General features: G+C 36.4%; 2 protein-coding genes across 37 annotated transcripts; both read right to left on the bottom strand.

The window, feature by feature from the left end:
- Positions 1–19,701: 19,701 nt before the first annotated feature.
- On the bottom strand, positions 19,702–23,034 carry LOC109794367 (pentatricopeptide repeat-containing protein At1g05600). 35 transcript variants are annotated; one of them, XM_029270537.2, is made up of 4 exons: positions 21,214–23,034; positions 20,678–21,119; positions 20,529–20,602; positions 19,702–20,302 (listed from the first exon to the last, which is right to left on the bottom strand). In XM_029270537.2, exon 1 carries the CDS (start codon positions 22,994–22,996, stop codon positions 21,407–21,409), a length of 1,590 nt encoding a protein of 529 aa, XP_029126370.1. In that variant the 5' UTR covers positions 22,997–23,034; the 3' UTR covers positions 19,702–20,302; positions 20,529–20,602; positions 20,678–21,119; positions 21,214–21,406. The 35 variants fall into 35 exon arrangements, with proteins under 35 accessions (XP_029126370.1, XP_082922443.1, XP_082922445.1 ...); XM_083066317.1 differs by having other exon boundaries at positions 19,702–20,298; XM_083066319.1 differs by having other exon boundaries at positions 19,702–20,602; positions 20,678–20,741; positions 21,047–21,119.
- A 6,336-nt stretch (positions 23,035–29,370) lies between these two features.
- LOC109790381 (Zinc finger, C3HC4 type (RING finger) family protein) lies at positions 29,371–70,024 on the bottom strand. Of its 2 annotated transcripts, none has more exons than XM_083066637.1 (13): positions 69,429–70,024; positions 67,947–68,670; positions 60,596–66,579; positions 57,788–59,286; positions 56,068–56,331; positions 54,683–54,903; positions 48,386–48,657; positions 44,794–47,791; positions 44,566–44,695; positions 43,697–44,220; positions 42,686–43,594; positions 30,356–30,535; positions 29,371–29,778 (listed from the first exon to the last, which is right to left on the bottom strand). In XM_083066637.1, exons 1-13 carry the CDS (start codon positions 69,770–69,772, stop codon positions 29,581–29,583), a joined length of 14,247 nt encoding a protein of 4,748 aa, XP_082922763.1. In that variant the 5' UTR covers positions 69,773–70,024; the 3' UTR covers positions 29,371–29,580. The 2 variants fall into 2 exon arrangements, with proteins under 2 accessions (XP_082922763.1, XP_082922764.1); XM_083066638.1 differs by having other exon boundaries at positions 30,356–30,529.
- Between the last annotated feature and the right edge of the window lie 2,065 nt (positions 70,025–72,089).

The following is a 72,089-nucleotide window of genomic DNA, read 5'->3' as shown; positions in this document are numbered from 1 at the left end:
TATACTCACTTTCGTTTCTTCTCGGAAGAAATGTTCATGGAAACTAGCTTCTAACTGAACCCAAGTGTGTATCGAATTAGGGGGCAGGGTTGTGAACCATGTAAAGGCATGCTTAGTCAATGAACTTGGAAAATATTTCATTTTTAAATACTCATTGTTTGCCAAATCCCCACATTCGACCCCATACCTAGCTATGTGTTCGACTGTTGACTCAGTTAACTCTCCCGCGAATTTTGAAAACTTCAGTACTTTTATTCCTCGGGGTAATTCTACTTGAGTTATATAATCTGGGAAAGCTGACACAAAGTAGGGGCGTTCATTTCGACCCACATCGAATCCATGTCTATTAAGTATCCTCTCTACCATTTGGTCTAAGTTATCCTGTGGGTTTCTATTAGGTCGAACTACATTCTGATGAAAATTCTCATGCCCCCCAGGATTTTCCATCTCATTCAGATTTCCACTCATGGCTCTCGAAGGTGACCCCTCTCCTAATTTATCTCCAATTTTATTTATCAATTCATACAGAGGAGTCATAATATTATGCATTTGTGTCGACAACAAATTGACCATGTCATGATTACTGTGGTCCATTTGTTGTCAAAGAGCCATCATGGCTTGGTTACTAATACCCGTAGGTACATAACTCCCTAGTCGAATCAAAGAACCCTCCTGACTTGTTCCTATATGCTGATACGGGTCTTGCATAACAAAACCCATGCCATTTTGGAGTAGGTTTTGACTTATAGGATTTGATGATTCCTTTAATATTTTTTGCCCTAGATATTCAAATATAAAAAAGTTAAGGGTCAGTGCTATTACTATATTTTATTTTATAAGGGAAGTATAACTCTCGTAGGTCGGTTTTCATTTTACTTCAGTATCCTTATTGCAACTCATAATTAAAAAAAATGTTTTTTTTATAAATTACTTAACGGTTTTTATAAAATATTAAATTTATTATCATTTTAATTCTTTTAAAGATTGTGAGATTATATTTCTATTACATCATTATCGTTTATCAATTTTGTTGACATTGATATGTAAACTCTGATACTGCTGTTTACGGTGGTATATGTTTTATGGGTTCTTTTTATTTAGACTAGCACACAATGTGTTTCAATTTAGGTACTTCACTGTGTTATTGCGTTATTAAGAACAAAGAGTAGAATAGAAAGTTTCAGTAATTACTTGTTTCTAAATGTTCTTCTATTAATACTAACAAGCAACGTTCATGCACGCAAATAATAATGTGAACAGAATGAACAAAACATATATTTCCAATACAGATCATGGTTCATAATTTGCCAACATTACAATATCATCAGAATTTACGTAATTTAAACTATGTGATTACAAGAAGAACGAAGACTAAACTAATCCTAATCTAGAAAGAAAAAAGGAAAGTGGTCAAGAAGCAATCATACCCAAAAATGATCTTGTGCACGAAAGTCATATGCGCAGGCGGAGAGTGCTTCAGAGTTCTATTAAGTATGAGTTTTTCCGACCTCCGTAAAGGTCTGTAATCCTTGTATTTATAGAACAATCAAGAGCGGTTCATTCTGTGCATGTACGCCTCTAACTCATAACCGCTATCCACTATATTTGCTACGTGGTCTTGAATTATAACTTCCTTTAACCGTTCTTCCCACGTTTCTTGTTTCTTCGATTGATTTTTTGGTAACCGTTTTGGCTTAACCTCCATGTTCTGAGAGAGTCTCAATTTTTCAACTATTCTCGAGTAACACTTGCTTGTTCGATTCTATCTCGAGTGCTCCCACGTCTCATGTGAGATTTGTCACAAGTACTCAGCATGTGTTGATTTTACTTCTCGGGCAGCGCTATCAATCTTTTTCGAGTCCCATAATTTCGAGTGGATCCAACAATTGCGTACAAAGGATATTTTAATAAATAAAAGTTAAATTGTTAAAATATGATTTTGTTTTCCAACTTCAATAAAATCAGCTAATTAACATAATTAGGTATATTTCACTACTATTAGAAAAGTGTTATTTTCTTGCAAATTTTTCTGTAAAAAAATATTCGCAGAAATTTTTTGCAAATTTTCTTGCAAAATAATATTCGCAGAAATTTTTTGCGAATTTATTTGTGAAAAATAATTTACAGATATTTCTTACAAATTTTGCTACAATTTTAATAATCATAGAATTTTTTTTCATGATAAAAATTTGCAGAAAATATTGTAAGGTAACTTTTCCTACAGATTTTCCTGCAAAAAAATAAATTCGCAAGTAATGTTTACTAAATGGTAAAAAAAATTTGCAGGTAACTTTTCCTACAGATTTTCCTGCAAATTTTAATCCGCAGGAAAAATAAAAAATATATATATTTAAATTTATAAGTTTAATATTTTAAAAAAACTTTAAGTCCCACATCGATTTAAAATAAAGCAATTAAAGAGTATATAAGTTGAGGCAACACTTACCTTACAAGTTGATTTATATGGTTGAATGTTAGACTTATAATCTACAATCTTAGAATTTAAAAGATTATGTATCACATGTTGGAGACATGAAAACAAATGTTTTGGATAAATTCATTGTGAGTATTTGAAAGTTGAAAAATTATTGATAAAATTTATAGTAATTTCTTTAATTTTTTTTAAAAAATATTCCTACAAAATTTCTTGTGAAAAAATTGGTAGGAAACTATCCTGCGAATTTTCCTGCAAACTTCTTTTTGCAGGAAACTTTCTTGCAAATTTTTTTTTTTGCAGGAAACTTTCCTACGATTTTTTTTTTGCAAGAAATTTTGTAGGAAAATTTCTTGCGAATTTTAAAATTCGCAAAAAATTATTATCCATGAAGGTATTACCTGCAGATAAAATTTTGCAGGAAAATTTGCAAAAATAACGTTTCATGTGAATTTTTATGAAAAATTTACGGGAAAAGTCGCTTGTAATAAGAAAAATTCTAGTAGTGTTTGTCCATATGAGTCAACTATAAGTGTCTTGTAATAAAAATAAGAAGAAAAATTATAAATTAAAATAGTGTTTTTATCACATAACTCCAAATCTTATTTAAAGAAAATGTGAAATTACATGTTCTAATAAATTTTGATACATTTATTACGAGATTAATGATTATAATTAGGAATTATTTAGTGCATTCAAATAAGAATAGAATTAATTAATACAAGTGTAAACTCCATATGTACTTCTACATACTTAATTACATGTATTAATTATAATAATCATAACAAAATTATAATTATAACTACAAATACTTCAACATACTTAATTGCATGAGTTAATTATAATACTCATAACAAAATCCTAATTACAATTACAAAGTATAAACTTAAAAAAATATGTATAATACTCTAATTTTAATTATTTTAATTCAGGACAAGTTACACGGTACCCTTAAAATGAAAGGCATCCCTTATGTAAGCTAGATTTGAAATTCTGGCTATAAATTAATAGTATATTGGTGGATTAGAAAACACGTTATTTTCAGGCAATTATTCTGGCGGAAAATTGACCATCTACTCCTATTTGGTCGAATGGTCGGTGACAAGTCTTAGTTACATATAAAAGTCAAAATAAACAACAAATAATTTGACCAAGTTACCACTTTTTCCCCCTCTATTTATAACACCTTTTTGACATAATTGTATCATTCTTTTTTTTTTTATATATATATACAAATCTTTTCAAAAAATTTCTCTTATTATAATAATTATTTTGATCAAAATATTTTTAATTAGTTTATAATTTTTGTATTTAATAAAGAATAAATGCTATGAATTAGTTATAAAAATTAACTCGTTCTTCATCTTACAAAGATTGAATTAAGAAGATTATTAGAGATATAAGAGCTTAATATATTATTAGGATTTGTTATATAAGCTATACCTATACTCATGTAATCTAATTTTTCATTTTGAGTAAATTGACCTTTTTATTCATTTTTTTAATCTCTTTTCTCTCTTTCTTCTCTATGTAAATCATGTTTCATAAAATGGTACAAGAGTCATTTCATCCGGCTTAGATTTTTTTATTTTTCCCGTTGGTTATTCGTTCTTTCTCTTTTCTTTATTTTCATTTTGTTTTTGGATGAGATATAATACGTATCCAACCTTTTAACATGGCCAAACACACATTAACAAATTGGGTGCCAAATTCAAATTTCAAAACCTAACATAAAAATGAGATTTTTTTAAAGCAATTAATAGACAATCATTAAAATTATAGTTGAAAGTTGAAACCCAAGGAGTTGAAAGACTTCCTTGAGTGGTAAATTGACTAAATTCTCAGGAGGTGAACGAATGATTGGCTTCGGTCTGTCCACTGGTACTGGAGTACATAGGGGACACTTATTCTGACTACCATTTTATACATATATAATTTTTTTTATATATAAAATAATATATTTTAAAAAATAAAAGTTATATTCTAATATATATATATATATATGTAAATTATTATATGTATAAAATATAAATTTAGAGGAGTTGTCCATTTATTTGATATTTATCAAATTTTCGCATGAGATTAGTTTTCATATGTGATAAAGAATACTCTTTAATAATGAATTAATTTTTTTAAAAAAGTTTAATTAATTAATATATATATATACACTAGTACTCACATATATAATGTAATATATTAAAAAAATTAATTTTTGATAAAATAAAATTTACAGCATGCATGCATGTTTATCTTTTGTGTTTTTTATTTATTGTATATGTTGATAAAAAAAATCAAAATAGGAAAGATTAGAAGTTTTATGTTCTATTTAAAAATTTTATTATAAAATTAAAATAAGTTATCATCTAAAAATTTATATCACATATTAAAAACATGTTTATATCATAAATAAATTAAACTTGATTTTTATAAAATTTAATATATTTAGTTTTATATTTTTATTAGTGTTAAATTATTATAAAGTATATTTTTAAGAATGTAATTCTAACTAAACATTTAAAAAAATATCTATGATAGATAAATATGTCATATTTAAGGCATGTATTTTTAAAAAAAAAGTTAGATTCAAACCTATTAAATTAGAATATGACATAGTTTGACCTAATTTATTTTTATCTTTAATCACAATTATAGATATAAAAACTTAAAAAAAATAATTATAATATATTTATACTTTTAAAAATTATATGTAAAATTTTTAATACTACAAATATATAAATAAGTATTATCTCATTATCTAAAATTTCTAGATCCGTCACTGATTTGATGTCCCATGGTGATCCGAGACTGCCACATAAAAAGAATAGCAAATGAAATAATTGTTGTTTCTATAATTAATATAATAAAATAACATAATTTATATAATGATTAATATATAATAAAAACATTTAACATAAAATGAAATAATTATAGCTTTTTTTTTCGATTTAGGAAATAATTATTGTTAATACTAATATCATGAAATAAAAGTAATTAGAGTATATTTATCTATTTTTAGGTATAAAGACTTTTATATAATATATATATATATATATATATATATATATATATATATATATATTTATCTACCTAATGTCTAAAATATTATTATAAATAAAATATTTGAAATAAATAAAAGTAAAGAGAACACCAAACCAGAAATAAGGAGTCATGTTGATTGTTCTAATAACTTTGATGATGAAATATATTGCATCATTTGAAAGAAAAGATGACTCGGTGAAGAGAAAAAAAAAATAAAAAAAAATAAAAAATAAAAAAACAAGAATGATGTAACATTCTAGAACATTAGAGTCAAATATGACCTCCTATACATTTTCAATTCACGCATTATTATTTTATATGTTCCTAATATTGATGTCATATTACTTACGCACCTTAAATAATTATATATATATATATATATATTTAGTATCTTAAATTTATACTAAATTTATTTTTAATTTTTTAAATTAAAAATAATATTCACTAAAAAAAAATTATTTTGTAGTGAGGGACATCACTACAAAGTAATATATCTATTCATTATGTGAATTATATATCAATAATTTTGTAAATTTTACTTATAACAAACAATTATAAATATAATTTAAGTTTTACTTATATTAAATATTTATAGATAGAAGTAATTTTTAGTTTTACTTACATGTATTATCTCTTAAGATTAAATTTAAGAGATTAAAGTTATAGAGATAAAAAGATAATTTTAGATTTAAGAGATAAAAATAATTTTATTTTATTTTTAATGGACTAAAAATCTAATTTAAGTCAATGTAATCATATAGAATATTTTTAAAGAAAAATAACCTAATTGTAAAGGTGAAAATAGTTGTGAATAACAAGTTAAGATTATATATTTGAGAATTTGGAGAGAGAAGGAGGTTGTGTATTGGCGACTGCACTTGTATAAGCTGCCCAGTATTATAAAATTATTCATTTAATTTTTTATTTATTTATATAAATTTGATTTATAGAAAACTTCCTTAAAAGCTACCAATGATTATTAATTTTTGAATGTAATAATAATAATAATAATAATAATAATAATAATAATAATAATAATAATAATAATAATAATAATAATAATAATAATAATAATGACAACATTGTGATTCTCGATTCTTGTTCTAATGTATAATTAATAAGTGCAATTCATGTACTGATTAACGTTGACAGTTGGTTGTGACATGTGAGTATGTTATCGACATGATTGTGAGGTTTTACTAGTATTGGTATCTTTATGTGTATGAATCCTATGAGGGTCATGCGATGAAAAGTTAAGTTGAGACTTAGCCACACAAAAAATGTGTGATGATCAAGAATGGATGCACAACTGTGAATCTATATCATGATAACATGAAGTTGTATATAGTCCTGTGTGACATGCATCATATGCATAAATGTTTTTGGATAGGTATGATATAAAATACATTGTTAGTGAAGACTCTCTTTGTGTAAAAGCTTAGGGGATACCATGACCTTGGGGATAGTTGAGTTTGAGAGCCCTAGTTTCGCTTGTTTATGTCCATGAGGTGTATCTTGCGCAACATTGTTATCTCGATGTGCCCTGATATATTTCCTCCTAATGTAGAGTGTGATGAGGGTGTAACTTGGCATGTTCTCCTAGGCTAATTTGTATGTTGTTGTATGGCAATGCACTATAGTGTGATTTTTATTGGTGCAACATGCATTCCCGTGGAGTCCATGTCCATTGCATTACGTCCGTGAAGTGAAATTGTGTAATGAATCATTTGTACTTCTATGTTGGAATATGTTATATTATTACATGTGTTGTACCTCATTATGATGATAAATTATTAACACGATGCCTTATTATTGCAATGTTCTTGTTGCCTTATTGTTCGTGTTGTGTGTGTTGGCTATCTGATTTCTACAACGTGAGCTAGAGTGAGATGTTTCTTACTCCCTGTTTCTTGTATTTATTTTATGTGAATTGTTGTCGATGAGGCTTAACATGATGTTGGAGACGAGACTTAGACCTTCCCTTGTATTCATGCTTTGATAGGATGTGATATCAAGGCTTAGTTAGCACTTGAATTTTTTTTCTATTTGTTCATGTTTATCACGGATTGTTAGTTCCCATTGTTATTAAATTTCAGTCGACATTAGGTTGGAATATTATTTTCAGATAGTATGTAATAAGATATCCTCTGGTTAGATGTATGTTATTTATATAATTATGGATGCCAAATATTGTGTTAGTATGACATGTGGGGTAGACGATATCATATTTAGTTATATCTGTGAGACCCTTGCTTTTCTTTTCTTTTCTTCCCCAAACCCTATCTTCACTCACTTTTGGTTGATTCACTTTCTTCTTCCCTCTCAAACTCTCTCTTCACTCGCACTCACTTTCTTCTTCTTCTTGCTCTCCCAAGGTGGTGGTGCTGAGTAGTTTGGATTACTAGCTGGTGTGCGGATTTCTTCCTTCTCCTTCCTCATTCGTTCAAGCCCTTCTTCAACCTTCTTCACCGTTTCTCTTCTCGGAGGCTCGGAATCTTTGCCCGAGGTAAGGGAAGCTAGATTCTGTTGTGCTTTGGCTGTAAATGAGTCATAAAACTTATTTGACGATTTTGGATGGTTGATTCTTGGCTGAAATTTGAGGGAAGTTGTTTTTCGGGTGTTTCGGGGTTTTTAAAGAAATTTGGGTTTTTGATTTCTAATGGTTGCATGTGTGAAAAGATAGTATTTTTGGGAGGTTTGATGAAAATGTGAGATTTTGGATGGATTGCATGTTGTTTCCTAGTTAAGTTTGCAGGATTTGATGAAGTTTTTCGAAAGTTGAGAGTTGCTGCTGAGCCTCGCGCTGAGCCCAATTCTTCGCGTCGGGCGCGAGACCACCTGGAGGTTCCTTTTAAGCAAGCCCGTCAGGAGCAAAGATGTGTGCGTCGGGCGAGCTTGAGAAGGTGAGCCTCTGGATGGCCCCCGCCGGGCGTGACAGGGACCGCGCCGAGCGCGTTGGTAGTATGTGACATGTTTCGGGGTTCTGGTTCTGCGCTGAGCGCGACCCTTGTCGCGCTGGGCGTGAGACTCCTTGGGAGTCTCTGCCTTGAGGTCGCTGGGCACAATTTGAATTGCGCTGGGCGCGAAATCTTTGGAGGTCTCTGTCTTCCCGCGCTGGGCGCGGGTTTGGGTACGTCGGGCACGTGAGTCTCCTTAGAGTCTCTGCCTGGCATGCGCTGGGCGCAATTGGTATTGTGCCAGGCGCGTGTGAGTCTTGGGCTCTCTGGCTGGGTCCCGCCAAACGCGGGCATGCTTGTGTTGGGCGCGTTGGTCCCCTAGTGCTCTCTGGTTGTACCGCATTGGGCGCAACCACGAGTGCGCCGGGCGCCGAGATGAGATTTCACTGTATGCTGTTGGATGTTTTTTTATGCTGAGTATAAGCCGAAATTGATAAATATGATGTGTTGACTAGTAGATAATGCTGTCTGATGATGTTTAGCTGTGTTAGATGTTATTGTTGTAAGTTGTGATGTGCTGTGTGCTGATAAGATGAGTTGTGTTGTATGTTGTTAAGCTGTACTGTGTTGAAATGCTGATATAAATAGTTGTAGGCCGTAAGGCTGAGCTGTTGTAGGCCGTAAGGCTGAGCTATTGTAGGAGATCTCCGAGCTGATATACGTGACGACGCATTGTGTGCTTATTGTTGTGTATGTTGTATAACTGATGAGATGTATGCTGATGTTGTGCTGATAACTGTAGTTGTTCATATTATATATATATGCTTTGTATATTGATTCTTTTCACTAGCTTACCCTTTGTTGTTTCCATGTGTTTGGACCGCAATGATCATACGTTGTATGGGAGCAGAGCAGGGTTAGGTTGGTGATAGTGGCAGGTCTGCAGCTGGCAAACAGAGGAGTTTTATTTTGTTGCTATTTTGTTGTTTTGGGCCATTATTCTGGCTACTTTGGGCGGTATTTATACTTTGATGTTTAGCTCAGATTGGACCTTGTGTATATAATTATATATTTGCTCTTATCTGTGTGTTTGCCGTGTTGTCGGATGGTGTGTAGTGACCAGCCGGGTCGTTCACTTTAGTGGTATCAGAGCATGGTTCAAGTCTAGTGGACACTCTATGGGGGTGGTTCCTTTAGGCTTTTGTTATGCTGAGCTCTGTGTTGTGTTGTCTTGCTGTGTTGTTTGCTGTGCTAATTGTTGTGATGTCTTGCTTTGCTGATTGCTGTGTTGTTTTGCTGTGATGTTAATTGTTGTTTGGTTTAGTTATTGTGTACTAAAGATGTTGTTACTTTTGTAGACAATGACTCGAACAAACGAACAGATAGCCCGTGCCATGGAGATGATGGCTATGGCTATGCAACAGCAAAATGCCTATTTTGCTCAGATGGATGCTGATAGAGCTGCAGCTGGTGCAGCAAGGCCTGCTGGGTCACAGGAGAGCCGGGATCTTGCAGAGTTCCGGAAATTCCATCCTCCACAGTTCAAGGGAGATGCAGATCCAGAGGTAGCTGACCACTCGATCTGTGAGCTGGAGAAGATCTTTACTGTTTTAGGATGTTCTCAGGAGAGGAGGCTGACATACGCTGTTTATATGCTTGTTGGAGAGGCTAAGCATTGGTGGAGGGGTACTCACCACATGCTTACTGCTAGAGGAGTTACAGTTGACTGGGAGTGCTTCAGGGCAGTGTTCTTGGAGAAGTACTTCCCGGAGAGTGTGAGGCATGCCAAGGAGGCCGAGTTCATGCGGTTACACCAGGGAGGGCTATCTGTATCGGAGTATGCGATGAGATTCGAGCACCTGGCTCATTTCTATTCGCAAGCTATATCTAAGGCCTGAAAATGCAGGAAGTTTGCAGAGGGTCTGAAATTTGAGCTGAAGAGGGTGGTGGTGCCTATGGCCATCACCGAGTTTCCAGCCTTAGTGGAGAAGGCGAAGGTTGTGGAGAGATTAGAAAGTGGTAACCGTGTGACTAAAGCTGCTGAGGGACCAGCTGAGTCCAAGAAGGGAGGAAATTAGAGGAAGTCATATGATAGGCCCCAACAACAGCAAGGGGGTCCTGTCATTAAGCAACCTGTTGATGCTGCCAGAGGAGGGAGACAGGGTGGAGGTGCTTCCCTTAGGTGCTACAAGTGTGGTGGGCCCCATTTGATCAGGGATTGTCCCCACACAAAGAGCCGATGTTTCAGGTGCCAACAGATGGGCCATGAATCGTTCAACTGCCCCAGAAGAAACAGACCGGAGAGGAGTGCTCAGAGGAGTGATGTGCAGAGAGGTGATGCCGAGAGGGGTGACAGACCCACTATAGCTGGTAGGGTGTTCGCCTTGACGGGTGCTGAGGCTTCGACTTCTTCTGATCTTGTGAAGGGGAAGGGAAAACTGCTGGTAAGGACGTGATGTTTTTGTTTGTCTCTGGGGCTTCTCATTCGTTTATTTCTTATGATTGTGCTGCTATGCTTGGTGTGCCTATGTGTGATTTGGGGTTGAGACTGTTAGTGTTGACGTCCGCTTCTACTTTGGTAGTTGCTTCTGAGCTGTGTGCTAGCTGCCCTATTGTTGTGAATGGGATGAGGTATAAGGTGAACTTGATTTGTTTGCCTTTAGTTGATATTGGAATAATCTTAGGGATGGATTGGTTGTCTGCCAATCACATCCTTATAGATTGTGCCAATAGGCAGTTGATCTTTCCTCAGGTGGAGGATGAGTTGTTGATTTCAGCTGGCCAAGCTGAATCGCTAATGAAGGATGGAGCAGAGTGTTGTCTTCTGCTTGCTACTTTGAGTGCGGAGACCGAAAGGGTCATTGCGGAGATTGATGTGGTGCGGGATTTTGCTGAGGTGTTCCCGGATGAGGTGCCTGGGTTGCCTCCTGTTAAGGAGATGGAGTTTAGCATTGGCTTGGTTCCAGGTGCAGGGCCAGTGTCGGTGGCTCCCTATAGGATGGCTCTTGCTGAGTTGGTTGAGTTGAAAGGTCAGTTGGAGGACCTGTTGGAGAAGCAGTTGGTGCGGCCGAGCGTTTCGCCGTGGGGTGCTCCTGTGTTGTTGGTGAAGAAGAAGGATGGAGGTAGTCGACTTTGTGTGGATTACCGACAGTTGAACAGGTTGACCATTAAGAACAAATATCCACTTCCCCGGATAGATGACTTAATGGATCAAGTGAGGGGAGCATCCGTTTTCTCGAAGATTGACTTGAGGTCAGGCTATCACCAGATTAGGGTGAAGGAGGGTGACATACCGAAGACTGCCTTCAAGACTAGGTATGGTCACTATGAGTATGTCGTGATGCCATTTGGTGTGACCAATGCCCCTGTAGTGTTTATGGACTACATGAACAGGATCTTCCGGCCGTTCTTGAATAAATTTGTGGTGGTTTTTATTGACGACATCCTTATTTATTCAAGGACCCCGGAGGAGCATGGTGAGCACTTGAGGTTGGTGCTGGAGATTTTGAAGGCGAAGCAGTTGTACGCTAAACTTTCAAAATGTGAGTTCTAGTTGGAAGAGGTGAAGTTCTTGGGCCACGTGATTTTAGCTGAGGGGATTGCTGTTGATCCGGCTAAGGTGGAGTCGGTGTTGCAGTGGGAGCGTCCGAGGACTGTCACTGACATTCGGAGCTTTGTGGGTTTGGCAGGTTACTATCGTCGATTCATTGAGGAATTCTCCAAGATAGTGGCGCCTTTAACCCAGTTGATGAGGAAGGAACAGCTGTTCATTTGGATAGAAGCCTGTGAGCGGAGCTTTGAAGAGTTGAAGAGGAGGTTGACTACTTCTCCTGTGTTGGTGTTGCCAGATTCTGGTGAGCCCTTTGATGTGTATTGTGATGCTTCTCACCAGGGTCTTGGGTGTGTGTTGATGCAACACAGGAAAGTGGTGGCATATGCTTCAAGGCAACTGAAGAACCATGAGAGGAATTATCCCACTCATGATTTGGAGTTGGCAGCTGTTGTTTTTGCCTTTAAGATATGGCGACATTATCTGTATGGTGCTCAGTTCAGCATCTTCAGTGATCACAAGAGTCTGAAGTATTTGTTCGATCAGAAGGAGCTGAACATGAGGCAGAGACGGTGGGTGGAGTTTCTGAAGGATTATGATTTCCAGTTGATGTATCATCCTGGTAAGGCCAATGTTGTGGCGGATGCGCTGAGTAGGAAATCCATCCACATGTCTAGTATGATGGTGAAGGAGTTGGAGCTGGTTGAGGAGTTCAGGGATTTGAATCTCTGTGTGGAGTTAGCTTAGGATCACATTAGTTGTGGGGCAATTACCATAACTAGTGAGTTCTTGAGGCAGGTTGGACTCAAGCAGTTGCAGGACGTTGAGCTGGTGAAGCTTTTTGGTTTGCTGGGTACCGAGAAGGCTGTTGGTTTTGAGTTTGGCAGAGATGGGATCTTGAGGTTCAAGGGCAGGATTTTCCTACCTCAGGATGCTGAGCTGAAAAGAGTTGTATTGGAGGAAGGCCACAAGAGCAGACTTAGCATACATCCGGGTATGACTAAGATGTACCAGGACCTCAAGAAGACTTTCTGGTGGTCTGGTATGAAGAGGGAGATAGCTGAATATGTGGCGGCCTGTCTGACCTGTCAGAAGGCAAAGGTGGAGCATCAAAAGCCGAGTGGGTTGATGCAGCAGATAGAGATTCTGGAGTGGAAGTGGGATAGTATCACTATGGACTTCATTATGGGGTTGCCTAGGTCGGCTAGGAATAGTGATGCTATCTGGGTGATTGTTGACCGGTTGACCAAGTGTGCACATTTCTTGCCTGTCAACATCAAGTGGTCCTTGGAGAAGCTGACGCAGTTGTATGTGAGGGAAATAGTACAGTTGCACGGGGTGCCTTCCAGTATTATTTCAGATAGAGATCCGAGGTTCACTTCCAGATTTTGGCAAAGTCTACACCAAGCCTTAGGCATGAAGTTGAAGCTGAGTTCTGCTTATCATCCGCAGACAGATGGTCAGTCAGAAAGGACAATCCAGTCCTTGGAGGATTTGCTGAGGGCTTGTGTGTTGGACCATTTGGGTAGCTGGGAGGAGGTCCTACCGCTGGTGGAGTTCACTTACAATAATAGCTTTCATGCTAGTATTGGGATGGCGCCGTTTGAAGCCTTGTATGGCAGAAGATGTAGGACTCCTCTGTGCTGGTACCAGGATGGTGAGTCAGTGGTTGTGGGACCGGAGTTGATCCTACAGACTACTGAGAAGGTGAAGATGATTCAGGAGAGGATGAAGACTGCTCAGAGTAGGCAGAAATCTTATGCTGATAAGAGGCGAAAGCCTTTGGAGTTTGCTGATGGGGAGCATGTGTTTCTGAAGGTGACTCTGACTTCTGGTGTGGGTAGAGCGTTGAGGGCAAGGAAGTTGAAACCGAGGTTTGTGGGTCCCTATCAGATAATACAGCGTGTAGGTCCAGTTGCTTATCGGTTGGCTTTGCCACTGTCTCTTTCAAACCTACACGATGTGTTTCATGTATCCCAGCTGAGGAAGTATGTTCATGACCCGAGCCATGTAGTGGAGCTGGATGATGTGCAAGTGAAGGAGAATCTGACGTTTGAGAAGTTGCCAGTAGCTGTGGTTGATCATAAGCTGAAGGAGCTGAGGGGCAAGTCCATTGCTCTGGTGAAGATGTTGTGGGATGCAGCTACTGGTAAGGCTACTTGGGAGGTGGAGCAGCAATGTAGGGAGCGGTATCCATTTCTTTTCCCAAGTAAGTATGTTTTCAGGGACGAAAACTCTTGTTATTGGGGAGGTTGTGAGACCCTTGCTTTTCTTTTCTTTTCTTCCCCAAACCCTATCTTCACTCACTTTGGCTGATTCACTTTCTTCTTCCCTATCAAACTCTCTCTTCACTCGCACTCACTTTCTTCTTCTTCTTGTTGTCCCAAGGTGGTGGTGCTGAGTAGTTTGGATTGCTAGCTGGTGTGCGAATTTCATCCTTCTCCTTCCTCATCCGTTCAAGCCCTTCTTCAACCTTCTTCACTGTTTCTCTTCCCGGAGGCTCGGAATCTTTGCCCGAGGTAAGGGAAGCTAGATTCTGTTGTGCTTTGGCTGTAAATGAGTCATAGAACTCATTTGACGGTTTTGGATGGCTGATTCTTGGCTGAAATTTGAGGGAAGTTGTTTTTTGGGTGTTTCGGGGTTTTTGAAGAAATTTGGGTTTTTGATTTCTAATGGTTGCATGTGTGAAAAGATAGTATTTTTGGGAGGTTTGATGAAAATGTGAGATTTTGGATGAATTGCATGTTGTTTCCTAGTTGACTTTGCAGGATTTGATGAAGTTTTTCGAAAGTTGAGAGTTGTTGCTGAGCCTCGCGCTGAGCGCAGTTCTTCGCGTCGGGCGCGAGACAACTTGGAGGCTCCTTTTAAGCAAGCCCGTCGGGCGCAAAGATGTGTTCGCCGGGCGAGCTTGAAAAGGTGAGCCTCTGGATGGCCCCCGCCGGGCGTGACAGGGACCGGGCCGAGCGCGTTGGTAGTATGTGACATGTTTCAGGGTTCTGGTTCTGTGCTGAGCGCGACCCTTGTCGCGCTGGGCGTGAGACTCCTTGGGAGTCTCTGCCTTGACGGCGCTGGGCGCAATTTGAATTGCACTGGGCGCGAAACCTTGGGAGGTCTCTGTCTTCCCGCGCTGGGCGCGAGTTTGGGCACGCTAGACGCGTGAGTCTCCTTAGAGTCTCTTCCTGGCATGCGCTGGGCGCAATTGGTATTGCGCCAGGCGCGTGTGAGTCTTGGGCTCTCTGGCTGGGTCCCGCCGGGCGCGGGCATGCTTGCGCTGGGCGCGTTGGCCCCCTAGTGCTCTCTGGTTGTACCGTGCTGGGCGCAACCACGAGTGCGCCGAACGCTGAGATGAGATTTCACTGTATGTTGTTAGATGTTGTTTTATGTTGAGTATAAGCCGAAATTGATGAATATGATGTGCTGACTAGTAGATAATGTTGTCTGATGATGTTTAGCTGTGTTAGATGTTATTGTTGTAAGTTGTGATGTTTTGTGTGCTGATAAGATGAGTTGTGTTGTATGTTGTTAAGCTGTACTGTGTTGAAATGCTGATATAAATTGTTGTAGGCCGTAAGGCTGAGCTGTTGTACGCCGTAAGGCTGAGCTGTTGTAGGCCGTAAGGCTGAGCTGTTGTAGGAGATTTCTGAGCTGATATGCGTGACGACGCATTGTGTGCTTATTGCTGTGTATGTTGTATAGCTGATGAGATGTATGCTGATGTTGTGTTGATAACTGCAGTTGTTCATATTATATATATATGCTTTGTATGTTGATTCTTTTCACTAGCTTACCCTTTGTTGTTTCCATGTGTTTGGACTACAATGATCATACGTTGTATGGGAGCAGAGCAGGGTTAGGTTGGTGATAGTGGCAGGTCTGCAGCTGGCAGACAGAGGAGTTTTATTTTGTTGTTGTTTTGTTGTTTTGGGCCATTATTCCGGCTACTTTGGGCTGTATTTATACTTTGATGTTTAGCTCAGATTGGACCTCGTGTATATAATTATATACTTGCTCTTATCTGTGTGTTTTCCGTGTTGTCGGATGGTGTGTAGTAACCAGCCGGGTCGTTACAATATCAAAGCTAGATTGATTCAAAACGGACGTGTGTGTTATGTGTCTTAACCAGGTGTTTCATGTGTTCTCTAATGAAGTGCTATGTTGTATCTAGTGATTACATTACAATTAATGTGTTTGTTTTGTTGTGTATCAGTATTATGGATTGTAGGAATAATCGTTCTATTACTGATGCTCTTCAAGCGTTAGTGAGAGCAATAGAGACTAATAGAGCTAGTTTTATGCCTAGTTGGTTGGAGTAGTTTTAGTGTCATCATTTGCCCTCTTTCAAGGGAGTATATGATCTTACAGCAACAATAATTTGGTTGATTGATGTGGAGAAGATATTCAAGGCTATGGAATGTTTGGTTTGTCAAAAGGTGAATTTGGTTACTTTCATGTTGACTAGCGATGCACATTTTTTGGTGGGAGAGTGGCTTGTAAACGATGATGATTGATAGCACACTCATTAATTGGGATAATTTTTAGAGAACATTTTTGAAGAAGTATTTTCTTAATGATATGCCGGTGGAAATCTAATCCCCAAGGATCCCTTTGGAATAGGTGAAGGTTGAAGGTTGATCCATAGGAGAGCTCACACTTGAAGACCATTGGGCCTTTAACTAGGTCCATGGTTACGAGGTTAGAGGAGGCTTCTACAGAGGAGATGCTTATTAGACCTATGCTCTTCATGAGCATTAAGTATGATTCCTTTTTTCAGTCCCTTAGTTTCCATTGTGTATACCTTTTATGATACTTGTACATAGTAGTTACTTGTATAGGTGTATTTTACTTTTGTATTTGTGAGACATTTTTTTTTTCTTAAAGGATATCCCTTTGGGATTTTAGGATATGTTACTTGGAGTCTTTTTCTCCATTTGGGCCTAGGCTAAATTTTACATATTAGGCTTGTTTTCCTCTATTTTTTTCCAAGGAATTGATTTAGCTAGGTCTCACCATCATTTGGTGAACCTAAATAAACCAATTCCAAGAGTTTTGGATCAAACTAAGTGAAGGAAAACCCTTGGCCACCTATCTCATCTCCTTGGCCGAAATTGCTTGGCTTCTTCTACACACTTGGATAGCTTGTGCTACAAACTTCTAACTTAGCTTGCTCCACAAGCTTCTAAGTTAGAAACTTGTTCCATAAGCCTCCTAGATAACTAGACCGGTTAGCTTGAGTGCAAGAAGGGTAACCATGGTTCTCCTTTAACTATAGTTAGTCTAGCTTGCACCACAAGTCACTTTCTCACTATATAAGTCTTTTCCTTCATTTTCTTAACACTTTTGATGCATTATATGAGAGAATTCCGAATTTTCCTCTGAATTTTCTCTCTTCCAAAAGTCTCAACCTCTTTGATTTCAATCCATTTCTCTTATCCTCTTCATACAAGAGTGTGGTGAGATTTGAAGTGACTAATCTTCCTCCAAGGAGTGGCGCCACTTGAGAGTGTTCCTCATCATTGATGGTGAATTCCAAAGCTTCATCCACCATTGGAGGCTTTGGAGAAGCTTAAGGAGAACCAAGGAACCAAAGGTCTAGGGAGAAGCTTGAAGAGGAATCAACTCTAATTCGGTTCTAACTCAAGTTTTCATCATTTGGTATCAAGAGCTAGGTCTTTTTGGTAACTTCTTTCTTAAGATTTTTGTGTTGTCTTTGGTTCGGTCAAAACATGTTGTATTGTGTCTAAATTTGTTTCCATTTGTTTGTTCCTTTATTGTCTTGTGTTTATGTGCCTTGAATTGTTCTCGTGTCACAACAATAAATCTATAGAACAATTCACTATGTCTTGCTTGTTTTGATTTACACCACTTCTTGTGAATCAATCTTTGTGTATGTCTTTAAGTATTCTCTGTATGTTCTTTTTAATGTTTTAGGTTTGCTTTAATCTTTTCTTGGATTCCTAATAATTCGGTCAAAAAAAAAATAAACTCCTAAAAGAAACTAGACTAGAAAGCATTTTTCATTTCTTAATCTCCTAGTTTTGTCTTAGAGTCGTGTGTAGTTGCTTTACTTGTCATTAAATCACTTGTATGCCTTTTTTATTTTTGAATCTAAATATATTTAATCTCTGTTTTGTTGTGATATCATTGCTGTCTGGACATGTATTAATTCTAGACGTGCTCATTGAATGATTCATATGCATGTTATTAGACCTAACATGTTCTAGAGTCAATTTTTGTGAACCTCGCTATTTGTTTCTTAGCAATCTTAGGCCAGAAATTCCTCGTGTCTTTGTGTGCTTATTTTGAAAAACAAAACAGAGTAAGAAGTGTATCAAAAATGAAAATCAAAGGTGTACAAAAAGAAGAACAAACTAGTAACAAAACTAGTAACTATTGTGATTGAATTTTGACTTGTATACTTACACTTCTTACTCCTCTTTAAAAATTACAGGAATTAAAAATAACAGTTTTAAATTTTAGAAATCAAAAACAAATTTATTTTAAATTTGAGAGACTAAAAACATATTTAAGTCCATAATTGAATATGAAAGTGGATTACAAAAACAAAAACACAGGAATGTATTGATATGTTTCAGAAACAAGACACACGAGGGATGTTATATTTGTAATTATAGCTGACGCTTCTCCAATTCTTCTCAAATCCTCCCAGGTAACTCTACAATTGTTGAACCCATTCTCTATTCCACACAATTTTCTTTAATTTCCTTTCACCAATTACAGCTATCTTTTACATACCTTCTTATCCACCTCTCACCTCAAAACCCTCTTACGTCAACCGCACCAAGTTGAGTGCTACATGACGTACGAAAGCCTTAACATGTGGGATTGCACTTGCATATGAAAGCTTGAGTAGTGATTTCATTTCCTTTGTGGAATACAAATTCTGCATGAAAGCATTTTAACGTAGCATATTAAACGAAAATATAAATGTTTTGAAAAATTTTATGTACATTAAACGATGTTACATTGATAATAACGAGGTAAGTGATAACGACTTATATTTTTAATCAAATTATTTAAAGTTTAAATTTTATAAAAGAAATTATGTTACGATGAAAATACTCACCTTAAATATACTCATAATTTCTAATAGAAATTAATCATTCTTTTTTATGATAAATATTTTGTACAAATATTATAATTAAAAAAATATTAAAATGCATCCTTACTTAAAAATTTTCAATTTCTAAAAATCTTTTGTATAAATAATTGTTTGTAACTTGTAGTTGTAGATATTATATATTCAACTTGAAAGACTCGATCAAAGATAAGAAGAGAAGCATACATAGACTGCAATAATTTCAACGATAATTTGATTACATTCTGATGTGAGATAGGGAGGAGAGGGACATAGATATTTTAATTAATTATATGTGATTAAAAGCTTATTAATTATGTGAGAGAGTTAAGAGGAGAGAGATATTTTTTTTTTTTTTAAAAGTAGATATTAAATTATTGGAATACCTTTAAAATAAATTAATTACAACAAAAGAGACGTTTTTTTTTTAATATTTTGGTGTAAATTACTATTGTAGTACTCTAACTAAATTGCTAATTTATATTATATTATATTATATTATATTATATATATATATATATATAGAGAGAGAGAGAGAGAGAGAGAGATACGTAGGTCATGTACGATCTTAATTGTTAATCCCTTACATTTCATTTTTCATTTATTTGTAGCCTCCTTTTATTTGTTGGTTCCTCCATTGTTTATATCACTCAATTGCCGTCAGGGATTGTAGTAGCTCCACAGGTGATTCAAAAGATAATATCAGGAGGGTTTCATTAAGAAATGTTAGTTACCCTTAATTCAAAGTATGCATTTACACGAGCAGGAAGACCAGTACTGATTGGTAAAGGTAAAAGGCAGAATGCACGACCTTCAAAATTTTCTACAGGATGTGTAGGCAAGCTAACACTTTTAAACAGATTAGGAGAAACCATGCAATCATCCTCCACCTCTGAACTTTCAACCAGGCTCCCACAACCTTGACAGAATTCAAATATGCAACAACACATGCCCAAGGAACAAAATCGTAACAGTTACTATTGGCTGTTTTAGATGCCCACTTTTGAGCATTCCCATCACCTAAACATTCTGTAGCTATCCAATAGTGTGAATTACGACTAGATGTGCTTTGCTCTGTTATTAGGATCTTCTAGCATTTGTAAGGCAAATCTCTGCCAATGGATAGGATTATTTGATTCAGAAACTGAACTGTATTCATTCAAACACATCTACTTTCCTTGAAAAAGTTTTAACACATCCTCGGCTTTAGTAGATCCAATTTCAGGCTCACCAATATGGGTTCTGTATACACGGTGCAGTATGTGCATTTCATGCCCTGTTCCTTCCTTTCCAAAAATAGAGATAGATTTCACATTACGCAGGAAAAGTAATGCTTCAAAAACAACCTTGGAAAAAGTAATGGGAATGAGAAAAGTCTTTCGATCCCACAAATGTATCCGGCAATATATATGGCAATATTGCTTCAAAAAGCCTGATTATCTTTAAAATGCTGGTTGGCAGTTCTAATATAAATATGATTTGCACAAATTACACAAGTTCACAAAAGCTTACTTATAGTGCTGCTCTTGCTGTTGCAAACTAAGCATGTCCAAAGCCTCTAATCCTCCATTCTTTATCTGTATGAACTATGAAGAGACCTATATTAACAATTTCTCAATAATCTTTGAAATGAGTAAAATTATACAAAAATAACTAACTACCATGTGCACGAGATGTAATTTATACATATCAGCCCATTCCACATTGTATGAAATCTATATACATCTGGAGGACAACAATAATGTGATATCGTAAAAATTGCAGGTTGTCGCAATATCATCAATACTAAAGCCACAACCACCTCCAAATAACAACTTACTTCAAAAGCCAAATGGCATCAGTAAATTAATGAAAATACTGGGAATGAGAAAAATATTTCAATGAAATCCAGTTGTTAAAATTTTGCCAAATTGTGTATCTGACAAGTTCATGTCACTACCACTTCCAAAGGTATGACTATCTTTGAAATGCTTGTTGGCAGTTCTATGTATTCCAATTTGCACATACTACACAAAGCAACAAAATCTTACATTTCAATATTTCATGTTGCTTCTTCTGTTATATACTCACCATGTCCAAAGCCTGCAAGCCTCCCTCCTTTATCTGTACATTGAAAAATTCATTAACTTCTCACAATCTTTAGATCAATTTTCTCAAATGAATAAAATCATTCGGAAAGTAATAGCCAAGCACCTACATGACATCTAATTTAACCATATCAGCCCATTCCACACTTCACAACAAGTTTCCAACATACATTGCTCTTGATGCAGCATAAATAACACATCCATATCACCATTTTGACATTATACATTGCTGGAAGCACCATTTCTCGAAACAAGAAGCACTACCTTCCTTTCACCTCTTTTCTGTACAATAACAACACCACATCACAACACCAAAGAAGCCATCTCCTCTCGCAGGCAAATAGCCTTACCACTATCCCCCTTCTTCGCGTATCCATCAATCAATGCCTCATACACAGTCACATCTGGGCTCACCGAACGCCCTTTCATAATCCTCAAATACCTCTCTGCATCTTCAACCTTCCCACAGCGGCACAAACACCGAATAATCGCCACGAAAACCAACAATCCAGGACTCACAGATCTGTACTCCATTTCATAATACAGCTTGAGAACTTCCTGAACCTCCTCCTTCTCAGCATAACCCTGCATCAAACGACAGTAAGTAACATCATTAGGCAAAAACCCTCTATCCAACAAAACAGTCAACATTTCATTTGCCTTCTCCACATAACCCCTCTCACACAGCCTCTCCACCACCTCATTAAACACCAAACAACCAGGCACAAACCCAACCTTCACCATTTCCTCAAAAGCACGCAAACACTCCTCCAACCGCTCCGAATCCGCGGCACAACCAACGAGAATGTGTTCAAACGTCTCACCATAAGGCTCCAACCCCTTTCCTTCCATTTCACGCATCAAACCAACCGCCTCCTCAATCCTCCCATCTCTGCAAAACGCTCCAATAAACGAATTATAAACAAAAGCATTCCCCTCGAAGCCTCTTCTCACCATCTCCATAAATAACCCCCGCGCGGAATCCAAATCCCCAAACACAACCTTGGCGTGCACAATCAACGAATACACGACGGTCTCGTGAAGCAGATTCTTCTGCAACAGTCTCTTCAACAAAACCACCACGTCGCGCTCCGATTCCGCCACGTGTCCCCTCTCCATGATCCTCAACATCAAACCGCAGTTAACAATCATAGAAGGAGAACGAAAGGTCCTCTTCCGCATGATCCGATCCAAGGTGTCAACACTCTTCTGCAATTCCCCTTCCTTGCACAGAGCATCCACCATGATCCTCAGACTCGTCACATTAGGGTAAGCCCTTCGCCGAATCATGAACTCGTAAACATCCCAAACGAGACCACACTCGTGAGATCTCTGAACCGCGTGAAGCAAGGCGTTGAAACTAACGACGCTGACGGAGAACCCGCGATCCTCGACGTAACGGCAAGCGTCGAAAGCGAGGTCCGTTAACTTGGCCTTGGCGTAGGCTTGGATGAAAAGGTTGACCGCGAGAGAGCGAGAGGTGGAAAGGTGACACGTGTCGAGAAGGGAATCGACGACCGCACGAACCGTGCGTGTGTCGGTGTTTCTTTGGGCGAGTGATTGGAGGAGTGCACGTGCGTCGGTGACTAACCTGGCTCCCAATAGGAGGTGGATGGCGATGCAGTAAGAGCGAGTCGCGTGTTGGAAGCCGTTGTGGCGCTTCGCGGCCCAATGGAAGAAGCCCAATGCGGCCTTTGCGTCGGTGGGGGAATTCAGGTGCAGCAGGACCTGTTCCACCGACGAGTCGTTTAACTCGAGGGCACCAAACTCGCGGGTTACGGCGTCCCAGTTTCGTCCCTCTCTGAAGGAAGTGCATAGTGCGCAAACGACGCTGTCCTCCAACCTTGCCTTTGACTGTAAATGACTAGCTTTGGAGAACAGCTTGGAAGCCATTTCGATTCTGGGGTTCGGTTCGGTCAATCTAAAACGTGGTCACGTGTGGAATATAAATATAGGAGAAATCACATAAAAATATATTACACCAACTGCTAGAAAATAATATGATATGAAGTTATTTTTTTAAAATTTCTCATATATTTTTTGGATTCGTTTTAATAAAAAATTTCTATATTTATGAATTCTTTTAATTCAAACATCATTTTTAAACTTATTATTTATGTAATTTGTAATTTATTATTTCTATATTATAGTATTAAATTTAAAGGAAAAACTTATTTCATAAACCCTTTAATTAAATTTTCCGATTATCGTAAAAAAAATTAAATCTATTAATTTGAATTAATAATAAAAAAAATATTTTTTTAATTTTGGCAAAGAAGCCGACTAATGTCAATCCACCCTAAGGGGAACACGCCAATATTTTAGTTCACTTTTAGCAAGAAAGTCAAAATAAATCGAATTAGTTCATTTTACTACTCCTAATCAAAAGTTATAACCATGAGACAAAACATAATTCTTCCTTTTAATTGTAATAGTCAGGTGTAACATGTCAACTCTGACTTAAGCCACCTTACATTTGCCTTGGGAAAATTAATGTCACAACCAGACAAAATTTCACAAAATTTATTTTACAAAATAATCCATTAATTTTGTATGTTTTGAAAATCGAAAAAAAATTTGTAAGTTAAAAAAATAAAAAAAAATGTTATGAATAATATAATTAATGGCTCAATTAGTGGATGTCAATATTTATTATCATTCATTACCATTTATATTTTTTTTATGTATTATTCTCTTTTGTATAATTGTTCAACTACCACATGTACTTATAAATAGGTTAATCATTATACATCAGGCAGACAGATTCTTTTCTCCATCTCATATTATCTTGTTTGTTCTCTCTACTTTTTCTTTATTTTATAACACATTATCAGCACGATAGTCTTTCCTCCGTTGATGTTGCAACTGCAAGACAAAGCTATGAAGAATTTTTATGAAGAAAGTCATACTTTTCAAAACAAATATTTCAAGGTTAGCTATTCATCTTCCATAATAAGAATTTTATCAAATATTTGTATTGTTTACATTATTATGTATTAAAATAGTTTTGGAGACACTATAGTTGTCCTGAAGACACTTTTAAATAAAAAAAATTATACATCATTGAAATGTATCTAGAAGATGTTATTAAAAGAGAATATTCAATCTCTTTTAATTTATTATTTTTTCTCACTAGAAGTGAAAATATCAATATTTCATTGACGTAATATATTCTACCATTATTATGTAATTGTGTTTTTCATATTATGTATTTGATAGAATATTTATATTTTTATGATTGTAAAATTTATTTAAATACAATTAATTTTAAAGACAAAATAAAAAAAATTAAATTACAAAAATATTTTTGTAATGGTCTAGAAGACATTACTAAATAAACACATGTTAATATTTTTTCTCTCACCATAAGTGGGAAAATGAAGAAAAAAACGAAAACGAAAGAATAAATTTTCTCACTAGAAGTGAGAAAATAATATGAAAAGTGAAAAATAAAATAAATTTCACCAGAAGTGAAAATTTTGATATAAATATATTATATTGTGTTTGATCTTTTGATATAAATGAGGTCGCCACCGGAAGTGGAATAATTTTGTCAATGTCATAATTATAATGTTAAATGATATTTGAGACAGTTATAAAAATTATGACAAGTGAAGCGTGTCCTTAAGCTTATTTAGGTTTTGTGTGATTTCTTAAAAGGATTATGAGTTTTCCTACATTTGTAATTTAATATTGTTCATGATTAAATTGATTGAAATAATCAACTTGTCATATAATTAAACTCATGTGTTACGTCATTGAATCTTAAAGAGTTTGCCTTCAAATCCTATTGATAAAACTGATATTATTTGTTTTCATAATGTTATGTCTATTATTTTAATTGATGGAGATATTATTCAATTATAATTTGATTATGATTTGTATAAGAATGATAGATTTTATTGAAAACATGATTAACTTTTATTTCCTTAATTTTTTTGATACAACATTTATTGGGAAAATCATTTTCCTAATTTTTAGCATTAATTTTTTTTCTTTAATGTTAGCCTAGCAATGACATAAATATACTTTTATTACATGTTTTTTTTAGAAAATATTTTATAATTTTGTTATTAATTATCATAATAAGATAATGACGTAAAAATTAAAGAGTTATGATTTTTTTGAAAAGAATCCATGATTGTGTTGTATGAGTACTGATAGTTAATTTTAATACTTTTTTTTAAAGAATCTATGATTGTGTTGTATGAGTATTGATAGTCAATTTTACAATGATTTCTCAATTTGAAAAATATATTATATTTTTCATACATCTAATTTGTTTCAGAAGTAACAATATTTATAAATAAAAAAAAGGATTAAGAAATATTCTAAGTTGATTTATTGTCTCTTGAAGACTAAAAAAAAATATTGAGATTTTTTAATATATTAGACCATTTTAACTAGCATTATTTCATTCCCTAAAGCGATTGCTCCAATGTATTAATTTTTGTCTTCTCATATTCAAATAATGCGAGAAGTTAATGTTATATGATACTACAAATATAATTGAAGACTCTAAAAGCATTGAAAAAAATTACTTGTTTTCTCCTATGGATTGTATTGCATATATGTTAATACAGTTGAAATACATACTATTGTAAACTAGAAGTTTACAAATCAGAACAAATTTGAGGTTCTGCATGATCGATTGGGTCACCCTGGGACATCATGAAGTAAAAAATAATTAAAAATTCATATGGACATTTATTGAAAAGCCAGAAGATTCTTCAATTAAATATTTTTTCATGTACTACTTGTTCCCAAGGGAAGTTAATAATTAGACCATCACCAACAAAAATTGGGAATGAATCTATCTTATTTTTAGAACGGATACAAGGTGATATTTGTGGACCAATACACCCCATGTGAACCATTTAGATATTTTATGGTTTTAATTGATGCATCAACAAGATGGTCACATATTTGTTTATTATCAACTCGCAACCAGGCATTTGCAAGATTATTAGTTCAACTAATCAAATTAAGAGCTCATTTTTCTGACTATCCAATTAAAAAAATTTGTTTGGATAATGCTGATGAATTCACATCTCATGCTTTTAATGAGTATTGTATGTCAATTGGAATTGATATTGAACATCCAGTAGCACATGTTCACACACAAAATGGACTTATATGTTGCGGAATTAATTCTCTCCTTTATAGTTAGTTTTTGGTGAACTACCCAATATTTATCATTTAAGAATCTTTAGGTGTGTTGTATATGTTCTAATTGCCTCCCTCAAAGATCTAAAATGGATCCTCAAAGAAGGTTGGGAATATATGTTGGGTATGAATCTCCATCTATAATAAAATATCTTGAACCATTAACAAGAGATTTATTTACGGCTCTCGGTTTGCCGATTGTCATTTTAATGAATTGATTTTCCCAACATTAGGGGGAGAACACAAACAGCTAGAAAAAAGATATTAGTTAGAATAAATTATCACTATCTCATCTTAATCCTCGTACAAAATAATATGAACCGGAAGTTCAAAAGATAATTCAATTGTAAAATTTAGCCAATCAATTACCAAATGTATTCAAAAGTTTAGAAAGGGTGACTAAGTCATATATACCAGTGGCTAATAAGAGTCGAAGCCCCTGTTGGTCAATCTAATATTGCAAACGAGTCACAAATACGCCTGAAGCGTGGTTGACCAATTGGTTCCAAGGATAAAAATCCTCAAATAAAAAAATGGGACTAAATAGCAAAATGATCAAATTGAGGATGTAAAAACTCAAAAAGATTCCTCTGACATAACTAATATTCCACTTCCATAAGAAACTCAGGTACATGAAATTATTGAAAATGAAGAGATCTCAATAAATCATGTCATGAATGGAATACGATGGAATTGAAACAATGTCAATATTGATGACGTGTTTGCATATAATATAGCGCTAAATGTAATAAATGATATTGATGATCAGGAACCAAAGTCCATCAACAATTATCGACAAAGAAATGATTGACCAAAATGGAAAGATGCAATTGAGGTAGAATTAAACTCGCTTGCTAAGCGAAAAGTTTTTGGACTAGTACTACGTACACCAAAAGGTGTAAAACCAATTGGATACAAATGAGTTTTTGTGCAAAAATGAAATTAAAATGGTGAAATTGTGAGATGAAAAGCAAGACTAGTTGCTCAAGGTTTTTCACAAAGACCGGATATTGATTTTGAAGAGACATTCACCTATAGTAGATGCAAGTACTTTTTGATATTTAATTAGTTTGATTGTACATGAAAAACTTAATTTACACCTGATGAATGTAGTTACAACATATTTATATGGCTCTCTTTATGCTGTCATTTATATGAAACTTCCAAAAAGATATAATTTGCCTAACGATGCAATTTATAGAGAAGATTATTTGATCAAGTTGAATAAATCCCTATATGAGCTAAAATAATCAGGTCGTATGTGGTATAATCGACTTAGTGAATATTTGTTATAAGAAGGATATAAAAATGAACCAATTTGTTCTTGTATATTTATAAAAAGATCTAAAAATGAATTTTCCATAATTGTAGTTTATGTAGATGACATAAATATCGTTGAAACTTCTGAAGAGCTTTTAGAAGCAATAGATTACTTAAAGAAAGAATTTGAAATGAAAGATCTAGGAATGACAAAATTTTATCTAGGACTGCAAATTGAATACTTAGAAAATGAAATTCTTGTGCATCAAGAAGTTTATATAACAAAGGTGCTTAAAAGGTTTTATATGGATAAATCACATCCATTGTGCACTCCCATGGTTGTAAGATCTTTAGATGTTAACAAAAATCTATTTAGACCCCAAGAAAAGGATGAAGAAATACTTAGTCTCGAAGTACCATATCTTAGTGCTATAGGAGCACTAATGTACCTTGCTAATTATACGCGACTTGATATAACATTTTCTGTTAATTTGTTAGCATGATATAGTTCTTCACCTACACGAAGACATTGGAATGAAGTTAAACAAATTCTTCGTTATCTTAGAAGTACAATGGATATGGAGTTATTATATTCAAATGTTCACAAACTAGAATTAAATGGTTATGTAGACGTAGATTGTTTGTCAAATCCTCATAATGATAAATCACAAACAAGATATTTGTTTACAAGTGGTGGTACAACCATTTTATGACGATCTGTAAAATAAACCATATCAATCACTTGATCTAATCATGCTGAAATTTTAGCATTACATGAGACAAGTCGTGAATATGTTTGGCTAGGATCTGTAATTCAACACATACAGTAAACTTGTAGTTTATCTTTTGAAAAAATGACATCAAAAGTTATATATGAAGATAATGCTGCATATATTACACAATTGAAAGATAGATACATAAAGGGAGATAGAACAAAGCATATTCTACCAAAATTCTTTTTTACTCATGATCTTCAAAAGAATGGTGATATAAATATTCAACAACTCCACTCAAGTGACAACCTAACATATCTCTTTACAAAGTCACTTCGAAGAAATTTTTTTGAACAATTGATATACAAGATTAAACTCCGTCATCTTAAAGATTGTATGCATGAAAGGGAGAAATAAATATTTATGAATGATATACTATTTTTCCTTCACTAGATTTTTATCCCATAGGATTTTTTCTAGTAAGGTTTTAATGAGACAATTCTAAATATTAGACATCCAAGGAGTGTTATGAATAATATAATTAATAGCTTAATTAGTGAATGTCAATATTCATTATCATTCATTACCATTTATATTCTTGTTATGTATTATTCTCTTTCGTGTAATTGTTCAGCTACCACATGTATTTATAAATAGGTTAATCCTTTCTCAAAGATAATACATTAATTTTTCTCCATCTCATATTATCTTATTTGTTATCTCTATTCTTTCTCCTTTATAACAAAAAAAAAAAGTTTCAAGAACTTAACATACTCTTAAAAAAAAATTATATTAATTATCTTGATTGAATACTAAAAATTTAGTTTATATTAGTAAAAAGTCTTCATTACTAAACTTTTTATTAAAAAAAGTATCTTTTAAAATCCTAATATTATACACCTTCCAGGTTTTCATTCATTTTCTTCTACGAAGTACCTCTTTCCCTTCCCCCAAAGAGATTAATAGAGGGTAGTATTCATTTTTATCACTAAACTTTCTTGATGTTTGAGTTAAAGAAATAATAAATAAAAAACGTCAATTTTTCTTTACTTGATTCTATCTACAAATTTGGGTTTATTAACTATGGTTTTAATTGGGGTTAAAAAAAGGTGCGACACTACTGAAAGGTACATGGTAATTTATCAAACTTTTTATTTTTTTTTTATCGGGGGCTATTTACTTGAAAATTTCATCTGTACCCATTTTTCAGGCTCAATCACAAAATATGATATTCACGAGTCCAATTTAGCCGATTAATCTTCTCCCAATATCAGTAAGCCTATATTGGAGAATGGAACTCAGACAATGTCCAAATTATCATCAAAAGCATTTGAGATATTATGGACGAAAAATTCTTATAGATTTTGTAACCTGAAGCCGACAAAAGGGGCACCTTGACACTGCAGAAGAACATTTACGACACAATACATGACCACAAGGAACTATTGTTATATCAACCTCAGCACTCAGACAAACCCGACAAATCCATGCTGCTTTTGCTGTATCAGCCTCTTTTGTTGCCTTTTCAACCCTTTCCTGTACAATGTATTATCATGTAGCATGTCAGTATCATAATTCATAAAGATGAACTCTACCAGCTATATGCATTACAAGGCATCAAGGAAACTTCTTTAATCGTTTACTTTTTCTGCGCTATAAAACCATTCCCGATTAATATGATGTCCAAATTCCCGATTAAAACCTATTTTTAAGATATTTGAATATGAAATGCAAAAATAAAAACTTCAAAAGTTTATTTTTTATGTGATAACAAACAACGGGCTTGTATATCATATAAACAAATTATAAACAGGTTTTCAGAAAATGGGAAATTAGAATGCCCAAATGCCAAATTCCAATTCAGAAAGAAAAAATTTAATACTTTTTTTGGTTTTCAGGGAGGAAAAGAAATAGAAGAGCCATGTAAAATTTCAATTACTCCAGTAATATCAATTGATTTAACGCATGAAATTGAAACATCCATACAGTTAACAGATTACAAGATAAAGGAAAGCCAATAACTAAAAATTAACATGTGTCCCTACTCCCTATTCATAACAGTATAAACCACAGAACGCTAAGAAATCATAGTACTAAAAATTAAAACCACAACCTGCTCCAAGACGAGAGCTGCCTGAGACTCTTTAAGATTTTCTTGCAAATTTATTGTTCTTTGAAGTAGAGCCTGCTTCTCCACGTCCATTTTGATCCCAGCAGCAGAGAGTATTTCATTGACAGCCTGCACCAGTTCTGCAGCTGAAACTTTGCCAGACTGCTCTCTCACAGGCTGCACCTATTCTCACAGACACTTCACATTCAGTTTAAGCACATCGACATCCAAGCAATACAAAAGATGTGACCACATGAAAACGTATTTAAAGATAAATTAAATGGTAACAAGATATGCAACAACTAAAGGAAAGATAGCCTCGAGCAATAAACTAAACAAGAAAAAATTCTTAATTACATGTTCTATGTTACATCTAGGGGTGGAAAAAGGTTAGGTGGAGTTAGGCTTTGCTAGGCTGAGCCGGGTCTTAGTTGAATATACATGGCGAGCCTGACTTGTCTACCTATCGTAGGTATTTTTTAAAGGGCTAAGCGTGGCCCACATAAAAGCCTGAGCTGGCCTATAAGTATGCTTAAAAGTCTATTTTGTAATAATTTAACACCAATATAAAAGTAAAAATATGCTGAGTTTTATAAAAATTGAATGTGTCTTGTTTATATAGTATAAGCATATTTTTAAAGTTTAATATGACATTCATGATATATTTTTATGTTGTAATTAAAGAAAATATCTTTCTAATTAAAAAAAATATTTGTAGAATCTTTTATTTAGTTTTCAACATATTTCTCTTTATTTTAAAATATTAGATTGTTACTGTTAGATAAAATCAAGAGAGGTAAAATGTAATAGTGAAGTTTTATTATCGTTGATGCTTACGAAGGAATACAAGGAGAGCTGAATATATAGGGAACCTTTTCTAAAAACAACAGTGAGAGAAAAGAGAGAAAACGGTTGTAAAAGCAACCAGCAGAGAGAGAAAAATTAGAGAGGTGGCAGGACAGCTGTCCACTAAAAAGATTCTGAAGATATCCTAAAGATATCACAGAATGCAAAAAGCAAAAAGCACAAACAAACAAATATTCCCTTTTGTTGTAACCCATATACACTAACAGCCCCCCTCAAACTCAAGGTGAAGTTTTGACACAAAAACTTTGCACTTTGAGTTTGTTCCTAAGAACTTCAAACCGAGCAGCAGACAAAGGCTTAGTAAGAAGATCAGCCCATTGATCAAGAGCTGGTATGTGATAAACTAGAAGTTGCTTGGATAGGACTTTGTCACGAACAAAGAACACATCAATCTCCATGTGCTTTGTTTTGCTGTGGAAAACAGGATTGTGAGCAATGGCCACCGCGCTTTGATTGTCACAGAGTAAAGTAGGTGTAGAAAAGGGAACCTTAAGTTCCTGCAAAAGGGCTTGAATCCAAGTTAATTCAGCAGAGGCTTGGGCTATACTGCGATATTCAGCTTCTGTGCTGGACCGAGCAATAACACGCTGTTTCCTGGACCACCAAGATATCAAATTGGGTCCAAAAAAGATAGCAGAACCAGAAGTGGACCTCCTGTCATCAATATCAGAGGCCCAATCAGCATCACAAAAGGCAGTGAGAGAGATGGGGCCGTTTACAGCAGCAGGTTGCATATGAAGACCATAAGAGAGTGTGCCTTTTAAATACTTGAGGATACGTTTGACAGCCACCCAGTGAGAGTCAAGAGGAGTAGCCATAAATTGACAAACTTTGTTAACAGCAAAACTGATTTCAGGTCTTGTAAGTGTAGCATACTGTAAGGCACCAACAACAGATCGAAAAAAAGTGGGATCATGAAAGAAGTCATTCCCAGACCTGGACAATTTGCAGTTAGAGAACATAGGAGAAGGAGCACCATGAGCTTCAGCCAAATTAGTTTTAAAAAGAAGGTCTCGAATGTACTTGCTTTGAGTCAGAACCAGAGACTTGTCAGGCAAGTGTTTAACCTCAATACCTAGAAAGTAATCCAAGCTTCCCAATTGCTTTAAAGAGAAAATTGAGTCAAGTTGGTTGGTGATTTGTTGAATGAGCAAAGAAGAGCTGCCAGTGATAATGATGTCGTCCACATAAACTAGAATAAAAATGGTATGAGTTTGATGTTGGTACTGAAACAGAGATGGATCACATTTGCTAGCTTGAAAGCCAAACCGAGTTAGAGTCAATTTTAATTTGTTAAACCATTGACGAGGAGCTTGTTTCAAGCCATAGAGGGCCTTGTTTAGCTTGCAAACCAGACTCTTATCCCCAGCTTCAAATCCAGGAGGCTGCACCATGTAAATAGTTTCTTCCAAAGTGCCATTCAGAAAAGCATTATTTACATCAAGCTGAAATAGATTCCAATTATTGGTGAGAGCAAGAGTAAGAATAATGCGAATAGTTATAGGTTTAATAACAGGGGAGAAAGTCTCATGAAAATCAAAACCATGCACTTGATGAAAACCCTTTGCAACTAGCCGAGCTTTGAGCTTATCTATAGAGCCATCAGCATTTTCCTTGACTCTGAAAACCCATTTACATCCAACTGCTTTGCGATCAGATGGCAGAGAAACTAAATCCCAAGTATGATTGAGCATTAAGGCATTGTACTCTTGTTGCATAGCAGAGAACCAGTTAGGATCAGCAAGAGCTTGCTTAACAGTTTTAGGTTCACTATGAGCTAAGAACAGGGATGGATGTATCCGAGGATTATGAAAGCCAGATTTAGACCTAGTTTGCATAGGATGGTTATTAATGGTTCTTGGTATACTGGCAGGGGCAGTGGAAGAGGTAGGAGAAGAGACATTTTGTGAGGAAGACTCAGGAGATGAAGGAGATACATTTTGGGAAGAAGACACGGAAGGAATGATTGATACACTTGAATCACCAATTTGAGAAGGCAAAGGAGGCTGCTGGGAGAGAACAGTTGAAGTGGTGCAAGGAGGAGACAAATCTGGATTGAGATTGAAATATTGACATGGAGAGACATTTTGTGTAAGGCTTGGCTGAAACAAATCTGTGTAAGGAAACCTATGTTCATTAAAGATGACATCCTTTGAAATGTAAATTCGGCCAGAAGAAGAGAGACATTTATACCCTTTGTGAGAGTTTGAGTATCCCAGAAAAACACACTCCTGGGATCTGAAATTAAGTTTATGACTGGCATATGGTCTTAAGAAAGGAAAACAAGCACAACCAAAGGTTCTTAAGAATTTGTAATCTGGTGATTTGTTGAATAAAGTAGTGAAAGGAACATTAAAGTTTAATGCAGCAGAAGGCAATCTATTGATAAGATAAACAGCAGTGGTAAAAGCAAAATCCCAAAATTTTAGAGGTAAGGAGGCATGATGAAGAAGGGTGAGACCAATTTCAACAATATGTCTATGTTTCCTTTCAACCACACCATTTTGATGATGTGTGTGGGGACAAATCACTCTATGTTGGATTCCATTTGTGGCAAGAAAGGAAGTAAAAGCTCGGTATTCCCCTCCCCAATCAGATTGAACACTTTTAATTTTGGTGTTGAATTGTAATTCAGCCATAGCCTTAAATTGTTGAAAAACAGATAGAGTTTCAGCCTTTGATTTTAAGGGATATATCCAGGTGTATTTAGAGAAAGCATCAATAAAGGCAACATAGTAAAGATAACCAGAAAAAGATGTAATGTGAGATGGTCCCCATAAATCAGTGAAAATTACATCCAAGGGGGCAGAATATATAGTTTGAGATGCAGAAGAAGGAAGTCTACGAGATTTTCCAACACAACAAGATGAACAAAATTCAGTAACATGTGTATTTGATGAGAGAAGGTTACATTGTGTAAGAACAAGCTTAAGAACATGAGAATTAGGATGACCAAGTCTAGTATGCCACATAGTGGAAGAACTAGATACATCAGAATTTTTATTGAAATTGAAACTATCTAAGACTGCAGAAGGTGAAACAGCAGACTGAGAGGGTATTTGAGCTGAAGAAGAGACCAATGCCGAGGGACCTTGGAGCTTTAGATGAGGAAAAGAATAAAGCCCATCAGCACCAACAACACCTTGAAGAAGAACCTCATTGGTGTCCTGAGATTTGACAAGACAATGATTAGCATGAAACTCAAAGAAAACACAATTGTCTTTAGCAAACTTACTGACACTCAACAGATTTTTGGTGATAAGAGGAACATGGAGAAGATTATTCAGGTGAAACTTAAATTGAGAGTTGATAGGAGAAATAAAAATGGAAGTACCAGAACCATTGATTTGCAAACCTTGACCATTTCCTATGAAAATTTGGTCTGGACCATCAAAATGCTCAAGTTGATGAATGTTCTGAGGCTCACCAGTAACATGAAATGAAGCACCAGAATCAGGAATCCATGAAGAGTTAGCACCTGGTTGAGAAGTATTAGCAACCATAGCACTTGGTGTGACATTAACACGAGCCTCCTGGCTGGGCTGTTTCGGATTAGGATTCACCCAAGTGTTGGAGCCTTTAAGATTTGAAGAAGAAGTGACCTGCACAGGCTGCAGTGTGGTAGGATCATACAGAACAAGGGATTCTGCAGGTTGATAATTAACATCAGCTCTATAGAAACAAACATTGGCAGTATGGCCATACTTGAAGCAAATCTGGCACTGGAAATTAGCAAAACGACCACCACGGCCTCTGCCCGAACCTCGACCACCACGACGCCCACTGTGACCACCACTAACACTGCCACGAGAATAACCCTGAGTGTAATTAATTGAAGGAGAAAAGGATTGCTTACGAAACCGGTTAGCTCTTGACTCATGAGCAAGAAGAAGAGCTTCCACTTCAGCAATAGGAGGAGTGACAAACTTGCTTTCAATAACAGAGACCACAGGTGCATACTCCTGAGGCAGACCTTCAAGAACAGCATCAACGATATTCTTCAAGAGACACAGGACTCCCAACTCCAGCAAGTTCATCAGCAATAGTTTTAATTTGAGTCAGAAAATCACGCATAGACTGACCATCAAGAGTGGTGGAACGCAGGTCAGTGCGGAGCTGTCGAGCACGAGCTTTAGTTTGAGTATGAAAATACTCGTGAACCTTGTCCCACACTTGATAAGAGTGAACGGAGCCAATGACACGGGAAAGGATAGACTTCGAGAGCGTCGATTGCAGCCATGTGAGAAGCATTTGATCCTGGACCTCCCAGGTTTCATATGCTGGATTAACAATATCAGAATCACGATCAGCATCTGTCAGATACCGGGGTGGAATTTGCGGATTAACCACAAACCGTTGAAGTTTGTGGGATTTGATGACTGGTTCGATCTGCTGCCTCCAGTGAAGATAATTTGAATCATCAAGTTTTTCAGCTATGGAGTTGGAGAAAAATTGTGAAAAGGGAGAGGAATTATTTGAAGTTGCCATAGAAGAGATGAGGAAGAAAAATTAAGATCCGGGTACAGGATCAGAAGGCTCTGATACCATGTTAGATAAAATCAAGAGAGGTAAAATGTAATAGTGAAGTTTTATTATCGTTGATGCTTACGAAGGAATACAAGGAGAGCTGAATATATAGGGAACCTTTTCTAAAAACAACAGTGAGAGAAAAGAGAGAAAACGGTTGTAAAAGCAACCAGCAGAGAGAGAAAAATTAGAGAGGTGGCAGGACAGCTGTCCACTAAAAAGATTCTGAAGATATCCTAAAGATATCACAGAATGCAAAAAGCAAAAAGCACAAACAAACAAATATTCCCTTTTGTTGTAACCCATATACACTAACAGTTACAAATAGGTGTAATGAGAATGTAATAGGCATGAATGAAAATAATAAAATTATTCTCTTTTCCAAGTTGGTATCAGAGCTCCTGATCTTGGGAGCTTCGTTTCCCCTGTAACAGTAGCCACCACCGCTACTATCCGACACCACAACTGCCACTGTAGCCGTTGAGGTTGTTGATAGGGTAGAAAGGTGCGCCCTACTCCGACGAACACAACGCCAGAAGTCGTTCTGGGAAAAATGTTGCCACGTGCCACCACCGTCGCCGACATGTGTAGCCCATGCACCTAGCTTCGACGAGACCCACTCGCCGTTGTCATCACAGAACGAGTCGCCGGAGCCTCCTGAGTTCATTTCACGGGTCAGTGACGTCCCATTTGGCCCAGATTTTGAGTTTTCGAGTTTTGTTCCTTTTTCCAGTGTAGCCCACTCGTCATCGTCGTTGTAGACATGGTCACCGGAGACACCTGATTGTGTGATTGTGTTCCAAGGGATGTTTGAAGTAAAAATTATTCCTTTGGGTCCTAAAAATTATTCCACTAGACTATAGTAACACTTTCTCTCCTGTGGCCAAGCTTCCTACTTTTCGTCTCTTTCTTGCTATGGGAGCTATTCGTCATTAGCCTCTCCACCAATTAGACACTAAAAATGTCTTTCTTCATGGTGAGTTGGAGGAGGAAATTTACATGGAGCAACCTCCTGGATTTGTTGCTCTGGGAGAGTTTGGTTTAGTTTGTAAATTGCAAAGATCTTTTTATGGCCTCAAACAATCTTCTCGAGCTTAGTTTGAAAAATTTAGTCATGTTGTACAGGACTTTGGGCTTAAAAAAAGTGAAGCAAGCCACTCAGTTTTCTACTGTCATACTTCTCCTGGGAGATTTGTTTATTTGATTGTTTATGTGGATGACATAGTAATTACAGGAAACGATGTATCTACAATCTCTCAATTGAAGAAACATTTGTTTAGCCATTTTCAGACCAAAGATTTGGGACATCTAAAATATTTTCTTGGTATCGAGGTTGCCCAATCAAAGGAAGGCATTGCGATCTCTCAAAAGATGCATGCTTTGGACATTTTGGAGGAAACAGGCATGACTGATTGTAGACTCATTAATAGTCCTATGGATCTTAACCAAAAGCTAATGACTAATCAAGGTGAACCGTTCACAGATCCAGAATGGTATAGGAGATTGGTTGGAAAACTCATTTACCTTACAATCACAAGACCTGATCTCTCTTTTGCAGTGGGGATTGTTAGTCAATTCATGCAAGCTCCTTATATCAATCATTGGAATGTTGTTCTGCGTATTCTTAGATATATCAAAAAGGCTCCGGGACAAGGATTATTGTATGAGGACAAAGGAGACAGTAGGATTTCTGGATACTGTGATGTTGATTAGGCAGGATGTCCTATAAATAGACGTTCTACTACTGGATACTATGTATTCCTTGGTGAAAATCTCATTTCTTGGAAGAGTAAGAAACAAAATGTTGTTGCTCGTTCTAGTGCTGAAGCTGAATATCGAGCTATGGCCTTGATTACTTGTGAATTTGTACGGATTAAGCAACTCATTCAAGAGTTAAGGTTTTGTGAAGATCATCCAATGAGATTGTATTGTGATAATCAAGTCGCTCTTCACATTGCTTCCAATCCAGTATTTCACGAGAGAACCAAGCACATAGAAGTTAACTGTCATTTTGTGAGGGAGAAGTTGTTATCCAAGGAAATCATTACTAAATTTGTCAATTCCAGTGAACAACTTGCAAATGTTATGACTAAGTCATTAAGGGGACCTAGAATCCAATTTTTATGTTCTAAGCTCGGTGCATATAATCTATATGCACCAGCTTGAGGGAGAGTGTTAGAATAGCTTATGTAGAAAGCCTCTTCTGTTTAATAAATATTTTAATGTATTTCCTGACTTCACTCTAGCTTGATGTGATGGCTTAGGCCTCTAGACTACTCAATTTTTCTCTTGTAATCCTTCTCTTTTTCATTCAATATATAAGAAATAGACAAATTAGTGGATCTGTGCTTTTTGCTGCTTATTTGAATATCTAAGTATAATGATTTGCCAATGTATTTGAATCGTGCTCAATCCACTATTGATGAGCTTAAGCTAATGTTGGTTAGTGATGATCCTCAACAAATATTAAACAAACTTGATAATATGTTTATAGTGTTTATCCTTCAAGGCCTTCACAAAGATTACGGATTTGTTCGAGATCAAATCTTGACAAATCCTGTCATTCCTATAGTAGAAGAGCTCATAGATAGATTGATTCGAGTCCCTTCACCAGAGGCAGATCCTCACAAAATCTGAGCCCTCTGCATTTATCTCTAGTACAACTGACCGTGGAAGTCGAGGGCATGGTCGAGGTCGTGATCATGGGAAAGGGGTATAGAGGAAACCTCCATTGTACCTACTGTCAGAGAGATGGACATACACAAGACAGGTGTTATTCCTTGCATGGCTTTCCGAGCAAGACAGCTAAAGTGGCTCAATCTTCAACTTCGTCTCTAAGCTCAAGATTGAATCTTAGGGCAATCATCCAATCTCATTATCTGCCGATGATTACAAAGAGTATCTTCAACTGAAGGCAGTTCAACAAGCTCCTTCCTCTGTCACTGTTGCTTACACTGGGAATTCTACCGTCTGTCTCTCTCATTCTACGTCTATTGGACCTTGGGTTTTGGACTTCGGTGCTTCTGATCACCTAACTGGTAATGTCTCCCTTTTGCCTAGCCTATCATCACCTAAAACTCCACATCATATCACTCTTGCAGATGGGTCAAAAGTTCACTGGTATTGGCCAAATATCACCTATCCCTTCACTACCATTAAAAACTATTTTACTAGTTCCTGGATGCCCCTTTAATTTGATTTCTATAAGTAAGTTGACTCAGTCACTGAATTGTGACATAACCTTCACTTCTGATTCTTTCTTGATACAGGACCGGAGTACTGGACAGATGATTAGAGTTGGATCTGAATCACATGGACTCTATTACCTTCAGCCTTCTACCTCTACCACGGTTGAGTCTGCTAGTTTAATCCATCGTCGCCTGGGTCATCCAAGCTTGAATAAATTAAAGAAAATGGTACCTCATCTCTCACGGTTGGAGTCCTTAGAGTGTGAGTCATGTCAATTAGGGAAGCATGTTAGAACTTCTTTTCCTAATAGTATTAATAGTCGAGTTGTGTCTCCTTTTGATGTCATTCATTCTGATGTTTGGGGTCCTAATTGTGTTCCTTCTCTTTTAGGACATAGGTATTACATCACCTTTATTGATGATTTTTCTAGATGTACTTAGATATTTTTAATGAAAAATCGTTCTGAGTTATTCAATATTTTTCAAAATTTTTATTCAAAGATCAAAACTCAATTTCGCAAAGTAATATGGATTTTACGAAGTGGTAATGCTAAAGAATATTTTTCAGATTGCTTCAAATCATTTATGACTTCCCATGAAATTCTACATCAATCTAGTTGCCCTCATACACCTCAACAAAATGGTGTAACTGAGTGAAAACATACATATTGTAGACACTACTCGTACTCTTTTATTGAATGCCAATGCACCCCCAAAGTTGTGGGGCGATGTTGTACTTATTGGAAGGTATTTAATAAATCGAATGCCATCCTCTGTCTTGAATGATCAAGTATCTCATTCCCTATTATACCCATTGGATCCCCTTTATTCTATTCATCCTCGTGTCTTTGGTTGTACTTGTTTTGTCCATGATCTTTTCTCAGGACGTGCTAAGTTGTCTGCTCGGGCTCTCAAATGTGTGTTCTTAGGATACCCCCGTGTCCAGAAGGAGTACCACTGTTACTCTCCTACTACGCATCGGTTTTACACTAGTGCAGATGTCACCTTTGAAAATACACCATATTTCGTTGCTACAGATGTCTCTCTGGTTTACTCGAATCTCCTTTCTCAAGTATTGCCTATTCCTCATTTTGATCCTGGTGTGCCTCCTACACCTATTACTTTAGAGGCACCATAGATTTCTCCCACACCACCAGGATTTGACCGTCCTTTACACCGATTTGGGATAACCTATGAGCGTCGGTCTCCTCACCTACTTCAGTTGACTTGCCCATTGCTCTTCGTAAAGGTAGTCGTTCTACTTGTAATCCTCATCCTATTTATAACTTCCTTTCATATCATCGTTTGTCTCCTACCTATTATACATTTGTCTTTGCTATTTCTTTTGTTACCATTCCCAAGATAGTGCAGAAGGCATTAATCCATTCAGGATGACAACAAGGAATGATTGATGAGATGACAGTTCTAGACTCCAACCACACTTGGGTACTTGTCCCACCTCCGCCTGGAAAATCTGTTGTTGGTTGTCGGTGGGTCTTTAATGTTAAAGTGGGCCTTGATGGACATGTAGATAGATTAAAAGCCTGTCTTGTGGCTAAGGGATACACGCAAGTATATAGTTTGGACTACAGTGACACTTTCTCTCCAGTTGCGAAGATGGCCTCAATTTCTCTTCTTAGCCATGGCTACTATGAGGCATTGGCCTTTGTTTCAATTAGACATCAAGAATGCCTTCTTACATGGTGATATGGAGGAAGAGATTTTTATGGAGCAACCTCCCGAGTTTGTTGCTCAAGGGGGATCTAGTCTTGTGTGTAAATTACAGAAGTCCTTGTATGGCCTCAAACAATCACCTCGCGCTTGGTTTGTGTTGGATCGAGCGCTTATCACTAGGCCAAAAGCTATAGCTGATAGTCAGGGCGCAACTCTTTTTACTTAAGAGCGCAGCAGCCCAAGCGCCATGATTCGACAGTGACTTGACCCACCTAACCTTCGCCACGGGACAATTGATGCAACCCGCAACAATCTTCCCCTCAGCAATTGCCCCACTGGGTATCGAACTCATGACCTTGGCTATGATACCAATTGTTGGATCGAGCGCTTACCACTAGGCCAAAAGCTATAGCTGATAGTCAGGGCGCAACTCTTTTTACTTAAGAGTACAGCAGCCCAAGCGCCATGATTCGACAGTGACTTGGCCCACCTAGCCTCCGCCACGGGACAATTGATGCAACCCGCAACAGTTTGGTCGGTTTAGCAAAGTTATACAAGAAATTGGAATGATCCGCTGCGAGGCAAACTGCTCTGTCTTCTTTAAACGCTCACTGACACATAGATTTGTCTATCTTGTTTATGTAGATGATATTGTGATTACAGGTGATGATCAGGAGGGCATCAAGGCTCTAAAGCAACACTTATTTAAACACTTTCAAACTAAAGATTTAGGTTCCTTGCGTTATTTTCTTGGGATTGAGGTTGCTTAGTCAAAGTCCAGTATTGCAATTTCTCAAAGAAAAGAAGCCCTTGATATTCTAGAGGAAATCGAACGTACAGATTGTAAGCCAGTTGACACTCCCATGGATCCCAATGTGAAGTTTATTCCTAATCAAGGAGAGCCTTATCCTGATCCAGGGAGATATTGGAGATTAGTTGAAAATTTGAATTATCTCACCATGACCAGACCTGATATATCCTTTCCTGTCAGTGTTATAAGTCAGTTTCTTAACTCTCCCTGTGAGAGTCATTGGCATGCAGTTGTTCGGATCCTTAAATACATCAAAAGATCACCAGGAAAGGGACTTGTTTACAATAATAGAGGACATACAGACATTATTGGATATTCAGATGCAAATTGAGCAGGTGATGCAAGTGATAGACGGTCAATATCAGGTTATTGTGTCTTCATGGGTGGTAATCTTGTCTCATGAAAGAGTAAAAAGCCAAGTGTTGTTGCACGATCAAGTACATAAGCAAAATACCGTGCTATGGCTCACACACCACATGTGAGCTCCTGTGGCTAAAATTCTTAATTGAAGAGTTGCAATTTTGCAAGGTTAGTCATATGGAACTAGTTTGTGATAACCAGTCAGCTTTATACCTCTCCTCTAATCCAGTTTTTCATGAGAGAACAAAGCATATAGAGGTTGACTGTCATTTCATCATAGAAAAGATCCTCTCCGGTATCATCAAGACTTCAGTTTGCTCCAAGGATCAACTTGCAGATATCTTTACTAAATCTTTATGAGGTCCTAGGATAACATATATATGTAACAAGCTAGATGCATATGATATATATGCTCCCGCTTGAAAGGGAGTGTTAAGATATTCTATGATATTCTAAGATATAGTTTAGATATATTAGTTTATCTTCTCCTAATTTAGAGTTTATCTTAATCCCTAAACTTAAGGGATTGTTTCTGTTACAAGTCTATTTATTTGATTGTACCCATCAATTCAGATTTAATAAGAAATTATTCATATTCAAGTGTTAGGATTGCCATCTCTCTTGTTGAGACTGGCCTCTATATATAGCTTGTACCTCACCTATACAATCTGTTTATTCATTAATGCAATTTACTAAATTCTCCGAAATTCTGTTCTATAATTTTTAATCATACCTATTTCCACCCCTAATTGCATCCCAACCTAAACTAAAAAAATAAAAATAAAAAATTGTTCATGTGTTTCTGCAATTTGGAAAGCACAGGATGAGTCATGAATTACAATGCCTGTAATTAATGCAAATTTATGGTAAACAACACTTATTAGTAACGAGTTTCAAGGCATGAACCTGAGAGTAGCTTTCTCCTCTTCCTGAGCTCTCTGGGAAATCAACTTGGGGTCCATTACTGCTCAATACAGGGCTATCACGCACCAATGATTCTTTTAGGGGACTGCTAGCTGATACACTTCTAAATGAAAATACTTGTGATGAAAGGAAAATTTGTGTATCTCCTGGTGCAACTTCAATTTTAATTCTGTACAGAGCTTGACCTGCAGATGGTCTTACATCTTCAGAAACTTTACCATATTTTAATTTTTCACCATGTTGAGACCGCCAAGCCACTATTTCACCAGAATAAAAGGGCCTCAATGGATGGAACTGTACAAGACGAGCATCTTGTGGCAATATTTCCTTGCCAACCATATTGCTGCTCCCATTTATGGGTTCAACTTCTTTCTTATCGGAGCAAAGTTTTAAAACATTAACAACGGCAATCTCTGCTCCTTCAGGACAACCAAATAAGGACCCAATAGGCAATATGATAGGAGAGCCTAATACCTGGCTGACTATAATAGCAATGAGATCAAAAAGGGAAACATAAGTTGGTGGTTCAGCAACTAGAATACAAGATCTTGATTGGTTCATGAAATAAAGAGTTTGATGTGCAGAATCATTCTCCCACTCTGGGATGGTGAAATCTTTGCCTGCACGGGTAACATCTACTAAATTGGGCAAGAGCAAAAATTTTGTTTTAAGACACTTAACAAATTGCAGCTTTTCTGCAGCAGAGTTCAATAAGTATTCTATTGTATCCAATGAAAAGCTATTGAATGCAGGAATATAGCTGCCCATGCTATTAGCAATAATCCAGACAGCAGTTTGAAGAGATTTGCTTGTTAACTTCTGTTTGATAGTCACTAACAAAACAGAACACAGAGAACCCAGAGTCTGTAGTGTGTGATTCTCATCTAGTTCCTGAAAGACCAAAACAAAAACATTCCAATAAGTAAAAGCCTTATGCATACAAAACATAGACAATAAACAAGATATAGGAAAATGTGTCTGAAATCTTGCTACCTCTATGACAACATCAGACAATTTTTTGATGCCGAGCACAATACAGACTCTCTCAGGAAGATCTGCATGGACAAATCTAATTCTGGAGGTATCAATACATTTGACATATCGAGAACCATAAGAATCAACATAGACACAGGATGCAGAATGAACAAGTCTGCAGCCATCATCAGGAATTATGGCTTCTGATTTCCAGTTTGACCCATCTAATGTGTTCCCCTCAACAATCTGATCACTGATGAAATTCAAAATTTCCATCACAGCACGGAGTTCATTTGGATTTAGTCGCTGATATCCACAAGCTTTCTGAAGATTTAATAGAAGACCCTTTGCAGCAGAAAGTGTTAGCATGTCCTGAAGTCCCAAATCTTTAAGAATCCTTACGAATGGAAGATATACATTAGGAAGTTCAAAAGCAAATGGAGACAAATTAATCATTAAGCGAGCAAAAAGAGCATCAGCAGCCACAAGGCGCGTTCCATTTGCAACAGGCAGAAATGCCACTTTGCACAGCTCTGCCAAATCTGAAAAAGCAATAGTAATTAGAAAATCATTTAACATAAAGCATGTACTATCTTATGTGCTTTTATACATGGTATGTCGCTATACCAACAACCTAAGCAAAAGTGTTTAATCAACTCAAACAGAGAGAATAAGAGGAGATCCACAGACAGATGTTGCCCACGTGGTCCCTGTCTAGTAATTGTCTATCAGGTGCAGTGACAGACCTATCAATTCAGTAGGGAAATTCAAAGACAGATGCCAAAACATATAAGCCATACTCTTTCTTTGAAATCTTTCGTGGCAAAAAGAAATTTTTTTTTCTCAACCCTTAGCCCAAATGGAATAACATGAGAATAGTGAAGCACCTGTGGAGGAAAGAGAGCCCCAATTTTTGTCTAAATATTTCAAAATCTCGCAGGTACATTCCTCAATGTTCATTCCTGAAGCAATAGGCCAATGAGCAAGAGTATCTTCCCCTCCATTTCTACCGATTACCTAGTGAAAAAAAAAAAAAAAAAAAAAAAGCTAGCATAAAATACATGTAGGTAAGTAATATAGATATAAAAAGTAAACCAAAAATTTATCATTTTTACTTGTAAGTGCTTCAGAACTGTACAAAAAGCTGGAGGACTCCGAAGATGCAGAGGTCCCCATGAATACTCTGGAGGTCCAGTGTGTTGTTTGGATAAAATGGGAGCACAACTCCAAGCTAGAGGCCAATCTTTAGGCAAAATAGCTTCATTATATGAAGCAAGCACCCTCTTGCAACCAACACCAGGAAACCCCAGTTCAGCAGGTACACATGCAATTTTGCCAAGAAGATCACAGAAGTTGTTGCTAAAGAAAAGAGCAAAGTTGGAGAAAACAAACTCAACTACAGATCCTCCTAATGCCCACACTTCTTGTGAAACTTCAGAATGAGTATTGATTGTGTCTGCCTCAAAATCATCCATATCACCTGATTTCATGCACTCAATTCCAAGAAACTCAACTCTTTTGGCACATTCAATTATTACATCTACTTCAGTAGCAGTTCGAAGCCCAAGTTTCCTTAACATGCGAAGCCACCCATCTGTACTGAACCTTTCTCCAGGAAATTTTCTCCTCTCACCAAAGAAAATAGATATTAATATAGCATCACCAGGATCAAATAAATCCACAGGCTTAAAAAGATCTGTTGAAAACTCATCAGAATTTCTAACAAATTTAGTCTCTTTCAAAGCTTCAACAACCAATTGATCTGATTGAAGATCATGCCAATTTTTAAAAACATATATTAATATTTCCTCCTGCTCATTCTGAGGTTTCCTCTCAAAGCTGGGCAAGCCAAAGCGTACTAATATCTGTTGATTATGCAACTCCAGCACTCCAAGGACTCGAAGAAATGAACTTTCATTTGAATCAGTGGCATAAGAAAGACATCGCTCATCATATGGTTTTAAAAATGAATTTGAAGGTATCATACACTGATCTTGACCTTGCAACTTGGTATAAGAACCAACAACTGTTTTATATATAGGGAGAGAACGTAAAACTTCAATTTCTTCACGTGCATAGTGAAAGTCATTGGAAAAGAATTCATCAGAAAAAAGTGAAAAAAGTGCATCACAATTTGAGGTTGAGAGGTTAGTAGGTTCAGTGAAATAACCAGCTTGCTTTGCTGCCACAAGTTTGGATGCAATAACATGGCCCAGTGATCGACCAGGCACAGGAAAACAATTGCTTGAAGTGACACAATCTATAAATGCCTCATCAATTATGGGTATATTACACTGGTTTAACATTGGCAATAACCAGGGAAAACTAGTTTTGAATCTTTCAAAAGCTGAAATGTGGGACTCAGCTAACTCAGCTTCAGAAGTATTATCCCTTGACACCCCAACCCCACTCGTCGACATTGGGTGCTCCAGAAGAGGAGGAATGAATACCAGATGCCGCTCTCTTACACGGCACAAGACTGGCCTACCAAGAAAAGCAGGAATTAGGGGCCAATCAGAGAAAAGGGATAATTCTTCCTGTGAGCCCCTAAAACTTTTCCAGAATATTCTAATCCATTCAGGGGAAGGACCACCTTGACTGCCAGAACTAGGAAGTTTTTCCCATGAAAGCCATGGAACCATATTTGATCCCATTACATGGTTCACCCAATCTCGATGGAAAATTAGACTCATATGATTGGCCACTAGATTAAGAGAGAAGTTCTGTAGTTTCAATAGTGATTGAAGGAAAAAATTAGAAAAAATGTCACCTAAGAGAGGCCTGTCTAATATGTTAGGATGAATAAATTTTTCTCCCAAGGGAACCATTAATGACTGTTGCTCTTTATTCCCAATCCAAAGTTCAGTTAAGCCCAATTTTTTTAAATGGCTAGTTGCAGTTGGAAATGGTAAACCTTTAAGTTCAGCAGCAATTGATATGAACTTCTGGTCCCTATTAAGATCTATGCCTGTCTCAGCATTCCTGTAATGCATGGGTGTTCCTGTTCTACCAATATCTTCAACAACACCCCGACCAAAATCAAATAAAGCCTTCCCCAAACTTGTCATCATTTCCAATGCATCTCCAGAACTAGCTGCTCCCCGAGTGGCCATACCAGTGGAGTTGTGGACATTAGGACCCAGCTGAGAAGAAGTGATTCTGATATCATTTTCCCGACAAAAAACATCAGTATTAGCAGAATTATTATCTCTGGATGAGCTGGATGACTCTGCTTGCTGAAAATCAGACAAGCAATATTCAAGAACATCTATATACATGTCAACTGATCGCAAAGCAATTGGTTTTGAAGAAACTTTTAGACGATCCCGAACCATTTTAGGTCTAATTTCTCGCACCGAAAAACCCACAGCTTGGATTTCAGTTACCAATTCCCATGGTACTGAAAATACAGGATAATGCTCCTTTACAAAGCTGCAAACTGTAGCTGGAAGTAAATTACCAATCAATCCATTCCCAGGCTGTGAAAGAAACATGCCTTCTTCAGCCTTGACCAGATTTCCTGAGTACAGCTGCCATACTGGAAGGTCAATAATACGAGAATAAAATGGATGTATTACCCGCTCTTTAAGGCATTCCCAGTCAGCTTTAAGAACAACTTGTATTGAACTTGGAGGGTTGTTATCATGATTAGCAAGTTGATCACTCAGAACATGCCTTTCACAAGAACGTGGCCAGAAGGAATAGATCTGATCTCCATAATCCTTCAAAGTGAGACTAATTGCAGAACAGGCACTAGAATCAATTATAGAACTTGGAATATTTCTTCTTAGCTTTTGAATCTCCAAAACCATTTCAACATAGGCATCACATACACAAGACATCACTTCTCTGTTCCAAGATTCGATTAATTGATTTCCAGCATCAAAGTGTCCTTCAGCCGAAGCCCCTCTGTCTTGGTATTTAAAGAGATAACGACCTCTATTGTGACACACAAGGAAACAACCTAAGATAGTAACAGGCATCTTTATACTTCCAGACAAAGGAAGAGGGGCCATAATTGAGCTCATTGAGTAGACATTGGCATGATCACCATTGCGGGATATAAGTGCTGCTATTCCGGCAACAGGAGTCAAGTTGTATGCAAGATACCGCCTGAGCAGAAAATTTGGAAGTTTGATAGATGTTATCAAACAAATTAGTTCAGATTACATAATTTTCATGACATAAACAGAATATGGAACATAACACTTCAATGATCTTTACTCTCAATCATGGACGTTTAAAGATAAATTAAGACTTGTTTACCCTCCTTCCAAACTTTAATTGAAAAAAAAGAATACACAATTACAATCTTGGAAGTATGAACCCTTGCTTAAGATCAAGACAAAGGAGTGGATGCCCAAATAGAAGGAAAATTTTCCAAGAAATAAACCAAATTATGGAAAATAAATTCTACATTCATAAACTTCTCACATTTTTCTTATTAATGACTATTGTATATTTTAGAAAGTGTAAGTACTTGATGCATCCTCAAACTGATCCATCAATAAGTGAAAAGGTCTTCAAATTAAGTTAATAAAAGGAAAACAACCAAGTAATTGCAAAACATCGACATAGGTTAAACAATGAATTGCACTCTAATGAAAACCAAGTTATTGTCGGGCATCAATATGAGCTTTTGACATCCATGCAATTTGAGCATAAATACCACATGATATCCACTACATTCTTCATATAAAATCATACCGATCAAGAGCCATATTTCTTGTTTGCCCAGAACCCAAGCTGAGTACAACAAGCCACCGATCCATGACTGTAGTTCCTTCTGAATATAAATTCACATCAATTACATGCATCTTTATCACGGCATTGGAACTGCTAAATATTCTTGATAATTGAAACTTTCTCCATTTCTTTTCTAAAAATGGATTCCTCAAAATAGAAGATGACGGATCAATGCTTATTGAAAAATTCTGGCATGGATGAGAATGTCCTTCTTCCCACGTTGATATTGATACCTAGAAGCCATACCAATTTCACTCTGGCTCAAAATACATTTAACAAAGCATTCCAGACAAAAGTTCTCTCATGGGGAAGCAATGACAAACAAGACAAATTTAAGTATACAGGTGTTCTACATGAAGAATTTTCTTTTAATAATAGATACAAGAGCAAGTTAAATAACAGATATAAGCTATCCACAAGACGACACAGACACCAAGAAACATAATTAGTCCTTGACTATTTCCCGCCCCAAAAAAATAGTCCTTGATTAGATTTGTAGTTTACTAGAGTTAATTAGTACTTGATTAGCTCCTGTGCACTTGATGCATTTATGGCATGAATAAGGTAGGACTAACTGTTATACTTATACACATTACACACATTTCACTCAAATATTGGATAAAACAGTCCCTTGGTCTACCTAGTCCTTATTAGAGAAGAGAATAGGATAATAAATACTTTTATTATTAGTTGTATTAATCAAGTGTATTTTCTGTTTTTCTGTTAAGATTTGCCAACTCATCAAGTTGGTTAGTTTGTTAGGTCTATATATGCAAGTGATACTTCTCGGGTATCACTATCTTTCATCTTTCAATCAATAATATCTTTTACTAAAATTCTCTCAATCCTTTCTCTCATATGGTATCATCGTGAGCACGGTGAGATCTGGGTCTTTCTGATTTTTCGCCCGCACTTCTCTTTGCACGCCTTGTATCTGTTGCTGATCGCGCCATCTCCGTCGCGCCTTGTGGCTGCACTGCCTTTCCTTTTCGCTCGCGCCTCCTTTTTGCATGTTTTGTCTCTGTTCATTTTCTTGTTTCCGATTGCGCTCTCTTCTTCTTGTCTCCAACTCAATCTTGCTCCAATGGCTTCCGCTTCTGCAACTTCTGACAATTCTGTTTCACAAACATTCTCTCAAACTGTCACATGCAAACTGGATGATAAGAACTTCATGACCTGGCAGCAACAGGTCACTGCTGTGATTCGCGCTCATGATCTTGAAAGATTTGTTGTCAATCCAAAGATTCCACTGAGGTTTCTTACTGTTGAGGATCGCGATGCCAATGCTGTCAATCCCGCTTATACTGCCTGGGAACACAAAGACTCGCTGCTGTTTTCCTGGCTTCTTACAACACTCTCTGAATCGATTTAGGCTCATGTCATCTCCTGCCGCCACTCGTATCAAATCTGGGATCTTGTTTTTCAACATTTTCATCCCCTTACCAAAATCAAAGCAACACAACTTCGACTTGAACGTCGCACTATCAAGAAAGGAACAAGATCGTGTTCTGAATATTTGCTTCGCATTAGCACCATCATTGAAACCCTTGCTTCGATTGGGAGCCCTGTTTCACCCCGTGAACATGCTGAGTGTATCATTGGTGGTCTTCCACCTGAATATGACTCCCTGATCTCTATTGTCACTGCCTTTGTCAGTAGAGATGATATTCTTTCTCCTGCAGAACTTGAGACCATGATTCTTGCTCAAGAAGCCAGACTTGAACAAGCAAAAGCTGTTGTAATTCAAGAACCTTTATCAATCAACCTTGCGCAAACTGCCTCTGTTCCAAATGGGATTCCCAATGTAAATTTAGCATTTCAGCAACCACAATTGTCCAATTCTCAACCTAATACATTTCAGAATTTCCCGGCTCAATCTTAAGGTGGCTTCAACAACTTTTCTGGACCGAATCGTGATGGAGGACGTGGTCATGGCAGTGCACATGGTGGACGGAATTGTGGCCCTCCCGTCCAATGCCAAATCTGTCATAAACGTGGACATGAGGCTTCCACGAGCTATCAGCGTTCCAGTTGCTTGTCCTTAGGTGGTTTTGAATTGCATTTCAACCCAATGTTTGCCTCTTACCCCACCTTTGGTCTCAATCCCCAACATCTGTATCTGTCTCAAAACTTTGGCCCTGGTTCTGTTTTTCTCTCTAACATTGGAGCTATTCCTCATTATGGATCTGCCAACATGCTTGGCCTTTCGGGTCAAATCTCGTGGCCTTCTTATGCCTCGGGTGGCTCTTTTGGGTCCACTCCTCCTGGTCTTTGCATTCCACCCCTTGGGTTCACCTTTCCTGCTTCACCGATTAACCAGCCAAGTCATCCTGGTGTTGCTTCCTCTGTTCAACGTGCTGCTCCAACTCTAAACACTGCTATTGCGTGGATTCCAGATTCTGGTGCCTCCCATCATGCCACTCCTGATCCTCAACACCTCCTCCAGAGTGCTCAATTTACAGGAGCAGAACACATTGTCATGGCCAATGGCCAAGGTACATTTATTGCTTCAATTGGTTCTAATATGTTTAGGTCTCCTGTTCATCCTTCCACTGTTTTATCTCTAAAAGATTTATTACTTGTTCCTACCTTAACCAAAAATCTAATCAGTGTCTCTAAGTTTGCCAAAGACAACAATGTCTATTTTGTGTTCTATCCTCATTCTTGTTTTGTCAAATCACAGGATTTGAACGAGACTCTTCTTGAAGGAAAACCCGGTAAAGATGGTCTCTATCATTTTCACCCAACTCTAGAAAAGAATGAATTCAACAATGTCGGCATCAAGAAGAATTCAGCTTTTCTTAAATCTGAACCCTGTATTTTTGTTTCTGAACAATGTAAAAATGTTGTTTCCAATACCTATAAGCAGTGGCATTTACGATTAAGGCATCCACATCATGATGCACTAATCAAAGCTTTACAAACTTGTAATATTCGCATTTCTACTGTTAATAAAATTTCTGGCTTTTGTGATTCATGTTGTATTGCTAAATCTCATAGAATTCCTTCTCAATCTTCAACCACTGTTTATTCCAAACCACTTGAATTCGTTTTTCTATATGTTTGGGGACCTGCATCATTAGATTCCAGTTGTGGTTATTTGTACTTCTTAACATGTGTTGACGCTTGTACTAGATATATGTGGATTTATCTCCTTCGTAGAAAATCAGACATGTTTCCTCACTTTTTGAATTTCAAAGCTCTTGCTTAAAAACAGTTTCAAGCTCCACTAAAGGCAGTTCAAACTGATGGTGGTGGTGAATTTCGCACCTTAATCCCGTTTCTCCAACAAGAAGGCATCATTCATAGACTCACTTGTCCATATGCTCATCATCAAAATGGCATGGTTGAACGGAGGCACAGACATGTTGTTGAACTTGGCTTGGCAATGATTCACCATGCGTGATTACCACTAAATTTTTGGGATCATGCCTTCTTGACTACCACCTACCTAATCAATAGGCTACCTTTCTCATCAATTGGTCATTAATCACCCTACAAGCTAATTCACAACAATGAACCTGACTATAAGTTTCTAAAAGTCTTTGGTTGTTCATGTTTTCCATTACTTAGACCTTACAATCAACATAAGATTCAACCCTGGTCAAAGGAGTGTCTATTTGGGATACTCTCCTAGTCATAAAGGTTACAAATGTTTCAGTAAGTCTGGCAGAATTTATATCAGCAAGGATGTTGTATTCAATGAAGGCAGATTTCCCTATAATGATCTTTTCCTCACAAAATCAATTTCTTCTACCCCTGCCACCTCTGTTTCTACAATTCCTTCTCTTGTTAGTTCTCACAACCCCTCTTCTTTTACCCCACTTCAATCTGACACTTCTTCCAGTTCTAACTCCTTAAAATCCAATTTCCTTCACTCTCCTTCTACATCTGCTAACAACTTTACAACTTCCTCTGTCTCGCCTCAAAATCCATCATCTACTGTAGTTGCCTCTTCTTCGAATTTGTCATCTGCCAGACCTCCTAATATTCACCCCATGACCACTCGCTCCAAAAATGGAATTATTCAACCCAGAACGCATCCTACACTCTTGCTTTCTACTATTGTACCCAAGACAGTTAAAATTGCTCTAACTGATCCTAATTGGCTTGCTGCCATGCAAGCTGAAATCAAAGCTTTACATGACAACAACACATGGAAATTAGTTGAATTACCCTCTGGCAGAAAACCCATAAGATGCAGATGTGTTATCCGTATTAAAGAAAATTCTGATGGCTCCATTAATAAATACAAGGCCAACTTTCATCAGCAACCTGGTCTTGATTTTTCTGAAACTTTTTCTTCTGTAGTTAAACCTGTCACCATCAGGATTGTTCTCTCTCTTGCAGTTTCTTTTCAGTGGCCACTTCGACAGCTTGACATCAATAATGCATTTCTTAATGGAATGCTTGAAGAGGACATCTATATGTCTCAACCTCCTGGCTTCATTGAACCTGGAAACAAACATCTTGTCTGCAAACTGCAGAAATCTCTTTATGGCCTCAAACAGGCCCCTTGTGCCTGGTTTGACAGATTAACATCTGTCTTGCTCATGCTTGGGTTCAGCAAAAGCAAGTGTAATCCTAGTCTGTTTATTTTCTCTACTCCAACCGCTACTGTCTACATGCTTGTCTATGTGGATGACATTATCCTCACTGGCAATTTTCCCTCCTTGTTGCAAAAGTTAGTTAATCAACTCAATGAAATTTTTTCTCTTAGAGGTCTTGGTACCTTAGATTACTTCTTGGGCATTGAAGTCAAGGCACTCTCTCAAGGGAAGTTACTGCTTTCTCAAGACAAGTACATCACTGACCTTCTTACCAAGGTAAAAATGGAAGATTCTAAGGGAATATCTACTCCTATGATTGGTGGTCAGCAGCTTACTAAGGAGGGTACCCTATTTGATGATCCAACTGAGATTGCCTTCAGCGTTAATAAGGTAAGCCAGTTTATGTGCTCTCCAATGGAGGAACATTGGAAAGTTGTTAAAAGGATACTCAGGTATCTCAAAAGAACTGTTGGACATGGACTGGTGTTTACGCCTGCTAGTTCTACTACCTCCTTCAACCTTACTGCCTTTACCGATGCTGATTGGGCAGCTGATCCTAATGATAGGAGGTCTACTTCAGCAGTGTGCATTTATCTTGGCCCTAATCTGGTATCTTGGTCCAAGAAACAGTTGCTTGTTGCAAGGTCAAGTACTGAAGCTGAATATAGAGCTTTGGCTCAAGCAGTAACCGAGGTCTTGTGGATTCAATCACTTCTAAAGGAATTGAAAGTTCATCTAAACACTCCTATAGTGCTCTGTGATAATCAAAGCACAATAGCACTATCTCACAATCCTGTTTTACACTCAAGGTCTAAGCATATGGAGCTTGACATCTTTTTTGTTCGAGAAAAAGTACTCAGTAAATCTCTTGTTGTTTCGCATATCCCTGCTCAACATCAATATGCAGATGTTCTGACCAAGGCCCTGTTGCCTAAGAGGTTTTTGTTTCTACGCTCCAAGCTCAATGTTGCTGATCCATCTACTATGTTTCATCCTCCTTGAGCTTGTGGGAGGTGTATTAGAGAAGAGAATAGGATAATAAATACTTTTATTATTAGCTGTATCAATCAAGTGTATTTTCTGTTTTTCTGTTAAGATTTGCCAACTCATCAAGTTGGTTAGTTTGTTAGGTCTATATATGTAAGTGATACTTCTCGGGTATCACTATCTTTCATCTTTCAATCAATAATATCTTTTACTAAAATTCTCTCAATCCTTTCTCTCATAGTCCTAAATAAGTTGTTTAGCCAGCTATAAAAGGATAAAAATGAATGAAGAAATTTATATGGTAAACCCTAGCTGCACCTGGCAGGCGGGTGATGCTTTTCTCTTGGGTCTCATGCCTAAGAACCTAATTTAAGATGCCTAAAAAAATTTCCTTTTTCATCTTCAACTCTAATTTTGTAAGTTTCATCAACAGCCAAACTCTTCCCCAGCAGAAAGCATTGGATTTTCATCACATCAAATCCCCATCATTTCTTGCTTAAATTTGCCACATCTAATATGGTATGCACTGCTCACATCCCATAACATTCAACAGCTCAACCAAAAGTTCTTTCAAACCAACCTTTCCCCCATATATCCCATATGAACATTCAATTTCCAAAGTTCAAATCCAAATCCCAAAGAAAACCTAATTTCAATCTGTTAAATCCCATTTTTTTTCTGTCATGCTTCATCAATCTACAACTGAACTGTAGAAATTTACCTGTAAAACCGACTTCAAAAACAGGAGTGCTCTAGATCCATGCTCCATAAATATGTCAATAATATGCTTTATTCTGTTTGATTCAAGGTCAGCTCCAACCTTCAAGCAATCAGATGATAGAGGCATGCGAATAATGGTAGAATCAGCTAACGACCATAAGTCATTCCGATCAATGAGCATTGGACTAAATTGATCACAAAATCGATGTTTCAAATCAGTACCTGAAACCTCAAGAATAAACAACTTAATTTTCCACAATTGTATAGGGAATTGACTATTAAATTTAATTTCAAAATAAATAAAAAATAAAATAGTTATGTGATTTTTTTATAAAATAAAATACTTAATAGAAGGAAAAAAAACAAAAAAAGTGTATATATAACCTCTAAGAAACACAATGAAAATACATATTCAAATAAGTTTAAATAGAAGATATCAATACCAGAAGGCCTTACAACCTCGTACCATGTCTAATGAGGGCACCTTTCACAAACAACCATTTACTAAACTCCATAAAAACCATACAGAAAAAGAAATTCTTTAACCAAAAATTCAATTTAGGAACAATAAACAATTCAAATGACTAATCATGTCGATAACCAGTTATTTATTAACCAAGGTTTTTGAACATCATTAACCAAACTGAAAATAATTTTAGCAAGAATATTTTATTTTCATTTTTTTAATTTTTCGAGAAAATAAAGTATAAATTTTTAGAACTTCGAAGAATTTGGACAGAGGTAAAGTGAGAAAGGAAAATATTTCAATGAATTATTACTGTTAGTCATGCCCTCTTTCTTTATTCTTACTAGGGAGTGTTATTGGACTATGTTCCAATACTGAATTGTATGAGAGAATATCATTCTGTTGTATATTGCTGGAAATATAAAATGTACAATTGGTGCCTACTCGCTGTACAAGAGTCCTATTTATAATAGAGTAGGCTCATGACTGGTTGTTATAACTGACTTGTTAGTCACTTATAACAATCTTAGCAATAACAGAAAAGTAAACAAGTTTGTGTTTACACCAGAAAATTAACAAGATACCGAAAATACAGGAAAAATAAAATTGAGAAATGATATTCTCTTACAGACTAATATTGTACTAATTGTACATCTTTACATGTTTTAACATTTCAGTATAAACGGCTGCATAAAATATCAATGCCCAATGCCCAACTATTCTCAGGGCCAACAGCCCCTACAATCTGACATTGTAAAATATGTCTGGTAGACATCAACCTAGGGCACTTGGTACTTACAGTAGTTACAGTGACATAAAGTCGCTGCCGGCAGTAAAGTACAAAAAGGGACTAAAATGGAAAAAGAAAAAAAAAAAACTATTTTGCATTAATTCAGATGATTGAATACAACATAGTATACCTATCAAAGAAAACATCTTTGCTGATGGGCCATTAGTCGAAGGTGCACCAAGTACCAAACCACGAGGATCAAACATATAAAAGTAACCACCAGAAATGACTGAGAGAATGTCACATATGGAATAGCAGCAAACCAATCCCAAACCATAGTTAATTGTGTTGCCACGTAATCGCCATGGAGGACGGAGCTGGAAATTACTAAATTCCTCTCGACTCAAACAGGCACCTTCAAAGATTGCTATAAGGGCAGGCCCTTGGAATTCACCTGTATAAAGAAATTGTGCCATGTCAACAAAAATTTAGAAAAGTCATTCAAAACATTTAAACACAGCATGGTTATTTCACACCAAACAAACAGCATAAACTTTTTAATAACCCTAGCTGCAAACTAACTTTGGGTATTCCATGTGGGTGTAATCAACTTGCCAACACTGGCATGGCATACAATGATGTTAAAAACTTCTTTGTAAGAAAGCGACATCCCTATGCACAAAAGTCCCAAAGTTCTGGAGTCTAGGGATAGTCAGTGTAAGAAGCCTCTAGGGATCTATCATGTATCTTACCTACAGGAGCAGAGAAGCTGTTTCTAAGACTATCACCTGTTTCCCATAATGTCACAAGCAGGCAAACTTACTGCTGGAAAAGAAAGGGAATATATACACCTAGAACTCTAGAAAAACATCAAGCAAGATACTAGCAACTTTATATTTGTGTTAGATCACTAGGTATAGTGAGCTGGATGAATAGCAGCCCATTATCCCTCTAGTGTAAGAAGCAAGAAATATTCACTTCTCTAAAGCTAGACTGATGTTGTGCCCTCATATGAGGCAGTGCATCATTCATCCTCATAAATCTGTATCATTCAGTGGTTTGGGTTACAGGATGTGTACAGTGTACCCATAAATACACAAATAAAATGCTATCTAAAAGATAAACTAATCTAAAAGGTAAAGAAATCTCATCTAAAAGTTAAAAAATAAACAACATATCTAATCACAATCAACAGCATCCTCAAAACAACAATGGTGTTCTTTCTATTAGGGCCCCCTCAATAAATTGGTCTAGCGCTGCCTATGCTCCTGTCTGTAAGACCAAATGAGACTCAATTCCCAACTTGGAGATACATCATGGTTAATCCACCAGTCCAAACCAACACAGCTGTAGCCATATTCCATTACCTTGGTTGCCTCACTTGGATTAAAAAATTAACACTACCCACCTTGCATCTAGAATAAAATACAATACAAGAATGTGGAACAAGAGGAAAAGGAATAGAATCCTCAAAATAATAATAACTCTCCAATTGTACTTTAGATATATTTAAAACTCTATACCCATCCACCCATCCTCATTCAAAGAGAGAAACAGTGTACCAATTAAATTATCAAGAATTCAGCATCACAATATGGTCTTTAAAGGCACCATCAGCATTCAATCATAGCACCGCAACTAAGATGACATCATAAAACCTTCAATTTAGTAATATTATCGGGGAAATGCTTAAAAACAGAGATCAAATAAGAACTCCAGAAAAAGGTTTGTATGATAAATAACACAAGTTTCTAAATGATGACCATAAAATAAAAAATAAAAAAGATAAAAAATAAAAAAATAAATAAAATAAAATAAGATTACAAGAAGCATCAACCACATTAATAATTGTCATAGTGTTGTTCTGTTTAAACACCTTAACAGAAATATGTAATTTATTAAAAGATTACCTAGATTATGCTGCAGCAAGGATTGACGTGGATGTTCCCTCTTATCATAAATTAGGTGTAATCTCTTGGCTTTGCAGCAATCTGCCAACTCAAGAAGGTCAAACAACAAAAACTCATTGTTTCCATACAGGGTCAAAAGTTCCTTTACTTTATTGTAGTCCATGCATGGCAGATCTTTAGTCAAATCATCACTGACTAAAGAGAGACATCGAATTGACTGTACACCCAGCTTATCTGCCAAATCATTGCTGATAATTGGATGCACAAAATGTCTCCCAATAAGAGAGCTGTTTTGCAGCCAAGGTGCATCATTATATACAAGATCTCCTGCTTGCATCAGAACTCCAAAATCATTAGGAATCAACAAGGGACTTTCAAAAGGTTCAAAAAGTGGCTTTTCGAGGCAACATTCTGCTATGGCTTCAAGGACACAATGGACAAAATTTAACTGATCAGTAGACAGAGAAACTCCATGCACATCATTCTGCAACCTTTGTAATACATGAAGATAGTCTGAAACACCAAAACTCAATCTAACTCCTAACTTTAACATCAAATCTTTATACTCTGACAGTTCAGATGGAACAACATACAAATAAGGAGTAAATTTTACAGGTGAGTCAAATGCAAGTGCATTTGGTAATACAAAATCATCACCAATCCAAACCCATGAAATACCATCCAACCCTCCTTTCAGTTTATTGAAATCATCAGTACTAATATATTCTTGCAATTTTGAATAAAGGCAGGGTATTTCGTTTTGCAACTGGGCATCAAAACCAGGATCCAGCATGGAATGTATCTTTAGCTGCTGATAGGACTTAGACAGCTCAATTAACTGTCTTGTTAAAACATCTACATTTGGGCAATCCATCCACCCAAGTTTAGTTTGTAGATATGTGTTACATTCACCGTCTAAAATGAACATTGAGGAAGATACCATCCACATCTGTGATTTAGGCCTCACACTAGTGGGGGGTGCTACTACTTGGTTATTGGATTTTAACCATGGAAGTCCCCTAACAGCTGGATCAGAAATTACTGGACACCAAGAGATTAGCTTCAATTCAGACCAAAATTCTTCTTCTACAATATCACAAATTGAGCTTCTTAAAAATGAATTAATAACAGCTACGGAGGTCTCATCTTTAGGAAAGCCATCATATACAAAAGCATCATCCATTATGCTGCTAGCTCCCACAGCCACACCACCCAGTTGATCACCATTATTACTTTCTCCTTTATTTGAAAGCCTAAATGCTAATGTATCTAAAAGATCCAGTAACTCTCCACCATGCCTGGAGGTATCAGTGTCCCCAGAATCATGTAACAGGCTGACTGATCTAGCACAATCAAGCAAACCAGTAAATCCCAAAGTTGTCCTAAGTCCAAGGCAGACTAAAGTATCCAAAATTTCAGGATCTAAGAATTTGTCAGAAGGAAAGAAAACATTCACATGCAGCAACTTTTTAAGGTGAGGTACCCGAGGATCATAAAGCCTGCAATAACATTCTAGTCAGCAATCCAAATGTCAGTTTTTAGGCAAGTATAATACTTAATCAAGCAGCTTAACCTTTAAAGGATAAAAAATCAGTACATGATAGCTACACCTGAAATTCAGTGTTCATTTACATAAATTACTTGGAATAATTTACAAATTCTTTGATGTGTAATTACAATACAATTTTATCATGTAATTGATCCATAACCTGTTTTAGTTGAGTTAAACTTCAAAACAACTGCAAACATATATTGATGTCAAAGCATGACTAATTCCAATCAAATAAAGGTTGCAGGTTAATGTCATTCTTTAAATTATTATTAAGGGTCTATTTGGATAAACTTCTCTAAAAACACATTGGAAAAGAAAAATGCAATAAGCTTCTCCATAAGTTAAATCTAGCTTATGCATAAGTTGAAAATAAGGTTTTTGAGAACCTACCATAAGAAAGCTTCTACAAATTAGCTTGCGCAAAGCTAATTTTAGCTTATAAAGAAACTTATTTAATTTTTGCTTCCTATTTTTTTTCCTTGTAAGTGCTTAAGGAAAAGTTTCATTATAGACCATTGATAAGTCAATAAACTCCTCAATAATACAAATAACTGGAATCAGTATCTGTCTTCATATTTATGTTAGCTTAGTATTTGGGTCCTGCAAGGAATTATATGTAGAGGGGAATACCAGCAAGTTTAGATGGTAAAAAATAGAATGATTTCTTAGAAGAGCTTCTGGCCGAGTAGATCTTTGAAAGTGAGAAAGTTGTATAACAAAAGTTTGCGAAAAAATTGGTTCAATTTGAAAAGATTGATCACATATGTGTAAGATAAGAAATATATCTGCAAGAGATGAGTGGCAGAAGAAAACAATCCTGAAATGGCAAATGCAACTCACAAAAAATAAAACAGCCTTGTAAAAGAATGACAGTAAGCAAACCCTGCAGATATGCAAGATGCTTCCTACCATCTTTTTAATGTCAATATAATATAATCTAATAAAAACATTCATGTTATCTAAATGACTTTAAATTCAAAGATTCATCAACCCGTTAGAAAAAGAATAAAAATGAGGAAACATAACAAGCAAAATATATTCTGTTTGCATTCTTTGTTGAAAGAATTTAAATTCCATATTAAAGAAACTAGAACAGGTTACATTGTAAACATGCAATTAATGTTGTTTTTCCTAGTACAAATTACAAAACTCATACTGGTATAAACTATTTAGCAGCAAAATCACAGAAAAGACCTTTTTTATACAATAAAGGGAAGATAAGTTATTGGGAAAAAATTTAAAAATTATGATTTTACCTAGATGGTTGTTCCCAAGATCCATTGGCGGACAGAACAAATCGTGCAGAGGAGAATGAAGACTTGACAGAGATATCCTCTTTAATCAAATGTTGTACATCATGCAGAATGGCTGAAACAACTTCTTGCTTTGAAAGGAACTCTGACATGTGATTGAAAATGTGATCTTTGTAGAATTCCACTTTAGTTGGCTCTTTCATCCCTAAATACCTTTTCATAATGACCCGCTCCATTTCCGATTCAGTTCTTATGAAGTAATCATTTAAAAGATCTTCACAGACACCAGTAGGACCAAGCCATTTAATTGGATTACTCAAACTTGTTAGTTTTCTGCTTTTGTATGACTCAAATATCGGAAGGTGTCTGATGATTTCAACATGTGTGTCATCAATTTGCTCTTCAGAGAACCATTTTGATTGGAGAACAAAACTTCTGAGTTCATGAAGCTCCCCTTCAGATACATCTGTAAAGATCCCCTCAATCTTCTGTGGTTCCCCAGCAATAGCCAGAAACACATTTAATACACCTCTTGCAGTTGCCGACTGCACAAAGTATTCCAATTTAGGGTGATCTAATAACAGGTCGTGTCTCAAGAATAAAGATCCAACCTTCAATAACAAAGAACACATTTTCTCACTCCATCCCTCATTTCTTATCACATTCAAATTTTGTGTTAACTGCATCAGGCAGTTATCCCCAACAGGCAATATGGGCCACTTAGAAAACATCAAAAGATCATCACAATATAATTTCAGATAGTTCCACAGTAGTTGCAACCATTCTACACTTGGTTGACCATGAATACCTGGAGTCCAACTTACTTGTCGAGCATGCTGCCACTCTACAGGAAGTAATTTCACAAGAAGTTTTTCAAGCAACTGACATGACAAGAAAGAAATGTTTGTGCCATCTGTCTGGGCAATGTAACAAAGTTTTTTATGAACTTCTTTTGGAATAGCACAATCTACAAGTTGACGAGGAATGGAATCTTTCAAAAGGCCATATTCATCACCACGTGCAAGGTAAACTCTTTCTCCACTACCCCTCATATCAACCGATGTAAAGGAACCATCTGCAACTGGTAACAAAGGCAAGCCACACAGAGTATCAAACTGCATGGATTCTTGTAAGTCATGTAAGCAATATTCAAGAGTCAGAATCATTGCATCCCTGTCCTTCAATTCACGCTTCCTTCTGATTAACAAAGTTCTTAACAGCTTAGGTGTCAGAAAATGCAATGATGGACAGATTTCCATAAACCTTTCTGAAAGTGTCTGTGGAAGTGTAATGACCGGTAGAGAAGCCCCAGACAACGCTTTTATAAGCTCAACTACCTTGGGGAAAGTAAAATCAGGGAATATAGCATGTTTGGTTGAAATCCACTGACCTCCTCTAGCATCTGTATATAATACACGAAGATTAAATTCAGCAACAAATTGATAGAGTTTCCGTACTGCTGATGCCCAAGGTTCTAACCCTAATGTTGTTGGCCATAACGAGAAGAATAAATTGCAAGGGCCAATCTCTGATGCTATCTTCTCAAGCAAACGACCATAGGCAGGGGCAACAACATTTTCAAGGAGGTAAATATTCCACTCTGAGCGTTTTCTTCCACCTCCAGCCATATCAGAACCAAACCAGATATCCCTGCGATTTGATGATAATTCAAAGTACGCATTTACATGAGCAGGAAGACCAGTACTGATTGGTAAAGGTAAAAAGCAGAATGCACGACCTTCAAAACTTTCTACTGGATGTGTAGGCAAGCTAACACTTTGAAACAGATTAGGAGAAACCATGCAATCATCCTCCACCTCTGAACTTTCAACCAGGTTCCCATCAACCTTGACAGAATTCAAATATGCAGCAACACATGCCCAAGGAACAAAATTGTAACAGTTACTATTGACTGTTTCAGATGTTCTCTTTTGAGCATTCCCATCACCTAAACATTCTGTAGTTATCCAATAGTGTGAATTACGACTAGATGTGCTTTGCTCCGTTATTAGGATCTTCTGGCATTTATAAGGCAAATCTCTGCCAATCGATAGACTTATTTTCTTCAGAAACTGAACTCTATTCATTCCAACATGTCTACTTTCCTTGAAAAAGTTGAACACATCTTGGGCTTCAGTAGATCCAATTTCAGGCTCACCAATACAGGTTCTGCTTACACGGTGCAGTAGGTGCATTTCATGCCCTGTTCCTTCCTTTACAAAAATAGAGATAGATTTCACATTATGCAGGAAAAGTAATGTTTCAGAAACAACCTCAGAAAAAGTAGCAAAGAGAGATCTGACATCTTCAGGTGTATAAACTTCCTTTTTAATTTGGCTACGGGAGGCAACACCAGCTGTTCTAAGAGGGAATCGGAATAGTGTACCAGGAAAAGGGTGTTGCAAATCACAGCCAAAATGTAGCAATGGAGAAAATTGGTCAGGAAATTGCTCCAAAATCTGCCGTCCCACAAACTTAATTCGTAAACCAGGGTGTGAAGGAGAAATCCCAGGCAAATTACTGGCATGAGGATCAAACAGTACAATATTTTCTCCAGAAACAAACATGGGGATGTCTGTAAAGTGATAGACACAATTAAATCCTAGTCCAAATCTTCCAATTGCAAAAGCCTTCTCAAGTTTACTTTCTTGACCAATACGAGAAATTGCATAAAGATCTTGGGGACTAAAAATGGAGTCATTAAAACAATATAGAGCAGGACCTTGCCAATCAGCCATTTCAGGAGAAAGAATAGAAGAAGTCCCATAGTGAGATTTATCCAAAAGAAATATTACTTCAGAAGCTCCTGCATCTTCTGCATTTTGTACCAGCTCAAATAGAGTTCCAGGTCCATCAGCATACATTTCAAGTATATGCTTAAGCCTTGTAGTCAAAGCCTCATGCTGTCCAAAAGCCTCGGCAGCTCCAGACAGGCCAAAATTCATTGAATCTGAACTCTCGGCCAGCAACATCCGGCGAAGAGAACAAACTCCAAGCTTTTCTGCTACATCATTAGAAATGTTTCCATGCACAAATTTTTGAACTGTACTCTTTGCATTCCAAGCCACAGTTGGTGCATTGCCAAATGAGCCATTAGGATCATCAGAGCCAAGCAACCACGGGGCATCATTGTAAACCAAATCACCAGCAAGAAATAGTCTACCTGACACATCTGGCAGATAGAGCTGGACTTTTTGTTCATGATGGTAAACTTCGGCTAGATGATGCACTATTAGCGTGACAGCCCTAATCTCCTGTGTGTCAAGAGGAGATGATCCTTTTCTAACTGCCATCCTACAAAGAATATTAGCATAATCAGCAGGTTGCAAGAATTCACGAATACCAAGTTCTAGAAACAAATTTTTGAAAACTGCCAGGTCAACTGGGATAACACGAATATATGGAGCCAAATGAAGAGGACCATCAAGGACAACCTCATCAGAAGTTGCAAATCCATCCCCCACCCAAATCCACCGACAGCCTTCAAGGACAACTTTTACAATCTCAATCTCATCTGTAGCTATCATCCCAGTCAGTATCGAGTATATCCTTGGCATTGCCAGGGCTAATTCCTGCCTAAGAACTTGATCAGACACAATCTCATTGTTTTTCCCAAGCTCCAGTAATTGTGCAGCAATTACACCTCCCCCTGGTGGAGACATCCATCCCAGGCCATACAATAAAGCTGTGGAAGAGCATTCGCCATCCAGTACCCGCATGCTAGCTGAGACAAGCCACAAATCATTCAGTGGCCTTACAACTTTTGGAGGAGCAACCATTGATGTCACAACTGGCCATGGTAATGACTGAAATGGAGTGGAGACTAAAACTGGGCACCAGGAAATCAAACGTAGGTCATTCCAGAATTTTTCAAGATCAGATTTTGTGTTGAAAGACCTAAAAGCAGTCGTTGCCCGTGACAACATTCGGTTAACTGCACCTTTATTATCAACAACTTGATCAGGAAGCCACTTCAATGCATTAACTTCTAGGTAAGAGAAAAGCACTTTCCCTCTTAAATATGCCTTTTGTTGATCCCCATGCATCAGACGCTCTATGCATCGAGCACTTTCTAAAATAGTCTCTGGAGACACAGAAGTTCTAAGGCCTAGGCCTCGCAGAATATTAAGTATTTCAGATTCTCGGAAAGCACCAGCAGGGAAACTACCAGAGTCTTCTAGTAATGCATATAGTTCTTCATTACTAGGATCATATAAAACCGAAGGACACTTAAGATCACCATTGAGTGTCGGGATGAATTTCAAATTTCTCAAGAAGTTCTTGATAGATATGTCCTCAAGAGACAAAAGTGGCAAATTTTGTAGAACTGATAACATTATGCTATCACGAACATCAGCTTGAAAATCATTTACTCTATTAAAAACATGTTGCTTATAAAACTGAGCCTTCCCCATTCTCTCAACTCCATAATATCTTGACAGAATATCCTCTTCAGTATTTGAGGATCTGATCATGAACTCAATGCCAACCAGAATAATCTCTGGCACATCCAATGGTGGCAAGTACTTTTGAGGATTTTCTAAGTCAGAGAATTGGAAATCTTGAGCAGACCCTCCACCATAGACTCGAAATATGGGTAATCTCTTGCAAAACCTTATGCTAAATTCATCCATAGAGTGTCCAACATACCATTTAGGGTCAAGAAGAAATCTGCGAAGCTCATTTCGATCTTCAGTTACTAGACCATCAAGCAAACCTTGCATAGCATCAGGACCTGAAACTGCATTAAATATTGATTCCAGAACACCTGCTGCACTGCCATCACATACATAATTAGATAAATCTGGATGTTCAACAAAATAATTTGGCTTCAATATATTACACCCAACTTTTACAAGGATATCCTGTACTGAATCAGAGAGATTGCTTGCATTGATCATTTTCAATCGTCTGGAAGGTCTTAACAGATGCCCAGATGTGGAAGGTAAAATTGGCCAATCACTAAATAGTGGGAATATTTCAGTCTGTTTTCCTAGATATTGCCAGAATAGCAAAAACCATGATGATGTTGGCTTTTGACAAGATTCAGGGTCCCAGAACACCTTAATTTTATATTTCCAGTCAGCTGGCATAAATGCAGGGAATAGCTGAGCGAAATGGTGAATACTACAGAGAGTAACATTGGTCTTTGAAGACATCGCAATACCAGACAGCCTGCTAAATATATTGGGAGGAATGTTTTGATCAATTACTCTATCAGAAACTGGCTGCATCAGCTTGTATTCTAATTCATCACAAATGAAATAAGAAATTCCTTTTGATGCTTCTGAAAATGATGCAAATTTGCCATTTGCTAAAGGAAGTAAAGGCAGATCATAAGCCTCTTTACCAACGTCATCATCAACCAAGTCCTCTAGGCAATATTCGAGCAATAAAAGCTTGTATTGCCTGCTCAAATAATTAAACGTTTCACATTCCCTAAGAAATTGACGTACTGTGCCAGAAGTAACCACCTTGCTGGAACTATATTGTAAAAGCATGTCAAACAATGTATTAGGCAAATGCACAACTGGCATTCCCAGTTGCATCAGAGCTAAACTGAGGTCCTCGCTTTTGGTGAATTTTTCATCATGAAGAAAGGCTTCATTTGGTGATACCCATCTTCCTCCACTGACATCTGAATACATAACTGGAGAATTACCAATGTTTTTGTATATTTGTTGAACCAAATTATTCCATGGCTCTTCAAAAGAACCAATAGGCCATAAGGAATAGTAAATGTCTGTAGGCCCTAGCAATTCTTTTATACCAAGTAGCATGTGCATAAAAGCAGGAGCTACAAGATCTTCCAAAAGAAGCCTATTCCAGATAGAACGAACTTTTCCACTTCTGTCCATGTCATCCCCATACCAGATGCCACGGCGATTTGATGAGACCTCAAAGAATCCATTGACTTGAACACTAAGGCCAGTTCTAACAGGCAGTGGAAGAAAACAGAATGCCTGACCAGTCCTAAGAATATTGCTCTGTAAAAACCATACATGGTGATATGAGAAATGGACCATGAACATCAAAAAAGCAAGTGTAAATTTTAATGTACACAGCATTTATCCTTCAATAAAGATAAGTAAAACAAGTTGTGTGCCATCTGTTATTTAGGAGATGTAACTTAGGGAGAGCCCTTCCAAGTGTCACCTTGAAGACATGGACAGGCCATTGTCTTTTCACTTCTCTGATGTGAATTTATGAAAGCATTAGCATATCATTCATGTTCAAGTGGCTCAATCAATTTAGTGGATTTACTTTTGTTTCATTTTATTTATTTTTTATCTTTTCATTAATTTCTATGGATGATTAAAACTAAAAAAACTTTTAACCAAAATGTCATGTTTTATTATTTCTTCTATCCTACATTGAAACTGTTTTCCCTTCCCCAAGTAGTTCAAACCACAAAACCAATCCCCCCTAATGAGTGCATTCAGTCGGCTCACATTCATAGTTCTACTCTCCATATATCTCTTAATAAACATTAATATGACTTAAAATATGTGACCCAGCCCTGTTGATACAGAAAAAAAAAAAAAAAATCTATTCACTTCACTTCCACCAGCAGCAAGTAGGTTAGTAGGAAAAAAAAATTGTAGGCCCACTCAAGCTCCACAGCTGGTTGAGAAGCAAAGGGATGAAGTGTCTCATGCAACTGGTAAACAGCTTGCAGAAAATCTAGCAAAACAACTCCATTTTGGCACCAAAAGCAAAGCACAATACAATCAGTAGAACAGTAAATAGCTTTGTACATAAAGTCAGACAAGATAGTTTCATAGCTAGCAATTCAAACATCACTCTGACATATACCTAGATGGCATTTTCGCAGTCTAAACTGCCTGTAAAAGATTCAAGGCCTATGATCAATATCATAACCAGAGAAAACCATAAAGATGCCAACAGAATTAACTCAACCCCAAAACTTTCATAAAAACAAGAATTTTATCTAAGATCCTAACATTTATTTATAACCAAGACCAACAAGCAACAGAAAATGTTGCATTTCTCTAAGAAACTAAACACCATTAATCCCCCCAAAACCTCCAACAAGAGGAGTATAATCTCTTAAAACACTCTAAACAACCCCAAGAAGTTTTTATACTTAAACAGTTATGTTCCTAACTTTTGATCAAAAGTTGCAGTCAAATTAAATGCAGGGATGGATGAACCAAAATGTAGATAAATGGGCTACCACTTTCAACTGTGTCCTCATCCACACTAAGATGACAGTTAACAAAGTAAAATCCAAAATTATAGTAACAACTTGAATACACTGTGTGTGTCTGCATGGTAGAGAAAGAACTGGAGACTGGGACGATAGAAAAAGACATAAGATATTGCAAATTACATTCAGTGAATTATCAGAAATGCATGCTGCAATTGATGCCCATGGCAGCAAGTGAATATCATATTCTTTTGATGCAGTGGTAGCAAAGGAACCAATCCTACTAGACATTGAGGCCATGGTTTGCACCACATAAAATTTCTCTGTTTGCCTCTCAGCTTCATCTCCATTTATTCTCTCACTTAAGAAGTCCAGTGGAAATGCATCCACTTCGGAAGTAGAATTTAAACACTTAGACAATCTTAGCAATGCCTGTCGATGCCAAACTGTATCATCAGTTACTGAACTGACAGAACATGAATAAATTTTCTTTGGTTCAGGTTCTCCAACATCCCACAAATACATTTCAATGCACAGCACACTCTTTAGAAAGAGAAGCGTCAAAACTCCTTCTTCAAAGAGTTGAACAAACATGGAAGAAATATCTTCTGGGGAATATGCTTGCCTTGAGAGCTTACTTTTGGCTGCCTGATCTGCATTCCTCAAAGGAAAACGGAATAAAGTTCCAGAAAAAGGACTTTGCATGTTACAACCAAAAGCACAATATGGGGAAAACTGGTCCCTGTAGAAGGAGAGGGCAGATGAACCAGCGAAGTCAATCCGCTTCCCAGGATTTGATGCAGAAACTCTTGGAAGATAAACACCCTGAGGATCAAACAATACAACATATTTTCCACTCACAAAAGAAGGAAGATCTGTCAAATGGTACACTGAGTTGAAGCCAACCCTAAAAGGCACACAAAGAACAAAAATGAAGACAAGAATTAAGAAATGCATACAACCCAAATATCAAGTTAATATGAAAATCATTTACAAAAATAAATGACAAATGATAGTCTCAGAAAGCAAATGTTGTTTACTAAAATGAATGACAAATTTTTTGAGTAATGATATCATAAATAAACACTTATGTACATCAAACACCTCATTAACAACTATCATTTCTCTCTATCTCCCTCTTCCTATTACATCATATCATATCACTTATGTACCTACTACCTAGTACCTACCCTTCTCTCTCTTTCCCTCTCCAAGTGTCATTTAACATTCAGGTGTCCATCGATGATTTTTTCCTTCTTCTAGAAAAAAATATATACACAATCAGCCATATCTATCGGTACACTATAAATGACAAACACTAAACTCGCCAATCTCATTATCAGAGCCATGGCATTGCAGTACAGACAGTCCAGCTTCAGTTCTTACAGTTCATTCATACAGGGAAAGGAAACGATCAACAAAACAAACCATCGCACTACATTTTTACAGTTCCTACAAAAACACGCATAATATACCAAAAACATTCAAAACTCAAAACCTATAACAATAAAACTTGGCCAATCCTCAACAACCACACATCATCACTTCTATCACCATTTTCCAGTTATAACAACTTCACATCATTGGAACCACAAAACCAATCAACCTAATTAGTCACAGTTCAACTCAAGAACTTCAATTAAAGCAACACGAAAACAAAATTACCCGAAGCGACCGGTCTTCGAGGCCTGTCCATGCTTGGAGCTTCCACCGATCTTGGAGATGCTGACAAAATCGTCCTCGGTGAAAACGGCGTCGTTGTAGGCCAACAGCGCTGGTCCCTGCCACTGCGCGAGGGAATTCGAGAGCAGCGAGTCGCCGCCGTGGGAGCGACGATCGAGGCAGAGAGAGACGGTGGTGGCGCCGGCATCGTCGGCGTTCTGTATGAGCTCCTTGAGGACGGTGGTTCCCTCCGGATAGTTCAGCAGGACCTCGCGGATGCGGCGCGTGAGATCAACCGTCTGGCCGAAGTCTTCGAGAAAGATCGATTCCGGCGCCGGAGACGCCATTATTTCCGGCGAAGCGGAGGGGATTTTGTGGAGGTTTTATTCTACGGTTCGCTCGTGCATTAGAGACGATGGTGTTGCGATAGGTTTCGAATCTTGATTCGGTTTTGTCGTGCGGGGAAAGAGTAAGAGAAAGATAGAGAAAGAAAGGGTCTTTTTTTCCAGCGTTCTTGGTCTCGCTTCAGACACAAGAATTTCGCGGTTGTTTTCTAAGTAGTTGGGGTCTCTCTTTCGAGAGACTTTTGAGTTTTGAGAGATTAGCTTTATTTTATTTTATTTATTATTGTGATGCTTGCGTCTGTTTACGTTTTCAACTGTGAATTGAAGTGGTCTAACCCATGAGGATCGAGCCAGGAGAAAAACTTTTGGGCAATCATCAACATAAATTATCTAAGGATAGTTTTTTTAAATAAAAAAAAATCATTTAGCACATAATAAATTTTTAATTTTTATATTCAAATTTGACGATGATAGATTTTATATTTAATTTATATCTTACATATACTTTTAGTCTCCGTAAGATAAAATAAAAATTGGATTTTTAATTTTTTTCAAAATTGGTTTTTAAATTTTTTTTGTTTTTTTTCTCTTTTTAAAATTTTTGAAATTATTTTTAATCTTTGTAAAATGAACGAAAATTAATCTTGGTCCAATAAAGTATTTTTTTAATTTTTTATCCTTCTAAAATTTAAAGTTATTATATTTTTTTTTATGAATCACTTTTTTTCTCATAATAATTATTTTAAGATATATAAATAATATTTATTATAAGAATATATAAGAATTATAAAGATATTATATAATTTGATAAAATATTACAACTAATTATGGATGGTCATTTGAATTTCTAATAAACACATAAAAAGTTAAAAATGATCACTTAATAATAAGAATTAAAAATTTAGTTTCAAATTCTATAAGGATGAAAAATAAAATAAAAAAATTATAAAAATCAAAATTAAAAGTTACTCATTTTATAAAGATTAAAGATATATTTAAATTTTGATTTATTATTTAAAGAATATTATTTTTAATAAATATAATTTCTCAAAGTTATTTTGTTTATGGGATTTACAAAATTATTTTCATAAAAAGACGAAGATCTAATATTTTTAAATTAAAAAATATTTTATTAAAAATAAAAACATTATGCTATTTTTATTTGTTTATTTAATATAATAAAAATTTATATTTTTTAAATAAAATTTATAAATATTCTAAAAATATATATTTATAACCAATCAAACAAACTTTAATTATTTATAAAAAAATATATATAATTTCTATTTATGAATCATGTTTATCATCTACCAAAAATCTTTCTTATTAAAAACAATACCTAAAGAGATTTATATTATTTATATATTTCCTGTTTATTAAAAAATATCTCTTAATCTTTATTTATGTTATATAAAATTACTTAAACATTCTTTCTTTTAATTCACTTTTTTCCTCAAATAATAATCTACCTTTTATTATTTCACACATACTATAATATATTATTTTGAAAAATACGATATTAAAAAGTGAAATGTTTTTTTCTAAAAAAAAGTATTTTTTAAAATCATATATGTTTATTTGAAAAAGTATTTGTAAGTAAGATTAGTGAGAGAGAGAAAAAAATTCAAGTTCAATCATAATATTTGTACCTTAAAAAAGCAATAACTTCTTCAAGGAAATATACATATTTTTCTTTTTCTTTTTATGTGGCTAATAATTAAAGATTTTGTACAAGATTAAAATAAACAAATGACATAGAAACAAGCAAGATTGAGTGCAAAGTGAATGAAGAAGATTAACTATATTGAATTTAAAGAATGAGAATTACAACAAAATGATGATTGGACAATCATTCACACTTGCATTTACTAATTTAGTCTTGTTAACCCTTACAATGCATCTCATATTTATAGGGTCCTAATTGACTAACTAACTAAACAGAAACACAAAGTAACTAACTGAGTAAAGACCATGTGTCATAGTTAACAATATTTACCTTAACATGAGTCTTTACAATACAATGTTAAGTCCAACAATCTACATTGAATAAGTTCAAACATGCATGAACTCCCTCATAAGAATGTGCTTTGTGAACATATCTTTTAGGTTTTTCTTTGTGTCAATCTTCTACACTTCAATTATTTTCTTAGTTTGAATGATGTGATACAAAATGTCATTGTGTTTGGTTTGACTGTGGTGCACTTGATCCTTGGCCAAATAAATTGCACACAAACTATCATAAAATTTGATAACTCTCTCTTGTAGAAACCTAGGATTACTGATAAGACCTTGTAGCCAAACACCTTTCTTTATTGCTCCA

This window comes from Cajanus cajan, chromosome 11 (assembly GCF_000230855.2).
Source record: "Cajanus cajan strain Asha chromosome 11, NIPB_CcT2T_4, whole genome shotgun sequence".
NCBI classification, from domain to species: domain Eukaryota; kingdom Viridiplantae; phylum Streptophyta; class Magnoliopsida; order Fabales; family Fabaceae; genus Cajanus; species Cajanus cajan.
Note: the sequence above shows the minus strand (reverse complement) of the source record. Positions and strands in the feature narration are given on the sequence as shown.

What these genes read in the sequence shown, in the direction of transcription:
- LOC109790381 (XM_083066637.1), bottom strand. Translation starts at nt 69,772, where the DNA reads ATGGCGTCTCCGGCGCCGGAATCGATCTTTCTCGAAGACTTCGGCCAG. An exon ending in CTTGCTGCAGCATAATCTAG is followed by an intron (nt 56,332 to 57,787) that starts GTAATCTTTTAA and finishes TTCTTTATACAG; the next exon opens with GTGAATTCCAAGGGCCTGCC. An exon ending in GAGGAGAAAGCTACTCTCAG is followed by an intron (nt 30,536 to 42,685) that starts GTTCATGCCTTG and finishes CTGTGAGAATAG; the next exon opens with GTGCAGCCTGTGAGAGAGCA.
- LOC109794367 (XM_083066316.1), bottom strand. Translation starts at nt 22,996, where the DNA reads ATGGCTTCCAAGCTGTTCTCCAAAGCTAGTCATTTACAGTCAAAGGCA.